The sequence below is a fragment of the Quercus lobata genome, chromosome 5, assembly GCF_001633185.2.
Source record: "Quercus lobata isolate SW786 chromosome 5, ValleyOak3.0 Primary Assembly, whole genome shotgun sequence".
Classification (NCBI taxonomy): domain Eukaryota; kingdom Viridiplantae; phylum Streptophyta; class Magnoliopsida; order Fagales; family Fagaceae; genus Quercus; species Quercus lobata.
This window is the reverse complement of record NC_044908.1, coordinates 13,292,226-13,364,314: the sequence shown is the minus strand read 5'-3', so window position 1 is coordinate 13,364,314 and position 72,089 is coordinate 13,292,226. Positions and strand designations below refer to the sequence as shown.

At 36.2% G+C, this 72,089-nt stretch overlaps 1 long non-coding RNA gene across 2 annotated transcripts; it reads left to right on the top strand.

Annotated features, from left to right (window-relative positions):
• Nucleotides 1-29,273: 29,273 nt before the first annotated feature.
• On the top strand, nt 29,274-29,933 carry LOC115989544. Of its 2 annotated transcripts, none has more exons than XR_004091990.1 (2): nt 29,274-29,549; nt 29,768-29,933. It is a non-coding gene; the product is annotated as an uncharacterized LOC115989544 (long non-coding RNA). The 2 variants fall into 2 exon arrangements; XR_004091991.1 differs by having other exon boundaries at nt 29,274-29,567.
• Nucleotides 29,934-72,089: the final 42,156 nt, after the last annotated feature.

The window sequence follows — 72,089 nt, the reverse complement described above, 5'->3', positions numbered from 1 at the left end:
CGATCCGTCAGCTTCAATTTACCTCCGTCGGCTTTGTTATACCGTCAGCATTTGAGCCGTCAACCACGGGGTCAGCTGGTCCTCTGACCGTCAGGATAATCACCGTCTGTTACGACTAAAGGAAACCAATTGAACCGTCGGTTTTATGTCCGTCATGGTTAGGCTCTCCTTTTATCGTCATCAGGAGTCTCCGTCACTCTTCAGGATGGCCAGTTTCACGTGCTCTTCCTACATTCCTCCGTCGACCTTGAAACAATGCCGTCGGTATAGTTTTATCCCGTCACGCTTGTCCAACTTGAACCGTCACTCTTGCTTGACCAATTTTATCCTCATCAATTATGCTACTGTTTGATATATTTGTTTAAACACATATTTTCAGTTTTTTAACAATATTACATGTATTTTTACATTTTTTTCACCTACATGTAACATGTATTTTCAAAAAATACAAATAACATTACTGGAATAACGTTACCAAATGGCCCCTATATCTTAGAAAAATGTATTTTTTTTTAAACAAAGTTTATTTCCAAACTAGTTTGAAGAGAAATCGTTCAAACTTATATATCTTTTTTTTTTTTTTTTTTGTGAATTTTGAAAATTTAACCATTGAATTTCATGTTTCTTATGTTCTTAACATGCATATCAAATTTCATTCAAATCAGATTTTATTTACTATTTGATTATTGAACTTATTTTTTATACACAATTTTAGATTACAAAAACATGAAATTTTAACATTTGTTTGATGACATAGCAATTGATCTTTGATTTTCTTGAAATTTTGCAAGTATGAAGGATATAATAGGAACATGCAATTCAACGGTTAGATTTTCAAATTTCACTCTCAATATAAAAATATATGATAAGTTTGAAGGATTTCTCTCCAAAATAAGAACATGCAATTCAACGGTTAGATTTTCAAATTTCACACTCAATATAAAAATATATGATAAGTTTGAAGGATTTCTCTCCAAACTAGTTTGAAGAGAAACTTTATTCTTCTTTTTTCTCTAATGGCTTTAAATTTTGCCTCAATGAAACTTTCTATCTTAAGTTGTGTTGGACATTGGATAGGTTGTGCATCCAAAATGACATTGGGTAAAATTAATTTTTGATCCCCCATTATCATATATGGTAAAAATGTATACTAATCACATACTTGCACAGTAGATTGAAATTTGTTGTATGATTCTTTTGAAATATATTTGATTTTGTAGATTAAATAATCAATACGTATTATTTGAAATTGTGCTTTTGATTTTTGTATTTCTTCCTATTATTGTCATACAATTAGTAGAAAACACGCATCGAGGTTTCTATCTCAATGGACAAAACAAATCTCCATTCAATTGATTATATGATGCATTTGACGTAGTATAATTATGTTGAAAGATAAGTAGCATTATATTCTATACTTTGTATATTTGCATTTGCTTGACACTCTTTTATCGTTGTTTGAACTCACTTTTAGTCTCTTTAATAAACAAGTTAGATTTCAACATTGAGTTGAATTCTGTACCTATAAATACAAATTCCATTATTTTTATGTTGGATTAGATATATTTATACCGACAGATATAAATAATGTTGAGTTGAATTGGAAAATTACACTTACATCCACAATAACCACACTAGAAGTCATCTTATATTATTATTATTTTATTGATAATTTCGATAGTTATAATTAAATTCTAAATGTCATTATTGAAAATATTAGGAAGTGCTAATTAAACTACATATATAAAAGAGTTGCCAAAAAGAATGAATGAATAATCAAAACCATCTTCTATCCTGTTTGATAAGATTATAGAGGCAAAAAAATTTTCTTAAGAACATCATAAATGTTTTGAATGATATATAAACCCTTGCGTAGTAGTTAGTAGAGCAACAAGGACCACACTAATTAAATAAGGATCATGCTAACAAGTGTCCTTAAGGCATTGGTTAATAATCCATTTTAGAAAAACTTTAACACAACTTTTATAGGAAATAAAAAAACTGTTAAAATATTAATTACTTTTTTTTCCCATAAAAACTTTATTTAAATAGAATATTAACTAATATCCTAAGAGCATTCGTTAGCATTTCTCATTATATAATATTCAACAACAAGACTGCATTGAATAAAACCAATCATTTGAACTATAGAAAATTGTTCAAATGACTAACAAAAAGCAGAGTTGCCAGATAGAATAATTAATAAATTTCCCGTAAAGTTTTTAGAAATAGCATAAAAAACCACCAAGAGGAAGAAGAAAATCAAAGAGAGAGAGAGTACTAGCATTTTTGTTGAACAAATCTTGGAATGAATAAAAAGAGAGGTGCATAGGAAGTAATAGCAAATATATAGGAAAAAATCGGTTGATTAAATGTTGAAGAAATCTTGAAATGAATAAAAGAGAGGTAATCCAAGGGGTTGGCTGCGTTGATTGGCCTCTCACTCTTAAGGTGTTTGTACTGGGCTCAATTGGGTGTGCTCTCCAATTCGAGTCTTATTACTTGCACTTTGAAAAGGATTTCTTGGCCAATTCTTTATCTCTCAGTGAGTCCACTCGGCGCAAATGTGCGAGAGAGAAAAAAAAAAAATAATAAAAAAGGTGTATCGAAAGTAATAACAAATACATGGGAAACACGAGATGGTATAGAACTATAGATAATACTACAGAGTCCAGACAGTACACTGCTGGGAAACAGTGAAACACGAGATGCAATGTGTTCTTTAAATATTACACTGTCCGGAGAGATCTTTAAGATATTAACGTCATGAGATATTTGAAAAAAGGAGGCCTCTTGAAATTAACGACACACAAGAAAAGCAGGACCGAGTTTCAATGTAGACGAGTTTCATCGATATCCTTGGTTTTATTTTTCAGTTTCTTGGTACAATCAAGCAAAGAAAAAGCAACCAATGGTCTCAAGAACACGTGAAGCACAACGGAAGTGTTGGGCCTCGGGCCCCTTCTGAATCTAAAGAAAATGGGAAGGGATTGTAAACAGTAAAACTTCTCCCAGACACAAACCACACCCAAAAAAATTTAGTAGAACCGCGGATTAGCTGTTAGTTTTGTCTCCTAGCAGATAATTTAATGTGCCAGCGATAAATCATTCTAGCGAAGAACACTTTATTTTATAGAAATAATAATAATAATAATTATAATAAATCATGTTAATGGGTACTCTTAAGGTAATAGTTAACAATTTACTTTAAGAAAATTTTATTCTGATATCATTTCTATGAAAAATTAGTCACAGATCCATGTGATACGTGAGAGAATAAATAAATAATTTGTAATTGTAATTGTAATATAATGTATAATTTGTTCTCCCTAAAAATTAAACAATTGTTATTCGGTCCAATTAGGTATACTTCAATCCACTTTGGTCCCATTTAGTCCACTCGATCAATTTCGGTGCATTTTGGACAAATTGAGACGGTAGGTTACCTTTTCAAGTTTAGCTTAAAAATTCTTTTTTTTTATCTCTTAGTTTTGGGTTAAAAAGTATGAGATTTTATTATATTTGGGCTAACCTCTTTAGTTTTGAATTAAAAAATGCAAAAAAATAAACATTAGAAATTAGAAATATGAGCCCTAAAAATGCAATAAAAATGATAAATATTCAAAAGTATTATTTGGTCCACATTGGTCCTATTCGGTCCACATTGGTCCATTCTGCCCACTTTGGTTCTATTCGGTCCACATTGTTCTATTTGGTCTTGGTCCTATTTAGTCAACGTTGGTCCTATTTGTTCCTACTCGATTCACATTGGTCCACTCTGACCTATTCAGTCCACCTTGGTCCTATTCAGTCCTCCTTGTTCCCATTCTGTCCTATTTTGTCCATTCAATCCACTATGTTCCATTTGGTCCATTTGTGTTCACTTCGGTCCATTTAGACCACGTTAATCTACTTCGGTCCATTTTTGTCCACTTGCATATAGGCATAGGGAGAAGACATGTTTAGGTTGAGAATAATAATTCTAAATCCAAATATATATATATATATATATATATAACTTTTAATATCTAAAATCTTAAGCATAACATTTATTATTGTTACACTTATTTTGAGCCACATTAACATAGCATTTCAGTCCACTACTTCGGTTCGGCTAAATTTAAGTAAAAAGTGAAAATCTTTCTAAATATTAAGGTTATAAGTATACAAATCTAATATTTATGGTAGTTACTCATTTATTTTAACATCATTACATTTAAATGAATTGCATGAGGTTGATTATATATTCAAGCAAAAAATAATAAAATAAATAAACAAATATGAGTGTGAGTGTGTAATTGGACCGAATTGACCGTATGTACCAAATTGGATCGAATGGACCTAACTTGACCAAATTGCACTGAATAGATCGAAGTGAAATGAATGGATTGTATGGACCAGATTAGACCAAACAGGACTGAATTGACCAAAGTAGACTGAATGGACCAAATTGGGTCAAATAGACCTAAGTGGACCGAATCGGCTAAGTGGACCGTATGGACCCAATTGGATCGAGTAAACGTAACTGGACCGAATTGGCTAAATTGGACCAAATAGACCTAGGTGGACCGAATGGACTGAATAGACCTAAGTCGACAGTATGGACCAAATTGGAACGAATAGACCGAATTGGACCGAATAGGTCGAAGTGGACAGACTGGACTGGATTGGACAGAGCATGATCGCATTGACCAAAGTAGACCGAACTGGACCGAATAGTCCTAACTGAACTGAATTGGCCAAGTGGACCGTATGGACCAAATTGGACGGAATAGTATAGACCTAACTGAACCGAATTGGCCAAATTGGACCGAATAGACCAAGGTGGACTGAATGGACCATATTGGACCGAATGAACCTAAATAGACAGAATGGACCAAATTGGACCGAAAAGACCTAAGTGGACCGTATGGACCAAATTTGACCTAAAAGATCTAAAGGGACCGAATTGGCCAAATTGGACTGAATAGACCTAGGTTGACCGTATGGACCAAATTGGACCGAATTGACCAAAGTAGACCGAATGGGTTTGAATGGACCGAACATGACTGAATAGACTGAATTGGACTGAATTGACTGAAGTAGGCCGAATGGACCTAATTGAATTGAAGTGGACTAAAGTAGACCGAATTGGACCATAATTGACCAAAGTGGACTATAGTATACTGAATCGGACTGAATTGATAAAGTGGACCGAATGCCAATTTGTTATTAGCATAGCCAAGATTGTGTATGAACCAACTATTAACTAAAATCAAACCAAAACTGTTCCCTCGTGCATTTCTGAGGTCATTTTAGCTCTTTGTTCTGTGATACAAAATAAATCTAAATCTAAAGCATACCCAAAAATTAATAAAACTAAATCCCATGTTTTTTGTTTTTTTTCTTTCTTTGGACTAGTCTTAATTGGAGGTTTTTTAATTATTTATTTTAATCTTTGAGATTGAGATGGTATTGGACTAGAGTTTTAATGTAAGCACCAATTTTTCTCTATTTTTTTTTTTCTTTGTATCACTATATGGTTAGTGAATGTTGCTGCAATACAAACAAAAGTTGCAATCCAAATATGTCTTGAAGGGAACAAATCTACCCCATTTAAGATTTGATAACAGTGATCTTATGGTCCAATGACTTCTTCAGAGGTTTAATTCCTAGGAATGAATCAACCCTATTTTTACTTGGAAAAGAAGAAAGCATGTACGATTTGATGTTACTTCTTAACACGATAAGATATTTAATGTATCCAATGTATGCAAAGTCCCTCTCACCATGCGTAAATCTTGTATGTATAAGATAATTCAAACATGTTAATTGCTGTGCTTGGTGCTTCTTGGCATTGGCTATTTCACCTTTCCAATGATCCCATCCCTCTGCATCCTTGAAAATCCTCCTAATCTACCAAAGTAGTGGCTGCTTTACCAGATAGACAGCCAAGCCACGTTTATGAAGGCAAAGTGGTGATGTTGTTGTGAAGGGATCATTAGGTTTCAGCTTCAAGATATGGATTAAATATAAAACCCATCTAACAAGAAGAGGCATTAAGCGAAGACTTGCAAGCATATCAAGAAGCTTAAATTTGCACACCTCTCGGAGGACAATTTGTAAAGAAATGTTTTAAAGTAGTCAATGATCACAGTGAAATTGGAACAGGGTAATAGCATGAAGCGAAGACTTGGCTAAAGTCAAATAAGCAAAAGCTGATGACCAAGACTGAAATGTCAAATTATACAACACCTAGAAACACTGTAGGATCATTATTTACTATTTAGCATGATTACCACAACATAAGTGAATGATCCACAATTACTACAGCCAGTAGTAGTAGCAGCTATACCAGGTTCCAATTCAAACCAAGAAATTATATGGACATAAGTGAATAAGATTTCAATTAGTAAGTAAGGGTTGAAAAAGGTTTGAATTGGAAATACAAACCAATTTTGCATTGCTTAAGCAGCAGTGAGCATATATCTTGAACCAATAAGAAAATAAAATTGCAGGAGACTTGTACCATTTTTAAACTCCAAAAATTTTCAACATTTTTTTTTTTCTCTCTCCAAAATGAACCATTTCGGTTTCCTTTCTCTAAAACCCTAAAAGAATATTAAGAAGAGCTTAAAACGCAATATATCAACAATTCTTAATCAATCAACATCACTGTCAGGCTTTTGGGTTTCAATTCTTCATTGTATCTCTGAGATTTCCATATCTGTCAAATTGATTTATGGGACTAACTCCTTTTTAGCTTTAATGGATGGAAAAATCACATGACACTAATGAAATTAGTGGCGTGGATCCATTGGTGAGTCTTCTTAATGTAATAATGTGAAATTCATGTGAGTTTCTTTCCATGAGAGCTAAAGTAAGTTAGTTTCAGTGCTCAATTTGGTGCACTTTTCAGATAATTGACAATTTTTATTAGGATGAAATTAGGTAATTGACATGAGTATTGCAAAAATTTAGCTAACCAGGACAAGGTACAATCTGCTTCAGTAGATTGCATACTTTCCAGCAGCATTTTAGCCTTCAGAAAAACTAAAGACGAAAAGCACAAAGCAGTATCGTTCTGATCATAAAACTCTCACACAATCTGTTTCACTCACTGGTTACACAATCCTAGTGAAATATGTTCAACTTTATACTGCACATGTAAGTGAGTCTCTAATCTCTTTGAACAGCCTACAATTGACACACTTAGCTTTTACTTTCCTGCTACTTTCCTCTTACGATTACTTTACATCCATAACCAGTTCTTGCTTGTAAAATGTCACTGGCTATCTCTGCCATTATAAAGTGGAGCAAGTCAAAACCCTTTTACTCTTGGCTATAATTTGAAGTCATTCGCCTATTCCATTCTTGAATTTTCATAAGCTTAGTAAAATCGTAATCTAGTAATCTGCCAGCACTTTTCAGATGGATGCGCATGAGCAGATGTGTCACACCCTTATCCGAGCCCGGTACCTCTCGCATGCAAAGCGAGCGCTCTACCATGTGAGCTACATCCCCATGTTGACAACCTCTCTTAAACACAATTATAAAACACTTTAGCACACATAAAATTTTGACTTGAGAAACAAGTTTCGATCTCTTGAAGATTCATTCCAATCCATTTGAAAATTCATACATTTCAAGATTTGAACAGAGTGGATTTACTGATTAGTCAAGAAAAGACGACCAATGCATGCTACGTCACCTCATGCGTATTACCACTGGTTCGCCGCTTCTCCTCATAAATACTAATAATCTTAATAATCTCCACTCACCCTTTCACTCTTGACACACTCACTCTCAAATGGATCATCCCATTCCCAAAGGCACCATCATCTTCAGCACAGTCGGTAGGTCCAACTTTGACTTCCACATCTTCTCTCTCCAACTCCAACCCACCACTCTCGGCCCAGAGCACCGCCTCATTGATGGTATCTCTATCAATTTCAATGGAACAGAGGATTGGCTGTTAATTTTGTCCCCCTAGCTGTTAATTTATGTGTTAGTCATGTTAATGAGGAGACCTTTTCCAAAAGTTTAGCCCCGTACTTTTTAATTTAATGTGCATATTCACATTATAATGGAGGAGAGACCATGTCCAAAAGTTGGGCCCCCGATCGAGAACTGAACTAAACTCATGGTATTGTAATTTTAGCTAACTAGTTTTTGTCGTCTTCTTCTTCTTCTTCTTTTTTTTTGAAAAAATACAAAGATTTTATCTTAAGAAAAATGCATTCTTTTCTCTAATGGCTTTAAATTTTGCCTCAATGAAACTTTCTATCTTAAGTTGTGTTGGACATTGGATAGGTTGTGCATCCGAGATGACATTGGGTAAAATTAATTTTTAATCCTCCATTATCATATATAGTATAAACCAGTCACATACTTGCACAGTAGTTTGAACAATCAATATGTGTTATTTGAAATTAACACTACAACAAACTTGACTTGTTTCAACCCGCTTCCTCAAGGGTTGACTAAAAAGTGCCGAAACCATCACCAAAATTGGATTAGCTTTATTCCGAGGGTCATTAAAATCCTCGAAACAAACCTATACAACCCTCGGAATAATCCATTAAAATTAGTGGGCTAGTTTTTACACTGCAGCGCTAATTTTACCTCCAAATTTAGACACTTGTCAACGCATCCTATCACAACCTTCGATAGAAGATATCTCAAAATTTCCAACCCTTGAAATAAAGTCCAAAATTAAAATACAAAAGGGAAAACTCATTTTTGTTCACGCTCCACACTCAGAAACCGCTCACACAATCAGAAAATTCTCTCAAAATCGATCTGAGCTCATCTCAGAAAACTCAAAGTTCGGAGCTCATCTCATCTCATCTCATCTCCGACGGGCTGATTTGCGGTGGTCAGCTGTCTCATCTCCGACGACAAGCGAGCCGTTGATAGACTTAGCACTCTTTGCCACCCCATTTCCGATTACAGGTCTGTCTTTCTCTGTTTGTTTCCCGAAAAATTATGAAAATTACATAGTAGAACTATCCAAAAAATTTTTGGTATTCTCTCTCGTTTTCTCTCTCTCCATCGGTAGATATTTCTCTTCCTCACCATTGGTATAATTTGGGGGCTAGGATTTGGATTACGTGTCCTTTGGTATAATTTGGGGGCTAGGGTTTGGATTACATGTCCTTTGGAATCTGAAGTATGGATTGGATCTAAGAGGCTTGAACATATTATATTGAAGAAATGCTTAAAAAGGAGTTTCTAAGTGTTAACATTGTGGTATAACAATAGTATAAATTTAAGTATGGGTTGGATCTATGAGGTTTTTGGTGGTTCTTTGTTTGTTATTTTTTGTTTTCCAGTATTTTATCTGAGAGTTTGATGCTGATTTTGAAAATTCTATGTGTATGTTAATTATTGAAAATCAGCTATAATATAGGTTTCCCCAAGGGATATATTGATTATACCAGTGCAGTGTAAGTCTTTGTGTTTCTCAAGCTATTTAAGCTAAAACCAATGCAATTTGATTATCCATTTTTATTGGTTTTTTTTGTGTTATGGAGTATAAATTAGAGTTTTTTGAGTTCCCTAATTTTGAAAGGACTGGACTATGTGATATCAAGAAGTTGCTACAAATTTATAATTTGTACATTTGAAACTTGTGTTAAAGAATACTCTTCTCTGTTGGAAATTTGGAGTATACACAAAAGCTTTTGTAGCTGGACTTCAAAAATCATTAACAATGTCATATCTAGCTCATCTCCTAGTGTTATCTACGATTAATTCACAAAACAATCTTCATTTGTTTGTCACCCATGATTCAGATCATAGACAAAGCCTTTTAGATTTTAATCATTTTGCCAACAGATTAACTTATATAATACGGATAGATTATTTATGACAGATAATGAAGATCAATCTCGAATAGAAAATCCCATCAGGAAGGTCAAGGATTTAGCTGAGGAACAAAATGAACATAACCTCTACGCATACACTCCCAAAGGAAAGTGAGGAAGATAATGCCTCTTAGAATATCATATATGGTATATTTTTCCCTTAACTTCTGTTTCGTTTTGTTTGATTGTTGAATCCATAGTTATTGCTGCTTATCATTTAAATATAGTGTTTGGTAGCTCTGTTTTATTGTAGGAAATAAAAATGATATATTTTGGGTTATTCTTATGTGATACTATTGCGGCTGGTATTGAAGCTCGTGATGGTTTTCATAGCCGATCCAAATGATATCTTCTTGACAGATGGAGCAAGCCCAGCTGTATATTTTGACTTCACTTTCTTTTTGTTTCTATAACTGCCAGTATTTTCCATTTCCAATTGATACATTTATAACAGATTGTGTTTCTCTCTTACCAGGTGCATATGATGATGCAATTACTGATAAAATCAGAAAATGATGGATTTCTTTGTCCCATTCCTCAGTACCCTTTATACCCTGCTTCAATTGATCTCCATGATGGTACACTGGTATGCTTCTAATTTGTAGCTCTTTATTCAGAAGCTCAAGATTGGTTGTATTCAACTGCCAAGTGAAAAGACATTTTTTTTTTTTCATTCAATCTTGAAGTATGGTCATTTCTGGTTCCTTACCATCTCAATGAAGCAATAGGATGCGGATTGGAAGTCTCTTCACTTAAGAAGCAATTGGAAGCTGCCAAGTCCCAAGGCATCATAGTTAGGGCTTTGGTTGTTATAAATCCCAGAAACCCAACAGGCCAGGTTTGCTATTAGTAGGTTTGAAGAAGTAGAGATTTGACTAGCAAAGTACCTGAAGTTCACGTAAAAGAGAATGCGTTGCTATATGTCTATTTTTGTCCCTGTACATTATATGATTTTTCTGTTGTACCTGCAGGTTCTTGGTGAGGAGAACCAGTGTGACATTGTGGAATTCTGCGGGGAAGAAGGTCTTGTGCTACTGGCAGATGAGGTTGGTAAATTCTTATTAGCAAAAGATGTTGAAACATCATGCAACTCTAGTAATAAATAGAGATTTGAGTACTTGTAGGGAACTAAATTTGGTTTTGTTTGCTCTTTATTGATTCCCTTTGCTTGCTTGGAGCCCTACCGAATAGATCTGATTTGATTTGCTATGTTAAAGTTACAGCTAATGTCCAATGAACTTTATATAGGTATATCAGGAAAATGTTAATTGTGAATAGATCATGTGTAATGTATTTGAGCCAATTTTTGTGGAATTTGAAATTTGGATTAAGTGTCAGGTGTTAATACCATGTTCTATTACTCGGAGATTTAAACTGGATTATAAGGTGTTCACTTGTTTGTAAAGTTGGTTCAATGCCACTATGAACTACTTAACAGCTGTGAAATTATTATTTTCTAAATGAATTATTTGTCTTTAAGATCAACAAGACTATTTTGGTGTTTATACATATGAAAGGATTGATGTGGAGGGATCTTTCCATACTGAATGGTTCAAGCTTGCCAAACAGTGTAAGATAAGTTTTGGAGGTATTCCACTTGAATGAAACTCAAAATAATCCTAATAAATTTCTGCCCAGGACTCTGCTGGGCAGAGCTGACACCACCTCTACCTGTTAAAATGTATCTCAATTATTCTGTTTAATTGCTTGAAGTTTGTTTATGTTGTTTGTTTGTGTTTTGGCAGATTCTGCTAGTTCTCTTTATATTTGTTCTTGTTTTTTGCAGGGAGGTTGGGTTTCAAGACTGAACATGGAAGTGGACAGAGGAATTCATTAGTACCAAAGAAAACCTTAGTAAATCTTGGTTGTGTATAAACTGCACAATTTATAATCATATTAATTTATGAGACATTATTTGTATAGTCAATGAAAAAGAGTAGGCATTGACATTATTTGCCTCAAGCACATGGAATGAAGTACCATTTAGTTCTTCATGATGTTCTGAAATTTGAAAGAGTTTGTTAATAAGTTAAAACTAATTCGCTTGTAAGTGCTTAATATATTTGTTTGAAAGAATATGTATGTTATACTTCTCTTTATATTTGTTCTTGTTTTTTGCAGGGAGGTTGGGTTTCAAGACTGAACATGGAAGTGGACAGAGGAATTCATTAGTACCAAAGAAAACCTTAGTAAATCTTGGTTGTGTATAAACTGCACAATTTATAATCATATTAATTTATGAGACATTATTTGTATAGTCAGTGAAAAAGAGTAGGCATTGACATTATTTGCCTCAAGCACATCGGATGAAGTACCATTTAGTAGTTCTTCATGATGTTCTGAAATTTGAAAGAGTTTGTTAATAAGTTAAAACTAATTCGCTTGTAAGTGCTTAATATATTTGTTTGAAAGAATATGTATGTTACTAACCATTAAGATCGAATCATTTTTGTTGGTTGTTTCAAATTTTGAGTACTTGAGGCTTGACACTAATTGCTTATTTGGGCTCTAGTTTGGAAATGTGTATTTTGTCCATTGGTTTGTTTAGTGCAGCTATTTGCACTGTGTTTGTGTGTTTTTGTTGAGGAGGTCATTTAGAATTTTTATAGCAGCTCTGGTTGTGTTTTATGCAGCCACTAGGCTGATCTGGGTGTTGTATGGCTACTGGCCTTTCATTCCTGCACAAAGTAGTTTGTTTCTTGCACTTGATTTAAATGAAGGATTTAGTGATTTAGAAAGCTAATTGAATTTTGTTTTGATATTTGTGTTTTGTTATAATATAGATTTTGTAATACGCGGTTCTGTAAAGTCTATGTGCATGGTTGTGGTTTTTTTTTTTCCTAAGGAGAAAAACCTTATTTCAAGGGTCGGGAGACCCTCAAAAAAGGTTGTTGTGCTTTTATTTATTTATGAATTTCACCAGGGTTGCCACTCCTCCATAAAGATGAAACATTTTTTTTCAAGGGTCATGTAGGTCGTCGAAATTTCTGTTTCAAGGGTCATATAGGCCATCTTTTTTGAGGGCTTTTAATACTTCTTTTAAGGGTTTTGACCCTCGAAAAAAACCAACTTTGTTGTAGTATATTGTGCTTTTAATTTTTGTATTCCTTCCTATTACTGTCATTCAATTAGTTGAAAACACACATCAGGTTTTCTATCTCAATGGACAAAACAAATTTCCATTCAATTGATTATATGATGCATTTGACTTAGTATAATTATGTTGAATGGTAAGTAACATTTTATTCTACACTTTGTATATTTGCATTTGTTTGATACTCTTTTATCGTTGTTTGAACTCACCTTTAGTCTCTTTAATAAGATTCATGGATGACTTACCATGGAGAGACTTGTAGTAACACGGAGAGGGCAGAGCAGAGAAGAGATGAGAGGCGTTGAGCTTCAGAGCTTTAGAGCTTCAGGCATTGAGCATTTGAGAACTGAAGCCATTTATCAAGGGTAATTTGGTATTTTTCGAGAGAGCCCAACGGATACCATTCAAACGCGCATTCGACTTTTTGTTTATGGACCTCCAGAGGTCCATAATTGTTTTGCGCGTTTATGCCTTCGTCCAAAACGCAACTTTTATATAAAAGTTGCGTTTTTGCTTCACCAAACGGTGATTTCTGTCTAGCTTTTTAACAAACGCGCGTTTCAGCCCCTAAAAGCTGAAACAAACGGGCACTATATATTATACAAACAATAGAGGAACCATAATCCAAAAAAATATCTATATATATAATTAAACCAAAACAAAGAGAAATTTCTGTTAGATTCTTAATTAAATTTCAATTATTGTCTAATTTTGCGTCATGTGTTCTATTTTATTTTTTATTTTTTATTTTTTTATTTAGTTTTTGTTCTAAGTGAGTTAATATTGTGCAAAAAACAAAGGGTCTAAAATAAATAAACCATCAAAAACTCAATAAACAAAAAGAAGAGTAAACTCATGTGTGTATCCAATATATATATATATATATATATTTAAAGCCAAAGTTGAGAAAAATTTGATTAGATACTAAATTAGTTTTCACTTGTGAGCTAATTTTGTGCCATGTGTCCACTAAATTTTTTTAATCTTTCTGTCAAGTGAGTTAATGAATGCAAAATATATACTAAGAGTTCAATATTAATGAAACATAAAAATAAAAATTAAACAAATAATCATATATTTACTAAGCAAAAATCATCACACTTTCTATCTTATTAAAAATTAGAATAAAAATTATCATAAATAGTATTAAACTTAGGCAAGAATTTTAATATGCATCCAAATACGTTTATTTTTCTAATGATTCAATCAATTATGTATATTTTTATGATTGAAAATTGTTTTTATTTTTAAATGCATCAATGGGTATGCATAGGTTACATGCTAGTAGAACATAATAGAAGGGAAAGAATTAAAAAATGGGAAGGAAAAAAAGGGAGAGGAAAATATGATTTTTCATTGTGTGGTTGGGGGTCAAAAGAGAGGGGAATCAAAATAGGGTAAATGAATTTTACGTAACCCATCATTTTTTTTCCTCCTAATTTGAGAAGAAAATGGAAGGGAAATGGGTTTGAGAAGAAACATACAAAATTATTCGTCCACTTTTCCATTGTTTCACATAATAATAAGGATATAATAGTAATTTACTCTTTATCATTTTCTCCCCATCGTCTTTACTACATATACAAAGGGGACATAAATATTTTCTATTCTTCCATTTTTTTTCATCTCCACTAGACGGACTAATAAAAATATAAAAATTCAAGCCAAGTGGCTTTTTTTTATATTAAAAAAAAATTAAATTAAATGGAACATGCCAAGTGCTTATCTTTTTCTTTCTTGAGGTAAAATAAAGGTTATATATAAGCTTATAAAAGCCTTGAGATATCATGAAATGAATAAATTTATTTCTTTTCCACTAATTAGGTAGGGAGAGAACGAATGTATAAAGTCATAAATCAATCATGACTCATGAGAGAGAATAAAGACTGTATGTTCCATACAATTATATAGCCTAGCTTTGAGTGTGTTGAAATGGTTTTTGCATCTATAGCAATGAAGGAAAAAAAATTGATTTTGAGTCTCCTATTAGCAATAACTAGCCAATATCCCGCGATGCACAGTGCATTTTGATAAATTTTGTAAGAAATTATTTATGACCGATTGATTTCATGAATACTATTATTGTTAGTCACACTTAATCTATGAGGCTTTCTATTGAAACTAAATTCAAACTAAATACATTGGGGGGAAAATTCCTCTAATTTATGCAACCAAGAAATGTCACCAGATCATAGTGAAATTGTCACCTACAAACATGTTGGTTCCTAGGTGTCTTTCTTGTATTATTTATGTTTTATATATCAATTAGCTATAAAAACTTCTAGAATTTCATGAGACTACAATAGAAAAAATAATGTCATAGTGATGCAATAATATCACAATTTAACCTCCAAAATTTTAATTGAACTAAAAGTAGCTAAAAATAAATCCTTACCAGGTATACGCATCATACAGAAAACCAAAAATATAAATCGGCACATAATATGAAAAAATAAGCCTGGGCCTTGGGCCCCTTCTGCAGTGAACCACAGGCTTAGTTGAAAATTATTCTCCCAGTCATATCATTCTTTCCAATAATGGTAGACCATGTCCAAAATTTGGGCCCCTGAGTGAGAACTGATCTAAATTGGAGTGTAATTTAGTCACATCTGCTCCCCAAGAAAGCTAATGACATCGATGACATTAAAACTCAGTCTCCTCCTTCACATAATTGTCTTTGTTAACAGAACACAATTGAACATGTATTTAAAAAAAAACAAAAAAATTAATAACAGTTTATAATATGAACCCTTCAAAGTAGAATTCTAAAGCAATATTCAATAGTTTGGTTGCTGAAAAGATGAGTAAAATTTAACAAGAAATGTTGTCAGTTTCTTTGAAGCATAGAATGCGTACCAAATGAAAGAACATGGTGTTGTTTATAGGTTCCACGTGCATTACTAAATGTCACACTTGTATTACAACATCGTATGTTCTTTAGTTGTTGCCCTTTTATACCATGTACACATACAGGTTTTCGGTCTTGGTCCCATAATGGACTGGACCGCACCAAACAGTGGCTAACTATATATAAATTTTAATATTTTATATTTATATATAAAAAAAATAAAACCCAAAAACTCTCTCATCTCCCATGATCTCTCTCTCATTCTCCGTCTCACTTGTTTTTGTGGTGTTGTTATACATGAAAGACTAGGGGCTAGCTATGCTTAGGCAACTGCTTCCTCTATGGCTCTCACCTTACTTAATTGCTTTAAAAAGGTAAGAGTTTCAATTGAACAATTACATGCAAAATATAATTTTTTTAAAAAAATTAGTTTTTCTTACTTGTATATAATTCTAGACATGAAAATAATATGAACCGAGATGATTTAAACTCTTGAATGATATTTTGGCAAAAAAAATATTATTTTCAGTCTTGAAATATAATCTATTTTCAATTCTTTCCCTTAAAATTTAAGAGGTTTTATTCCCTTTCTTGAAAATTTATAATGACCATCTATCTGTTTTCGTTATGTTTTTGTCCTATGATTAAAAAAAAAAAAAAAAAACTTAATAAGATTGGAGGAAAACACCAATTGTAGAACATTTGAATTGTTTATGGAAGAATGAGAATGAAGATAAAACTTGATTATAATATAATCCAGAATGAATTGTCTCCAACGTTCTTTCTATACAAATGCTTGAGATATAGCATAAACAACAATAGCCACCAGCAGATGACAGCTCCCTCGGTACCATTGGTTTCACAGGCTTCTACTTACATAGAAATCTTGAGCTAATAAAAACTGAGAAGGTGACAAGTTGATCTTATTTGGCAAATCTTTTATAAAGAACCAACTTTAATTGGAGAGCTACTTTACCCAATTTGTAATGTTCCATTGCAAACATTACTTCAGCCATAGAATAGTACACTATAGGAAACACGAGGTGTAATGGGGTCCTACAAGATATTACACTTCAATTAACATTTTTTTGAAAGCTATAAACTATAGGCCAAATTTTACAAATACAAACCCTGTGAAATATTTGAAAGACGAATCCTCTTGACCTTAAAATCCGATGCTGCTGTGAGACTAAACAATGTATACCTTGCTACACTCTTCCGAAACCATTTAGGTAACATCACTCATGCATGGACTGGGATTGATGTAAAAGGTAATCCTCTTTGCCCTGAAGCCAAAGCAACACTCCTGGTTTTACCAATGCTATTCCCATCTCCTCTAATCCTACCTTTCTTTTACCGATGGAAAAGGTAGATGGGATAGTCCCTAGGTCTTCCTCTTAATAAATTCGTATTATTCAACAAAATTATAAAAAATAAAAAATAAAAAATAAAACTAGCAATAGAAGAGACTAAACCTTCTGCCAAAGTTTATGCCATTACCAACTACATGTCTCTAAATCACATTTGAAAATATACTCATCATACTTTACAAAATCACAAACTAACATATCCTGTACAAACTAACATAGAAATTATACAAGTATGCAGGTATGCATGGTTAGAATTGAAGTTCTAAGAGTTGCTCACTATTTCGTGAAATCTGCATTAATCATATCATCACCATTAACTATTTTCCCAGTTGATCTAAATGACCCAAGTGTAATGCCAGAATCAACCCAACATTGAGTTGGCTAGGCTGACCATAGATTGACTGTTCTAGATTGGCTAATCTCACAACTAAATATTATGAGCGAGAAAAAAAAAAAAAAAAACGAAAGAAAAATAAACAACCACATACAAGAGAGATCACCAAGAATTTATGTGGTTCAACCTTTGGCCTACATCCACGGGTGGCGACAAGAAGAAATTTTCACTAACAAATATGGAGAGTACAAAGGTGGTGTAGAACCACTCTCACAAGACAACCATGAATAAATAGCTTTTCTTTGCCACTAATGTGATCTTGTATTGTAAAAGGTTGATTTTAATGTGCAGGGTAACTAACAATTCAAAAAAAAAAAAAAACCATTGACAGCAGCAGGATAATCAAGTGTAGACCTTTAGAGAGTGTCCCAATTGGCAACCAATCCTGTTGGAGTTAAGCTGCAAGGGTAGGGTAGGAGAAGGAAATGCAGGGGATCCAAGCTTCTTTTGAAAAAATAGAGAAGGTGCATGTCCATGGCTGGTTGTTTCAGCTGAGCTTTTTCTTCCTTTTTAATCCTTCTGTGGATATTCACAAAATAAACATGACACTCACAAATTTTCAAGAATGAATTCCAATAATTGTATGTGCATGCGTGCAAGTCAAATACATATTATACATGAACAGAAGCTCTATGTAGATATTGCATTCACCTTTGAACCTCCTAAGTCCTAACACCAAGCAAAGTGACTTTGTACCTTTTCATAGAATTGTAAAATGAATGATATTCACATATAAATTGATAGGCATCACATCTAGAAGTGATCCCCATTGCTATAATATCAAAAGAGCATCGTAAATAACATAAATAAATAAATAAACAAAATTTTAATTTTTAAGCAAAAGAAACTATTATTGATCTAGAAGCTCCAGGAAAGCCTCCTTGACATACTATCCGTTCTCTAACTTCAAACTATTGGGATGGTTGAAATGACAGCCTTCCTTTAATAAAATGTGAATGTCTTTGTATTTAATAAATTGATTTAAAAAAAAAAAAATGAGAGGAATAATCAGAAATGGGAAATGGAGATCATGAGAATGGCACATATCAACTAAACGGCAAAAATATATATTCCAACTTTCAAGATGTTCCCTATTGGCTATTACATAGCATCTTCTAGCTTTGAGATTTCTCTCTGTTAGTATTCTTAGAATTTACAATCAGGTGGCAGTGTTGGCCAATAGAGAGGCTGCGGTGAAGGACATTCAACAGTTTTACACATGTTTGGGTTTGACCGGTGGATGGATGTCTTGGCAAAGTCTGGATCCCTGGCAGCCCTTGCCTGTAAGTTATTTATGAACATTAGCTTGGATAACAGGCAGCGAACTCTGAATCTTATACTCTTTTCTTCTTTTACTGTTTTGGTTCCTTCATTTCAATGTACAAAAAAAGAATGGCAAGACAAAGCACATTGTTGGTGTTTGAAAAGCAGTAGAAATCATGTTTTGGAAAGCAAGTAAACATCGAAACGGAAAGCTTTTATAGTCAAAGGTATATCGATTTATTGTTCTATCCCATGTTCTTTTCTTCCATTCAGAATTAGGCCTCTAGGTTGTCCTTATTTAGCAATCCTTAAGCACAAGCTCATTAGTAAAGGCATGACACATTGACAGGTAGTTCAAATTGAATAAACTAGAATTCTAATTCTTATATATATATCTTTCTTGTCCTTTCCATATAACATGATTTGCTTTATGTTAAAGTATGCAAGAAGGCCAAGGCTTTATTTGTTTGGAACTGTTAAAAGGCTTCTTCTTTTTCTTTTTTTTTTTTGCTTGGTTTGATCTGTCCATTAGAACTGATTTCATTCAGCCAACTCAAAGAAATTTCTATCTTGGAATTTACCTTTCACAAAAACCCAAACAGATTGCTTAAGGCTTTAACAACATGTGGCTGGAGTATGGATTTGGACTTGGACTTTGGATTGCTTGTGTTGTGGTTTGTCATGAAGTATCAAATTATGACTAATACTACATGCAGAATATGACCAAAATTGTAACATTGCTTTTTGGTACAATCTGCAACAAAACTGCTAATAGCAACAATTAAGAATTTTAGGTTATTGGTAAGGATTAAGAATGCACCCTGATGAGTATTTGGTTCCTTTGGTGGCCTTTCTCTGAAGGTACTTGAAATTTCCCCCTTTAATTCCAAATGTGAATTTTCTCCTCTACTCATGATATGAATTATGGAGAGTTAACTATCCACTTAAAATGGATTTAGGCCAATTGCTTATCATTATGTAAATATATCATGATTAGCAGAGACTTAGTTCTAGTAGATCTTAGAGGTAATTTTAGTTAAAAGATACATGTGCTTACTATACTATTATTTGTTGATGCAGGTTAAGATTCTCCTGAATACTCTCTTGCTTCAGGTTCTGAGTCTTTGGAATAGCATAATGGGGATGATAAAAGGTGAGAAAATCTTAATGTATTTTAATTCCAAATTAACAATAACATCAAGAAACTATTTCACTAACTTTATGTTTATTTTTTTTGTGTTTTTTTTGTTTTTGGGTGGAGATTATGTACTCTTTGATTTGTAATAGAAGAAATATGAGATGGAATATATGAAGTGATAGTCACTTGTTCAATGATTTTATTGACTGAGAAGAGAAACAAGATGGAGAAAGCAATGCAGGTATTTGAGTCCAAAGAAGAGTACTTCATCCACAATGGAGCAATCTTACTAGAGAAGCAAATCTCCTGCAACCAAGGTAGAGATATAGAGACGATCGGGGTTTTCTCTGCCAAGGACATCCGACAAGCAGCAAATAACTATGAACCTGATCTAATACTTGGTGCTGAAATAGAAACTGTCTACACAAAGGAAAACTAGATGATTGGCAAGTTGCTATTAAAGTCAAAGGCCCTCTTAGACTTTGGTCCTTTGAGAAGACAATAGATTTCTTCTTAAATCAAGTTGCAATAAAACAATTGATCAGTAACAAGAATGTTTTGAGACTCTATGGTTGCTGCCTGGAAACTGAAATTCCCATCCTGGTTTTTGACCTCATCTCTGACAACACTCTTTTTGATAATCTCCATGGTAAAGGCAAATGGGTTCCTCTCCTGATCTCATGGCTTGATCGTGTGAGAATTGCCATGGAGACATCCTATGCTATTTGTTACATGCATTGTGGCAGGTCAAGACCAATAGTACATTTGGATAAATCTTTCACTGCCAAACTATCTAATTTTGGTTTTGCAGTTTCAATTGCACCAGGAGAAAGACTTTTTTCAAGGTAATTCAGTTTTGGATAAGAGCGGCTTATGAAATTCAATTAACCCCAGGTTAGCACAATTAGTTGGTGATCACGATTCAGTTCTTATAAAATTCAAGATTTGTGGCTTTCTAGGTGAATCAAATGAATTTCTTAAACGGCCAGACCTGTGGTCAATTGGCATAAGAGCAGCTTGAGAATACTGAAATGTTTTGGATTGGGTTGATTGGATTGAATTGTAATTTTATGCGAGTATTGTTTGGCATGTACTTTACTGGGTTGAATTTATTGTGTCTTGATTTTTTTTTTTTTGGTTTAGTACCTAAAAGAAAAAAACTTTTTTTTTAAGAGAAATGATATGTCTACATCATTTTTACAACAAATCGTAAGTGGCAAGTTGTTACTAGTTGTTATTGTTGAAACAAAAAAGTAATCTTAGCAGTAGTTTGAAATTTGAACCAATAACAACTAACAACCTATGATTTATTGTAAAAATATTGTAAACATAGCATCTCTCATTTTTTAATTAGTAGTATTTAATTAAAAAGGGCAAAAAAAAGGTGGTGAACCCCCTAAAGAATCAAAAAAGAAGTAAAATACCAGAAAAACTATCAAAAGTTCAATGAATCCAAGAAGTCTAAGCAGTTCCCAGTAGAGAAAATATTGGAAGTCGAAGGCAACACGGACAGAAGCCTTGTTGGCCCTGTTTCAATAATAATTTGATTTTTGTGAATCCTACAATTTATGTAGTGTTAGTTCTTAGTGAAGTATATACAATGAAATTTTTCATTACAAAGAAACTTCTATCTTTTGGATTTTAGCCTTAATAAAAATACTAATAGATTGTATAAGGCTTTAACAACTTGTGGCTGGATGGAGAGGTTTTGTTGTGGATTTAGCACCCCATACTCGTGGTAGTAGCACCTATTTCCATTCAAACCCAAATGACATTACACACACAATCTCATTGCAGAAAAGTTCAATAATCTTCCAAGAAGTGAGCAACTAGCACAAAGAAGTAACACAAATGACTGAACCAAAATGACCCCAGTCGCAACAATAATGAAGAAATCCAATGACTTACAGAGTATTTGAACCCATTTTTCCAAATTCCAGCAACCTTCCTTCCAATTGACTGAGCTCTCCTCACCACATTCCAAGTACTCCTAACAATCAGAGTCACCGAAAGACACAGAATTTTACAGAAATTTTGAAAGAAGAGAATTGTATGGAAAAACTCCATGAATATCTTTGTAAACGTGGTTAATGACTACATGTAGACATACATGCCAAAAACCATAAATTCTCTCAACTGGTTAACCAAAATAAGTCAAATGTTGATGGGCTAGAGTGACTGAGTGAGAGTGAGACTGAGAGCCAGAAATCTGTCATACCTGAGCTTTGAAGCATGTGAGAGAGAGAGAGAGAGAGAGAGAGAGAGAGGGAGAGGGATAAAAACAAAGTAATGTGATTGATTGTGAGTCTGTATTAATTTACAAGGTACTCGATTAGAGTTATATCGATTACCATTGATAAAAATTCAATGTTACCCTTTTACCCCTTTTAGTTACCACCAGGTCTTCTGCTATGATCCAGGGGCAGATTCGTCTATTAACAACAGCTCTAAACCAAAATTGGCTCCACCATTCTAAACTCTCACTTCGGCCCATCAAAGGGTAGAGAGTTGAGAGCCCATTGGACATGAAAATCTATTTTCGAACCAAACTAGTATCTTATCCTTAAAAAAAAAAAATTAGTATTGCTGTTGAAAAAATTTAAAAATAAATTTCATGATTTAAAAAAAAAAATACTTTTCATCATCTGACTTACCCCTTTTTTTTTTAATGACAAAAAGTTTTTTTTTTTTTTTGAGAAAATTTAATGATGAAAGATAGGTTATACATTTTATGTTATAATATGGAACTCAATGATATCAATGCAAATGACCCAACCATGTCACAATTGGCAGTTTAGGCCTAGTGAAAAGATACAAATAGACTCAAGAGCATGCTAGAAAAAATCTTGAATAGGATTGAGCTATGAAAAATATAAATAATTAAATCTAACTAGGAATTACTTTCCCAGAAGTTGTAGTATAGAAATCGATATATTGTTTACTTTATTATATTTAAGATTTTTGCTATCAAAAGCCGTAACTAATATATACTGATATTTTTTTTCTTTCCTCTTGTCGAGAGTCATTTTTTATGTAACAAATATTTCAAATTAATGAAATATATCTATCTTCTTCTTCTTTTCTTTTTTTATTTAATAATAGCCCCACTCTTTATTTATGTTGTAACAGCCCCGACCCAACTATGTAGATATTGTCCGCTTTAGGGCCCATGACTCTCACGGTTTTATTTACCCAAAGCGGACAATATCTACACAGGTGGGGTGGAGTCGTTACAGATGGTATCAGAGCCATGCCCTAGCCTGAAATGTGGGTCCCACATGCGAGGACGTGTGTGTTCGTAATGGGGGTGGATTGTAGTGACCCAAAGGGGGGTCTTGTAATCCATGGAATCCCACATCGTCTAGGGAAACACATAGAGATGTGTTTATAAGGAGTGACCTTCTTTTAATATGTAGAAGATTTTTCCCCCACTACTGTGTGCTTTGAGGGAGAACAAAATCATGAGAGGTATGGGCCCTAAAGCGGACAATATCTACACAGTTGGGGCGGGGCTGTTATAAAATATTGTAGTAACCCAAAGGGGGGTCTTGTAATCCTTGGAATCTCACATCGCCTAGGAAAGCACATGGGAATGTGCTTATAAGGAGTGACCTTCCTTTAATGTGTAGATGCCTTTTCCCCCATTACTGTTTGCTTTGAGGGAGAATAAAATCGTGAGAGGCATGGGCCTCAAAGCGGACAATATCTATACAATTGGGGCGGGGCCGTTATAGATGGTATTAGAGCCCATCCGGTAACCCTGTGTGGGCTCAAAGACACTACCCACAAAGTGGGCCCTATCGAGGACATTAGGGATTTAAGTGGGGGAGATTGTGATGTCCCTATTTGATTGATTGTGTGATGTGTGTGGATATGTGATAAGTCTCACATTGGGTATTTACCAGATAGATCTGGACTTTATTAACAACTGCAAGGAGCCTCAATTGCGACTAGTCCTTTTGAGGTATAGCGTAGATGTGGCTAGCGCTTTTCCTTGGGTTGTTACATATGGTATCAGAGCTGGCCCAGTAATTCCGTGTGAGCTCAGAGACACTACTCACCAAGTGGGCCCTAACAAGGACGTTAGGGATTTAAATGGGGGAGATTGTGATGCCCCAATTTGATTGATTATGTGATGTGTGTGGGTGTGTGATGAGTCTCACATCGGATATTTACTGGGTAGATCTGGGCTTTATTAACAACTGTAAGGAGCCTCAATTGCGACTAGTCCTTTTGAGGTATAGTGCAGATGTGGCTAGCGTTTTTCCTTAGGTTGTTATATATGGTATCAGAGCTGGCTCGGTAACCCTGTGTGGGTTCGAAGACACTACCCCACAAAGTGGGCCCTAACGAAGTCATTAGGGATTTAAGTGGGGGAAATTATGATGCCCCAAATTGATTAATTGATTGTGTGATATGTGTGGGTGTGTGATGAGTCTCACATCAGATATTTACTAGGTAAATATGGGCTTTATTAACAACTACAAGGAGCTTCGATTGTGACTAGTCTTTTTGAGGTATAGTCCAGATATGGCTAGCGCTTTTCCTTAGGTTGTTACATATATGATAGATATTTCTCCTCTAAACTTGAATTAAGATTAATTTTTAAGAGTAATTTTATGTCCACAATATTTTCACAACAAGTTCTAAGTTATTGATTATAATTGATTCTAATCTAGGCTCACCGTTGACATCACTTTTTTACCTATCAATAGCAGTTTGCAACTTAAGATTTGTTGCGAAAATATCATTGATGTAACGTTACATATTTAAAGGAAGTCTACAACCATTACGAAAAACATCAAATTCATAAGGATTTTTGTGTGTAGAGCACCCACCAAAGATGGGTCTATCCAAATTAGGGGTGTCCACGGGTCGGTTCGGGTCGGGTTTATGCCCAACTCGTGACCGACCCAATGCCATCGGGTTTTCGACGAGAAGACCCGACCGCGAAAACCCACGGGTCAAGTCGAATCGAACCCGGTTGGTTGGCAGTCGGGTCGGTCGAAGTTGAAAATATGCTGCCAGAGGTTCAAATCGGCGGCAACTACGTGTTTTTTAGTCGGATCTTCACCGGATTTGAGCAAAACCACTCGATCTGAGCAAAATAACACCATATCTTCGCCGGATTTGAGGAAAACCCACCGGATCTTAGCAAAAAATTAGCAGATTTTCGTTGGATTTGAGAAAAACGCACCGGATTTGTGCTGTATTTGAGCGAAACCCAATAAACCGTAGCTGGATATGAGCGAAAATGAGGAGATCTGAGTGAAAATCAGTATGTTTTCGCCGGATTGGAGGTAGATTTGGCCTTTAGCCGGTCGGATCGGGTGGCTCGGTTTTTGGAGAAGGAGATCCGCCATCCGACCCGTCGGCATCGGTTTTGAATCTCTGAGACCCGCCACCGACCACCTCTCTCCTCGGGTTGGACGGTTTCGGTTCGGGTAGCTCTGGGTTGGACGGGTTTTGCGGGTCACGGGTGGGTGTGGACAGCCCTAATCCAAATAATCACATTATCATAGTACGAAAAACTACAAGCTTTTGGTTAGTTCATTACAAGCTCCACGGGTCAAATTCACGCTTTTACTCTTATTGATTTGGTTGTGTAGTGAACTAGTGGCCCCTGTTACTTTCTTTAACGAGCTCATGTGCTCAACCAGTCCACCGACTATTCTAATGTCTATGTCACATTCTAAAGAGTAAAGAATAATATGCTGCCTTAGCTCTGAAGCATACGTGATAATTTGCCTATACTCTCTCTTTTTGGCCTCTTCTCAACTCAAGCAGTTGAGAGCAATAATGGCATGGAAGATCTGTGCCACACAATTTCAACTGAGGCAAGCAGGTACACTCCTTGTGATCCCACAAACTACAATCTCACAAAGCACGAGACTCAGCTTTAGTGATGCTCAGAAGTTTGAAGTACAACACTTGCAAGAAAAATGTGTTTGATATAAGAATATATATTTGAAAAATAAGGTCCGATACGTTGGGACGTGACAATTAATTAATTAAAAGTTTGATACATCAGTTTGTAAGATGGTACTAAAATTTTATAATACATCTAACGTGTCACTTGTTCTTTTATATTAACTTTTTTTTTTCTTTTTTATGCTTGACATAAAAAGTTGATTAGGTGTGCACTCGGGTAAGCAATCCCACATGTACAGGGAGTTGCTAGTGCTAAAAAATGTAAATTCTTATCCTGTAGGTGTTGATGGAGAAGTTAAGTGTGCATGACACCAAGAGCTTTCTTTAACTTGCTTATCTAGCCTTTCTCGTAAGATTTAACAGATTATTACTTTTTAATGAATTATGGCCTTGAGTCTAATCTATACATATCTAAAAATTGAAGCGTAATATTTATTATTACTACGCTCCAATTAAGTCATATTAGCCGCCATGTCATTATTTTTTTTTCCCCAATTTTTTATATGATTTTTTATCATTTAAAGTGAATTAAAAATTATATTATATTACAATCAAAATATCATATTTATCTTATTTTTAACTATTCTTATTTATTATTAAATTTTCAATTCCATTTTAACTTTTCATATCTCCACTACTCTCTAACTTAATATCATTATTTTTCTACCCCTTCATCTTTATTTTTTTGGCAAAACCACATTGTCGGTCCTTGAAGTTTCTCTTGTGAGTGTAATTGGTCCATCAGGTTTCAAGTATGTGTTATTGGTCTCTTAGGTTTTAAAAATGAATAGTATTAGTCCTTCTGTTAGATGCCGTTAGTAATATTACTTAGGTGGCTAATGGAAAAGTGATTAGTCATGTTTTTAATGATGTGGTATTTTCTGAATGAAAAAATTAACAAAAATGATCTTACACGTAAGAAACAAACTGACCTTGATTCCAAAATTAATACAGGTTCCAAATCGAAACCCCATTTAGCCATTCCCCCATTTGATTCTAAATGCACGAGAGAGAGAAGGTGGCTTAGCCCTAGATGCCGCTGCGATGCCGCCTCCCTCCGCTGAAAACGGTGACCTACTGCCTCACGCTTCCTCTAAGCAACAGCCACGGCCACGGTGGCCTCCTCCTTCACGCCGCTTGCATAGCCTTGCCGGTCCTTCCTCCTCATATCTCCGGCCAACCCATCTAAGTTATTATGCTTTTTCCTCTCTGCAACCCAATTAAGCGCAATAAGTAGGGCCATGTATGAATTTTTGATTCCTAAATAAAAATGTTTGAATTTTTTGTGTTTGGGTTCGTGTCAGGTTGGACACTTTTGTGGCTAAATGCATACAAGTTAATACAAGTTGGTCATTGCTTTAGCTTATGTGAGTATTAATTAGCTTAAAGTGAGCAGTAGTATTAAAACAATGACGGTTTAAGATTAAATAGAATAATGTGAATGTTAGCAGATGGACAGAACATCTATTCACGGAGACACCATTGATTACACGAAAGAGCTCCTGGAAATAATCAACAAATTTCAAGAACAAGAAATGGAAGAGGCTAAAAATTAACTTAACCTAATGGGCATCTACAAGGAGCAAAAGCCAAATGAAGTTTGGTGAGAAAGTCCCCCAAGGTAATATGTCTTGTGACTCGTCTTACTTTGTTAACCTTTAAGACCAATATATTACTCAGTTCTTGAATTGAATTTTAATTATGCTTCCATGACTTTACAGCTTGATGTGGAGAGGAAGGACATGGATACCCGGATTGGTATGTGTCGTGCAGCTAAGCCAGGATTGTTGCTATCAGGCTATGGGGGAAGAGGTCTGTAGAAGAAGGCAAAAAATTATTTTGGAGTAGTTTACAAGGCTTGAAGATATGGATTTTTAAAGTTGTTCTTCATAGGAATTTTACAAGTGAGAAGGTTTAATAATAATGTCTTATAAATAAAGTGTTGCTCATTTATCTGGTTCATCTCAAATTAATTATGTATTGTCTACTGGATTATTTTTTTTTTCAATAAATAAATTAAAAAAAAAAAGTAATTTTGTTATACAATGTAAAAAGATTCTTATTGTCAATTGGAGGATGGAAAAGTGTGAGGCGACAAACTGAAATATTTAAATCATGCAATGTTATTGACATGGAGCCGGCATATGGAGTAGCTTCACTGGTAGTCTAGTACCATTGTCTCCATCTGCATTTAATCTATCAAAGCTAATGGAAAATTTTTCACATCCATGTTATTGTACCTAGCTTAATGTTAATTAGGGTGACGTCAACTTATGCAAAAGCATAGCACAATGGCTACACATAAGATTCAGTACTAAAGTCTCCAAAAGGTCCACTACTTTGCCTTTTTTAGAGTGTTATGTTGATTTTGCCTTCAAGCTTCAACAACATAGCAATATAATTTTAAAAGAGGGACTAGCCAATTGCATCATTTGACAAGGTTTCAACAAGCATCATTAAATTCCACCATTCAAAATGTTCCAAATAGTAGTAATCCTCAAACAGTGTCAGGCAATGTTCCAAACAGTGGTAACCCTTGAATTGTTTCAAAAATAACAAAAAATATCTAAGTATTCCATCCACTTCAAAATACACATTTATCTCCATAAGGGCCTTCACTTTTGCACATTAATTCACAAGCAATCTTATTCATTTATGCTCTTGTGCATTCATATAAGATTTTGTAATTCTTTTGGATGTCTTGCAACAGCCATTATTTCTGCTAACACTCCAAAGCTGTAACTTCTTGTAACTCTTTGTGTCTCTAACCTGAGAAAGTGCGCAAAAATATTAATCTAGTAAAAACAATGAAGGCAATTTTGTTGTTACTTATCAAAAAAAAAAAAATAATCTGAGGTGCGGGTTGACTTCGATATACTCCACCAGTCTCTGCTACTTAACATTGAAGTGATGGCTTACTTTTTGTTGTGACATCTCCTTTCCTAAACTGAAATGCATTATACTTTCATTTTAGTACATTAACAACTATAAATATGTCGTTTTCATATGAGACTAACAAATATAAATATGTACTTGTTTTCATATGAGACAATCACTCACAGGTTGTTTTTTACTGCTCTGACTAACATGTTTTTTCTGAAAATATAAATATAGAGTGCCCTCTGCCCCTAGTGCAGGGCAGAAAGGGGAAAAGGAATACTAGAATTCATGATGATATTTAAGCATTCAATGCTTATTGCTTAATATAACATATGGTTTTGGGTATGTATATTGTGTAATTAAAGGGTTTCATATGATACTCTTTTACTAATGTAAGCATTTGCCACCATCTTAAAACTAGTATACAACTGAAGTAGCTACCACCATTGAACTTTATATAGGTATATCAGGAAAATGTTAATTTTGAATAGATCATGCGTAATGTATTTGAGCCGATTTTTGTGGAATTTGAAATTTGGATTAAGTGTCAGGTGTTAATACCACGTTCTATTACTTGGAGATTTAAACTGGATAATAAGGTGTTCACTTGTTTGTAAACTTGGTTCAAAGCCATTATGAACTAATTAACAGCTGTGAAATTATTATTTTCTAATTGAATTATTTGTCTTTAAGATCAACAAGACTATTCTGGTGCTTATACATATGAAAGGATTGATGTGGAGGGATCTTTCCATACTGAATGGTTCAAGCTTGCCAAACAGTGTAAGATAAGTTTTGGAGGTATTCCACTTGAATGAAACTCAAAATAATCCTAATAAATTTCTGCCCAGGACTCTGCTGGGCAGAGTTGACACCACCTCTACCTGTTAAAATGTATCTCAATTATTCTGTTTAATTGCTTGAAGTTTGTTTATGTTGTTTGTCATTGTGTTTTGGTAGATTCTGCTACTTCTCTTTATATTTGTTCTTGTTTTTTGCAGGGAGGTTGGGTTTCAAGACTGAACATGGAAGTGGACAGAGGAATTCATTAGTACCAAAGAAAACCTTAGTAAATCTTGGTTGTGTATAAACTGCACAATTTATAATCATATTAATTTATGAGACATTATTTGTATAGTCAATGGAAAAGAGTAGGCATTGACATTATTTGCCTCAAGCGCATGGGATGAAGTACCATTTAGTTCTTCATGATGTTCTGAAATTTGAAAGTCTGTTAATAAGTAAAAACTAATTCGCTTGTAAGTGCTTAATATATTTGTTTGAAAGAATATGTATGTTACTAACCATTAAGATCGAATAATTTTTGTTGGTTGTTTCAAATTTTGAGTACTTGAGGCTTGACTCTAATTGCTTATTTGGGCTCTAGTTTGGAAATGTGTATTTTGTCCATTGGTTTGTTTAGTGCAGCTATTAGCACTGTGATTGTGTGTTTTTGTTGAGGTCATTTAGAATTTTTTATAGCAGCTTTGGTTGTGTTTTGTGCAGCCACTAGGCTGATCTGGGTGTTGTATGGCTACTGGCTTTTTGTTCCTGCACAAAGTAGTTTGTTTTCTTGCGCATGATTTAAATGAAGGATTTAGTGATTTAGAAAGCTAATTGAATTTTGTTTTGATATGTGTTTTGTTATAATATAGATTTTGTAATATGTGGTTCTTTAAAGTCTATGTGCATGGTTGTGGGTTTTTTTTTTTTTTTTTAAAATTATTATTATTTTTTTAAGGAGAAAAACATTATTTCAAGGGTCGGGAGACCCTCAAAAAAGGTTATTGTGCTTTTATTTATTTTTGAATTTCTCCAGGGTCGCCAATCCTCCATAAACATGAAACATTTTTTTTCAAGAGCCACGTAGGTGTCGAAATTTCTGTTTCAAGGGTCATATAGGCCATCGAAATTTTTGTTTTGAGAGAATTTGTTTCAAAGGTTATCAAGGGCCTTCTAGACCCTCAAAATAATCTTTTTTGAGGGCTTTTAATACTTCTTTTAAGGATTTTGACCCTCGAAACAAACCAACTTTGTTGTAGTATATTGTGCTTTTAATTTTTGTATTCCTTCCTATTACTGTCATTCAATTCGTTGAAAACACACATTGAGGTTTCTATCTCAATGGACAACAAATTTCCATTCAACTGATTATATGATGCATTTGATGTAGTATAATTATGTTGAATGGTAAGTAAACATTATATTCTATACTTTATATATTTGCATTTGTTTGATACTCTTTTATAGTTGTTTGAACTCACTTTTAGTCTCTTAAATAAACAAGTTAGATTTTCAACATTGAGTTCAATTCTGTACCTAAAAGTACAAATTTCATTATTTTTATGTTAGATTAGATATATTTATACCTGTAGATATTGTTTGTTTGTTTAGACTCTTGTAAACTAGTTTTGTTTAACCTAATTAATTGACCAAGTACTTACTTAGATTGATTTTTCAAATCTAGGTTCAACATAGACAATCATATCACAAAGTACGGAAAAATAAAGATGACAAGTAATATGATGACTTAGGAAAACCAATGAAATGAACAATTTCAAGGTAAAAAAACCTGGTGAAGATTTAATTTAGCTATACCCAAGGTAAACAAATTCAATTTGATAGAGTGGAAGTTTTACAGTAGATTTTCTCCCTAAAATCTAAAACTTGTAGTACTTACTCACATGACCACGTGTAGCTTTGACTCCATTGACTAATCTATCTAAATTTGTTGAACACAAACACCGAAGTTTGTGACTTTGAAATTCCACTCAAAGATTTAGATCACCGTCAATAGTAGATCTTTATGCAATAACTCACTAGTTCTTGATTGTAGATCTTGTTCCGGTAGATACTTGTTGAGTTAGAAGGCTATAGAAACCTTACAAATCTCATAGGAGTAACTCACAAGACTTCCAAGAACTTGTAAAACGTAGTTAGAGTTGTCCTTTTATACCAAGTAGTGTTTAACTCAAACCCTAAACGTTTTTGTGAGCTTCAGGCTTGATTAAAAAATTCTAGAAAATGCGATTTTCGATCGGTCGAGCCTTTCTTTCGATCGGTCGAGCTTCACAGAAACTGACTTCTTCTTTTTGCAGCTTTACAGTTCTTGAATCTTGACTTGAACAATCTTGAGCAATGTAACACCTAATCTAGACATGTTTTTTTTCTTAGTGCCAACATACATAAATTTAGAATCTAAATATTTAGAACCTAACAGATATAAATAATGTTGAGTTGAATTGGAAAATTGAACTTACATCCACAATAATCACACTAGAACTAGAAGTCATCTTTTATATATATATATATATATATATATATATATATTCAATAGTTACTGTAAGGACATGATTTTGTAACGAACCTAAACAGTATTGGGTTCGCACGTAAAAGGCCCAGATAATATGATTTTTAGAGCGTGGGTGTAAAGAACTAGGTTAACTGTGATCTCTCCTCCAAAGATTTACTCTCCAGTACGTTCAAGGTTTAAAGTTGGTATAATGAATGTTGTTCTTTGGTGATTAGTGTAACTTTCTTTTTCTTCTCTTACTTTCTTCTTTCTAGTTTATGTCTGTTCTTCTCTTTTCTTTTTCTGTCCCGATCCCCTTCTTCATGTTCTTCTTTTAGTTTATATACCCCCCTTTGTGCTCCATCCTTACCGCACACGTGTAGGTTATGTCCGGAGAATTTCTTTCTGTCCCATCTGGTACCTCCTGGAACTTCCTATGGGCAGCTGTAAGGCTGCTTCCTTACTGTTCAGGTATCACCTCCACATTAATGCGGCCAGAGAGTTGGTTGAGAGGTCATTAATGCGGAGGCAGCTGTAGTTACAGATATTTGTTTGCCTTATCTCTTTCATCTTTAGTCGGCTACTCTATCCTTTGCGGTAACCTAATTCTGAGATCCGATCGTAGTGAGACCACGTCCTGATCGTCCTCGGACGCATACTGCCGAGGAGCATGATGTCCTCGGACGGGTATACGGCCTCGGATGGGCCACCGGCCCAACAATCCTGAACCAATTCTGAACCCTATGGGCCCATCAATCGAACGGTCCCCACAATAGCCCCTCAAAATCCTACTTTTCGACTTCTCGGGAGAAAAGGTGGATTTTGATGTCATAAGCCTGCACCTGTGCGCATTTTGGGGCATGCCCCTGACGCTTCAGCACCCCGATTTTGGCAGCATTAAATTCTGACAACTCCCTTGTCTCCCACGTTCGACGGTGAGATCCAAATCGAACGGTAGGGGACTTCTCTTGTTTTGTGAGCGGGAATTTCACCGCTCACAATCCTCACATGACTATAAAGGCGCTCCCTAATTAAACCTGCACCTTACCCTTGATGATTACGTGGTTCCAGAGCTTATACATTGAATCTGCTTTCTTTCAGTCTTCGCTATTTCTCCTGGCGACTACAAATAATCGTACGTTGTCTAAGGTCCTTCCTTTGAACCTGTAAGTCCTCTTGAAGTTTTTACCATTTTTGTTTAAAGCCAAAAAGTCTTTTCTACTAAGTTTTTTAGAAAAATGGGGAAACAGAGGAATCCCTTTCGGTGTCTCGTTGACTCCGAGGAGGGTATTAGAAACTTCCGCTCTAAGTACAAGATCCCACCAACGGTAGGGATGAGGTATGCAGCCCAAGGGGAATGGGCTGACGCCAGGCAAACTGGGGAAGTGGTTATCCCCATGATCGCCTTTATTGAGGGCGGGATGACCATCCCCATGGGTAGTATCACTAGGGGTTACCTCAATTTCTTTAGGCTGTCCCCCACCCAATGTGCTCCCAATATGTTTAGGGTCCTGGGAAGTGTAGACGCTCTGAATCAGAGAATGGATCTAAAGCTATCCCATCACGACGTGAATTGGGTGTACAGCCTTCACCGCCTAGCTGACCAGGACTATTATCTCAAGTCGAGATATCCTGAAGTAAGGCTAATTCAGTGTCTCCCTACTTCAAATAAGAACCTAAAAGAGGACTTCCTTATTTTTTCTGGGGAATGGCATGATGGTCTACCTTGCCCGACAGTAGAGGGAACACCAGGTGGGTGCGGAGTTATAGACCTATGCTACTTAGCTCGCGAACACATTTTACTTACCTTTATTATTTTCGTGTCTTACAACTTTAACTTTAGAATCAACGGTTTTGCAGATAGATGCTACACGAAGCCCAATCTCAGATTAGTCAATAAAGCGAGCCTAGATAGGTTATTGAAAGCTGAAATATACGTGAACGAGGCTGATGGTCAGCTACGGGCAGCACATTTAATTCTTGGCTATACGCCCCTTTCTTTTGGCTTTCAGGCGCCGAAGTGCGTGATTAGGGCACGCGATCCTCGACTTCGCCGTATCAGTGTTGCCTACGAAAGGTTTATCGTTTCAGAGGGTATTCCACTTCCCAAATACACACCTCGCACAGAGCCTCTTTTCGTTGCCAGCGTCTCGGCGGGACCTTCTTCACCCTCACCTTCCCTCAAGAAAAAGGGAACCAGTAGGAGAAGGAAAAGGGGAAAAGACAAGGAAACCATTGTAACAGTATCTGAATTCGCGGACGACTCCGAGATTTTCGATTAGCCCATAAGCCCCGAGGAAAGTCCTGACGAGATGGGGATACAAAGGAAACCCCAGAAAAGCTTGATGAAGCTGATGGAAGGTCAACAGGGAAAGTCTGCACCTGCCCAAACAATACCATCCCCGGCTTCATCTCTTCCAGCCAGGTCTCCTCCTCTAGTTCCTCGACACCCTCCTCGATCATCTCCGCAACCAGCGCCACCCAACGCTGCCGAGCAAGAAAAGCGCAGGGAACAGAAGGGTAAAGAGGTGGCAGATGCGAGCAAATCTCGTCCCACTCGAGAGGAGGATGTCCAACGAGCTGCAAAGCAGCAGAAAACTAGGCACCCCGCTACGCGGGGCCAAGAGAAATCCGATTCCCCACATCCTGATTCACAAGCGTGGCTGCCAGTTCCTATGCTCGGTGGGGAGCCCCTGTGAGACGATGCCTCTATAAGGGACTTTAACGGCGGCATTGGGTGTCATGTAGCCTCGGCCATAGAGGAGGCCTTATTGCTCCCAAAAGATATGGCTGAGATAAAGAATGTGAGGAAGAATCAAATCATCCTTGACAACAAACGATACTTGGGCATGGTGAGAGGCTGTCTTTTACACTGTTTCATTCTGTGACTGTTACTTACTAATGCGTACTTTTCATTAACTATAACGTTAACTCACCCCCCCCCCCATTTTTTACAGATCATCCAAAATACTTTCAAGCTAGATGAGATGCTCAATGCTTGCTCCAACCAGCTAGATGGTGAAAGGAAAAGAAGGGTAATGGCTGTACAGACCTTGTCCAAATCTGAACAGGATTTAATCGACGCAAGGAAAAAACTACAGGTCGAAGAAAAAGCTCGCAAGAGTGCTGAATCGACATCAGAAAGCTACCAGAAGCAGGCCGAGGAACAAGCCAAGCTTTTGCGCGAGGCGAATGCCGAGCTGAAGAAGACTCAGGAGCAAGTTCTTGTTCTTAAGAAGCATCTAGAAGAAACTCAGAGGCTAAGGGAGAAAGCTGAAAAGCTCAAAGAACAAGCCGAGAAAGCGAAAATCAAGTCCGAACAGGCAATGAATGAAGCCGAGCAGAGGGGCTACGAAATTGGGATAGCTGAAACTTAGAAAACTTTAAAAGCCGAAGTTCCGGAGGTGTGCCGCATCTTCTGCGCGAGAACCTGGAGCGAGGTTCTCAACCGTGCTGGGGTTGAAGCCTTATTTGAACTACGTAAGCCAGAGAACGTATATTACCCCGAAGCAATACGCTCCTCAGCTCCTTAACCACACCAGGCTGATACTCCTTCCCCAGCTATTAACCCTAACGAGGAGGTTTTGCCTCGTAATTCCCCTCTAGAAGCTTCCCCAAACAAATCCACCACCGCTTCGAAGGCAGAGACGGCATCACAGGATTTTCAACAAGAATTGGACTCCACAGTTCTATCAACTGGGGGTATTACCAATTAAAAGTAAAAAAGTAGAAACCATTTTGTAACTTTAAATAGACACTTAATAGAGGATTTTTTCGCTTACTTTCTTATCATTCTGATGGCTCCAAGTTACCTTCATACTTATTTACTTTGTCGTCGTAATTTTGTATGGGTTTATTTCAACCACCTTTTTCATTGTACGCCAATCTTGCATTTGAAGCTCTCTCTTTCTGACTCCTTAATGAATGTTCATAGGGCATTACTTTCACCAAGTTTATGATTTAGGAAATTCATCACTACTCTATTTATCATTCAATAATTCAATACATAACTTAGAAGGTCAATTTCTGTCGAGTTTGTGGTCCGAGGATTTGGCATAACTTAGCCTTTGTTCCACGTTTTAATGTAAATCACAAGATGTTAATTTCCACTAAATTTGCGGTCCGAGGACCTGGCATAACTTAGTTTCTGTTTAACAATTCAGTATGAATGATAGGATGTTAATTTCCACTAAGTTTGCGATCCGAGGACCTGGCATGACTTAGTTTCTGTTTAACAATTCAGTATGATAGGATGTTAATTTCCACTAGGTTTGCGATCCGAGGACCTGGCATGACTTAGTTTCTGTTTAACAATTCAGTATGATAGGATGTTAATTTCCACTAGGTTTGCGATCCGAGGACCTGGCATAACTTAGTTTCTGTTTAACAATTCAGTATGATAGGATGTTAATTTCCACTAGGTTTGCGATTCGAGGACCTGGCATAACTTAGTTTCTGTTTAACAATTCAGTATGATAGGATGTTAATTTCCACTAGGTTTGCGATCCGAGGACCTGGAATAACTTAGTTTCTGTTTAACAATTCAGTATGATAGGATGTTAATTTTCACTAGGTTTGCGATCTGAGGACCTGGCATAACTTAGTTTCTGTTTAACAATTCAGTATGATAGGATGTTAATTTCCATTAGGTTTGCGATCCGAGGACCTGGCATAACTTAGTTTCTGTTTAACAATTCAGTATGATAGGATGTTAATTTTCACTAGGTTTGCGATCCGAGGACCTGGCATAACTTAGTTTCTGTTTAACAATTCAGTATGAAATGATAGGATGCAAGATTTACAGGATGCATAATTGACGTAGGTTAAAAAAGAATACTTGAATTGAAACTTCTTTACTAATAATAATACCTTCTGAGATTGTTTACATTCCAAGGATGGAGTACAGGTTTTTCATCTAGGTCCTCTAGGTAGTAAGCCCCTATTCCTGCTACAGAAGTAATCCGATATGGTCCCTCCCAATTGGGTCCCAGTTTTCCCCAATTTAGATTCTTAGTGGCCCCCAGGACTTTTCTCAGCACCAGATCTCCTATGGCTAACGGCCTCATCCTCACATTGCTATCGTAGCCCTGCTTGAGTTTGTGCTGATAGTAAGCTAGCTGAACCATCGCGCTCTCCCTTCGTTCTTCAATCAGGTCTAAACTTTTTTCCAACATCGCATCATTATTACTCGAAGAGAATGCACTGGTCTTCAACGTTGGGAATCCAGTTTCCAGGGGAATAACGGCCTCGGCCCCATAGGTCATAGAGAAGGGAGTTTCCCCCGTTGAACGTCGGGGTGTCGTCCGATACGTCCAAAGCACATGTGATAATTCTTCCACCCATTTTCCTTTCGCGTCGTCTAGTCTCTTCTTAAGCCCATTGACAATGACTTTGTTAACAGCTTCAGCCTGCCCATTGCCTTGCGGATAAGCTGGAGTGGAATATCTGTTTCTTATTCCCAGTTCTGAATAGTATTTCCTAAAGGCATTGCTATCGAACTGGAGCCCGTTGTCCGAAACAAGAGCTCGTGGGATTCCAAATCGCGTAACAATGTTCTTCCAGACAAACTTCTTCACATCTATGTCCCTGATGTTCGCCAAGGGTTCAGCTTCAACCCATTTAGTAAAGTAGTCTGTGCTGACCAGCAGGTACTTCTTGTTTCCTATAACTTTAGGAAAAGGGCCGACAATGTCCAGCCCCCATTGTGCAAAGGGCCAAGGGCTTGAGAGAGGGTTAAGAACTCCTCCCGATTGGTGGATATTCGGAGCATATCTTTGACACTGATCACATTTCTTAACGTACTCCTGCGCTTCTTTCTGCATATTCGGCCACCAATAACCTTGAGTTAGTGCTCGGCATGATAGGGACCTTCCTCCTGTATGGCTTCCACAAATGCCCTCATGCAACTCTTCCAGGATTGATTCTGCTGTCTCAGGAGGCACGCAGAGCAAGTATGGCCCAGAGAAGGACTGTCTGTATAGCTTTTTATCCTCGGATAACCAGTACCGAGGTGCTCTCCTTCGTATTTTCTCAGCTTCCACCTTATCTTCGGGCAACACGTCACTGTCGAGAAATTTTAATATAGGGTCAATCCAGCATGGCGACAAACTAGCTTGACGAATTTGGCAAACCTCCTTTTCTGGTGAAGTAGGAGTACGCAAGTCTTCGACGATAATCACCCAAGGGAAATTTCGTACTGAGGAGGTGGCAAGGGTCGCCAAGGAGTCAGTGTGGGTATTTTCACCTCGTGGAATATGTAATACATCGAAAGATTCGAACTCTGTTCGCATATACCTAACCCGGTTTAGATACCCTTGCATCCTCGGGTCTCTGGCCTCCAACTCTCCGGTCACCTGGCCAACGACCAGCCTCGAGTCCGAGAACAGTTTCACCGCCTTTCCACCCATTTTATGGACCATGCTCATTCCCATTATCAAAGCTTCGTACTCTGATTCATTGTTAGTAGCCGAGAACCCTAGTCTTAGCGACTTCTCGATGATGACCTCTTCGGGAGATATCAGTACAAATCCCAATCCAGCCCCCCGTTGGTTTGCGGCCCCATCCACGTACACCTTCCATACAGGCCCTTCTGGCGCGGATATCACACCAACCGATTTTTCATCCATGTGATCTTGATTCCTACTAACTTCCTCAGGGCACTCAACGAATTCAGCTACCAGATTGGCGAGAACTTGATCCTTTACAGAGGTGCGGGGCATGTATTTGATGTCAAAAACACCCAGAATCGTACCCCACTTGGCAATTCTGCCGGTGTAGTCAGCACTTCTAAGTATGGATTTGAGAGGCAATTGGGTCAAAACAACTACAGTGTGAGCTTGAAAATAGTGCGAAAGTTTACGTGTTGCATGGACCACCGCCAGTATGGCCTTCTCTAACGACAGATATCTCACCTCGGCTTCATGGAGGGATTTACTTACATAATAAACTGGCCTCTGGACGCCATTGTCTTCTCGCATCAAGACGAAACTGACTGCGTGAGGAGCTACCGCCAGATAGGCATACAACACCTCATCCACTTCAGGACTAGACATGATCGGCGGTTTGGACAAATAGTCTTTCAACTGCTGGAACGCCTCAGCGCACTCCTCAGTCCATTCGAATCCTTGCCACTTATGTAACAGACGGAAAAAAGGACGACACCTTTCAGCCGACCTAGAGATGAACCGGTTCAACGCAGCAGTCATCCCCGTCAGCTTCTGCATTTCCTTTGGATTTCAAGGCGCTTTCAAATCATTAATGGCCCTAATTTGGTCTGGATTCACCTCAATTCCCCTATGGGTCACCATGTACCCCAAGAATTTCCCGGAACCTACACCAAAGGAGCACTTCGAAGCATTTAGGCGCAATTTGTGTTCTCTCAGTATCCCGAAGATACTAGTGAGGTCCCCCACATGTTCAGTTACTACTTTACTTTTTACGACCATGTCATCAATATAAACTTCAATACTTCTGCCCAGCTGTGGCTCAAACATTTTCGTCATCATGCGTTGGTAGGTAGATCCAGCATTTTTCAAACCGAAAGGCATCACCTTGTAATGGTAGTTCCCAATTGGGGTCACGAAAGCGGTCTTTTCTTGATCATCGGCGGCCAGCGGTATTTGGTGATACCCTTGAAAGGCATCCAAGAAACTCATCCTAGGGTGGCCCATGGTCGCATCCACCAACTGGTCAATCTTCGGCATAGGAAATGGGTCCTTAGGGCATGCCTTATTAAGATCCGTGAAATCCACGCACACTCGCCATTTCTCCGTTTTCTTCTTCACCACCACCGTATTGGCCAGCCATTGGGGGTAAAAGACTTCTTTGATAGCCCCAGCCTGTTTTAGCTTGGCAACTTCACTTCTGACTGCCTCGACATGCTCTTTCGAGGGTCGCCGAGGAGCTTGCCTCCTGGGGAGAACGGCAGGGTTCACGTTGAGTCGATGACAAATGAAACTTGGGTCTACTCCTGGGGCCTCGTACGGGTCCCATGCAAAGACGTCCACATTGGCTCGAAGGAACTCCAACAAACTCTCTTTCTCTTGCAAAGGCAACTTGGCCCCAACCCGGAAGAATTTTTCTGGATCATCAGCAACAATTACCTTTTCCAGATCTTCACACTCTACCCCACTGATTGGTACGTCTAAACCTGATGCCGGGGACTTTAATTGCTATGACTCATTATCGGCAGTAGCCGAGGTTTCTGCCTCTGGCCGATGCTGAATAGCCGCTATTTGGCATTGTCGAGCAGCCGCTTGGCTCCCTACTATCTCCAGTAGGGATGGCAATTTAGATCCGATCCGTGGATACCCGGTCCGGCCCGATCCTAATGGGCCGGATTTTACCCGGTCCGATAAAGAATAGGGTCGGGTATGGGTTTTTAAAAAAAATCCGAAGCGGGTCCGGGTCGGGTCCGGATTTTATAAAAAAATCCGAGACCCGACCCGAAACCCGACCCGGATATAACCCGGTTCCATTGAAATTACTAAAAACCCACCTTATATATATATAGATATATGTTTAGTTGTAAACCCTAACCCAGTACACCATCCGCCTCTCTCTAACCCAGTATACCATCTGCCTCTCCCTAACCCTCTGATCTCTCTGTCGCTCACGCCCTCACGGTCTCAATCTCCGGCCTCAGTCGCTCAAGCCCTCACGGTCTCAATCTCCGGCCTCAGTCGCTCACGCCCTCACGGCCTCAATCTCCGGCCTCAGTCACTCACGCCTTCACCCTAACCCTCAATCTCCCTGTCACTCATGCAGCCACGCACTCAGCCACGCAGCCGTCGGCCTCACTCTGAGTCACTCACACTCAATCTCACAGCTCACACAGTCACTCACTCACTCTTAAGCACTTTCCTTATGAATTGGTTTTGGGTCATGATCTGCTTGTTACCTAAGCACTCTTCCCTCTATCTCTAGATCTCAAAGACTAAAACCCAAGGCCGAAGACCTCAAGCTCTCTCTCTCTCTAATCTCCAACTCAGGGCCAAGACTCTCTTCTCACTCCATTTCTATTTTTATCTTCTTCTTTATATATATATATATATTTTTTTGTTTGATCCGAAATCTACTCCGTTGATTTGGTTATTTCTGGGTTTGAGGATTGAAAAATGGGATGGATATTTATTTATTTGGGTGTGGCTGTGGAGATTTGGAAAGAAGGGAATTTTGAGATTGGTTGTTTGGTCGTGGGTTTGATGTTGAGTTTGGGGCTTGTTTCATAAAAGCTTGCTTTCTGGTTGGGCTTAACGGGGCCCACGGGCCCCGTGGGGCCCGGCGGGAGCGGGTCCGGGCCCCGGGAAAAAAACCCGTTTAATATACGGGCCGGGTCCGGGTCTCGGGTCTTGGCCCGCGGGTCGGGTTCGGGTATGTAAAAACCCGGCCCGAACCCGACCCGTTGCCATTCCTAATCTCCAGCACTTGGTCTCCGGATGGGTACTTCACCTTCTGATGTAGGGTGGATGAAACTGCTTTAAGTGTGTGAAGCCAAGGTCTGCCCAGAATAGCCGTATACGGAGAATAAACATCTACGACAATAAAATCCACCTCCACCACCTCCGTGCCTGACTGCACGGGCAACCTGATTAACCCCATAGGAATGACCAACCTTCCCTCAAAACTGATTAGAGGGGAATTATAGGTTGTCAAGTTCCCCGGTTTCAAACCTAGCCCCTTGTACAAATCCGGATACATCACATCCGCTGCGCTTCCCTGATCAACCATCACTCTTCGGACATCGTACCCACTAATCCTCAGTGTTACCACCAAGGCATCCTCATGGGGTTGTATGGTTCCAACCAAATCTTCGTCTGAAAAACCCAAAATCAAAGGGACACGCCTCTTGGCTCTCTTCAATGCTTGAGAACGATCCTCGGCCGGGGATCGGGACACCGACAACACTCTGGTGGGGCAAGATCCAGTCCTTCCCGGGGTCGCAAAGATGACATTGATCGTTCCCCGAGGGAGCCTCGATGAAGCATCCCCACGCACCTCGGAACCTGCTTGGCCCGCCCTTCCGCTGGAGTGGTGCAAGAGTTGCTTTAATTTCCCTTCCCGGACCAACTGCTCCAAATGGTCCCATAAATTCCTGCAGTTGTCTGTCGTGTGTCCATGGTCCTGATGGTAATGGCAATACAAACTCGGGTTGCGCTTTGTAGGCTCTCCCGCCATCCTGTTCGGCCATTTGAAGAATGGCTCGTCCTTTATCTTCTCCAAAACCTGCTGAACAAGCTCCCGAAATACTGCATTAATAACCTGGGCGTCCGCCGAGGCTGACTGCCCAGCAAAGTCCCTCCTCGGTCGGTTATTATTATAACGATCCGACCTGAAATCCCTCCTCTCCTGAGGGATCATCTTGGCCTTTCCTTTCCCCTGCAGTTGATCTTCCTCTATCCTTTTGTACTTCTCTATTCTGTCCATTAGCTGGCGCACACTGGTGACAGGTTTACCCGTCAAGGATTTCCTCAAGTCGTGATCAGCTGGGAGACCGGCTTTGAAAGTGGTTATAGCCACAGCGTCATTCTTCCCCCTATTTCGTTAAACATTTCCCAGTACTTATCCGAATAGCTCTTGAGAGTCTCGCCCTCTCGCATAGACAAAGTCAACAAGGATCCCAGAGGCAAAGAAGTTCGGCTGCATGTAATGAAGCGAGCACCAAAAGCCTGGGTCAGTGCTTTGAAAGATCCAACAGAATTGGCCCTTAAGCCATTGAACCACCTTATCGCCATTGGACCCAAACTCGATGGAAAAATCTTGCACATCAGAGCATCATCCCTGGAATGAATAGCCATCTTCTGGCTGTAATAGCTTATGTGTTCCACCGGATCCGAATGGCCATCATATAGAGAGAACGTAGGTTGACTGAACCGCCGAGGATGGGTAGCATCATTTATGCTTCTTGTAAAGGGTGACCTGGAAATTTGACTCAAGGCTTTGTTCATGGCATCGTTTCCCAAGCCCCTGCTAGTTGGACTTTTACGCCTACGCCTATGGCGACGCTCCTCTTCGTAGGAGAAAGTCTCGCTTTGCGGAGTCCTCGACCTTCGCCGGTAGCTAGTTCCATCCGACTCCCCGGATGATGGTTCAGAGCGAGGTGGGGAACGTTCCCGTCCTGCATGGCGCAACTCTCTCTTCAAGTCCGCAATCTCACGTTGCAGATCCCCACCATGCTTCGCGAGGGAAACGTGACTCTTCCCGCGTGTATGGCTCCTTGTGGTATGAGTGGTATGTATACTCCCCTCCCGGACTTCCCTCCGTTCGGGACTCTTTCGAGGACCACCATGCTGAGAGCCCCTTGACTCCGCCTGATACAGGTTGACATCATCCTGATGCAGTCCCGTCGCGGGATGAGGTAGTTCCACTCCTTCCATCGGAAACGTTATATCAGAGGTTGTACAAGCTAACACAAGCTCTCCCCACAGACGGCGCCAATTGTAAGGACACGATTTTGTAACGAACCTAAACAGTATTGGGTTCGCACGTAAAAGGCCCAGACAATATGATTTTTAGAGCGTGGGTGTAAAGAACTAGGTTAACTGTGATCTCTCCTCCAAAGATTTACTCTCCAGTACGTTCAAGGTTTAAAGTTGGTATAATGAATGTTGTTCTTTGGTGATTAGTGTAACTTTCTTTTTCTTCTCTTACTTTCTTCTTTCTAGTTTATGTCTGTTCTTCTCTTTTCTTTTTCTGTCCCAATCCCCTTCTTCATGTTCTTCTTTTAGTTTATATACCCCCCTTTGCGCTCCATCCTTACCGCACACATGTAGGTTATGTCCGGAGGATTTCTTTTTGTCCCATCTGGTACCTCCTGGAACTTCCTATGGGCAGCTGTAAGGCTGCTTCCTTACTGTTCAGGTATCACCTCCACATTAATGCGGCCAGAGAGTTGGTTGAGAGGTCATTAATGCGGAGGCAGCTGTAGTTACAGATATTTGTTTGTCTTATCTCTTTCATCTTTAGTCGGCTACTCTATCCTTTGCGGTGACCTAATTCTGAGATCCGATCGTAGTGAGACCACGTTCTGATCGTCCTCGGACGCGATCGTCCTCGGACATATACTGCCGAGGAGCATGATGTCCTCGGACGGGTATACGGCCTCGGATGGGCCACCGGCCCAACAATCGTGAACCAATTCTGAACCCTATGGGCCCATCAATCGAACGGTCCCCACAGTTACAATTAAAGAGGGGAATTTAAATCCTGAATGTCACTATTGAAAATAGTGGAAAGTGCTAATTAAACTACATAGCAAAGTTGCCAGAAAGAATGAATGCATAATCAAAAGCCATCTTCTATCCTGTTTGATAAGTGTGGGGCCCAAATAATTTGTGGGCCAGGCCCATTAACCCGTGAGGAGACCAAAGGCCCAAGCCGAGGAGGGCTATGGCCCAAGCTCGACAAGATAGCCTTAGGATACAACCGAGAACAGTTCAGTCCTCGGCAGACCCAAAGTCCCACAGGGAAGGGGGGTAAAAACGGTATAGGACTAAAACTTGGAAGAAAAATCTAAAATATCTAGGGAAAGCTGCCCTTACTGCCATTTAATACTCTGAACCTGACAGAGCCGTATTCTTTGGCTTTTACAACCACCCCCAACGACTTTGGGTATGGACTGATGGGACAAGTATCAGCCTTGGAAAGGTTGACCCTATACGTGGACGAAGGACAGTGAACGCAGGCGAGTATAAAAGGAAAAATAAGTAACCTAGAGAGGAGGCTGGGAAAAATGGCCAAAAACCAGAGCCTCCCAGCCCACCTCCAGGAGAAAGATTCTAGGGGTGAAGAAAACTTAACCACGCATGAACACCACGAAAAACCCACCACCTGGTGACTAAGGCCTAGCCTTTCAAACCCACGCTCTACAAATGATATTGTTTGGGCCTTTTTACGTGCGAACCCAACACTGTTACGGTTCGTTACGAATCTTGTCCTTACAATTGGCGCCGTCTGTGGGAAAGGCTTGTGTGTTGGCATGGGCGGTAGGTCGAGAGAGTTCATTTGTCATTTCTAACAACTGGTTATAGAGTTTTAGTATAAAGTTTCGCTAGGGGCTATGCTTCTTGACTAGGGGCTACGCTTGGTAGCGTTAATCGCATGGATAATTCTAGGGGCTCGGCCGAGGAGCTAACTCCCCTAAAGCCAAGGTCCCACGCAATGAGAAAACTGGGTTTTGGACAGAACCAAGGCATTGCATGGTCCTCGGACTCAAGCCTATGGAGAAACCAACTACTTGGATGAGGAAAACTGAGTTTTGGACAGAACCAAGGCATTGCATGGTCCTCGGACTCAAGCCTATGGGGAAACCAACTACTTGGATGAGGAAAACTGAGTTTTGGACAGAACCAAGGCATTGCATGGTCCTCGGACTCAAGCCTATGGGGAAACTAACTACTTGGATGAGAAAACTAAGTTTTGGACAGAACCAAGGCATTGCATGGTCCTCGGACTCAAGCCTATGGGAAAACCAACTACTTGGATGAGAAAACTGAGTTTTAGACAGAACCAAGGCATTGCATAGTCCTCGGACTCAAGCCTATGGAGAAACCAACTACTTGGATGAGAAAACTGGGTTTTGGACAGAACCAAGGCATTGCATGGTCCTCGGACTCAAGCCTATGGGGAAACCAACTACTTGGATGAGGAAAACTGAGTTTTGGACAGAACCAAGGCATTGCATGGTCCTCGGACTCAAGCCTATGGGGAAACCAACTACTTGGATGAGGAAAACTGAGTTTTGGACAGAACCAAGGCATTGCATGGTCCTCGGACTCAAGCCTATGGGGAAACCAACTACTTGGATGAGAAAACTGAGTTTTGGACAGAACCAAGGCATTGCATGGTCCTCGGACTCAAGCCTATGGGGAAACCAACTACTTGGATGAGAAAACTGGGTTTTGGACAGAACCAAGGCATTGCATGGTCCTCGGACTCAAGCCTATGGGGAAACCAACTACTTGGATGAGAAAACTGGGTTTTGGACAAAACCAAGGCATTGTATGGTCCTCGGACTCAAGCCTATGGGGAAACCAACTACTTGGATGAGAAAACTGGGTTTTGGACAGAATCAAGGCATTGTATGATCCTCGGACTCCAGCCTATGGGGAAACCAACTACTTGGGTAACCAATTTCTTGGATGAGAAGAAGATTGAGTTTCTGTAAGGTTGGCTACTTAATAACAATTCTAAGTTGCTCAGTCCTCGGCTCAAAAACTGTAAAAGGTTAATGCCAATAAGAGTGTTAAGAAGATGTTGAAACGCGTCACTTTTTAGTAGCCTAGGGGGGCTGTTCATTTTGCGGGTGATATGTCCTCGGATGGTTACTTCCTACACCGTATCGTGCATTGAGCTATCATCTCGGCCAGTTTTGGGATAAGTATTGTTTTTTACAGGTCGGCATTGTTGTGCCAAACAACTCCATTAAGGTTATGGTGATATCTTTTTCTTAGCAAGCATTCTGGCCCTAAGTGTCATTGATTCAAATGTTATATTACTATGCCGAACAGCACTTATGGCCCCAAGTATTGTACTTTAAGGTCGGCGGTATGGCGCCAGACCTACTCAGTAGACCCATCATAATGTCCTTTCTTTTCCTGCCTAATGGGAGTTTCAGCCCTAAGTATCTTTTGTTTGATTCAATATTATTAAGCCGGATTGTTTTTATAAGTGCAGAGCAAGATCTTTCTATTAACTGGGACTTTGTTCCTAGACGTCGGCCACAGTTTAAAAAAAAAAATTTCATTTACGAGATTGTATGTCTATTCATTGCTTTATCATTCCGGAAATATAGAGATAGAGTATGTGAAATAAAGTGATAACAATTTTCATTAATACAAAGATGTATTACAACGTACAAAGAGGGGCTTAAACAAGCCTATACAAAAGGTAGATTGCCAAAACAATAAAAACAAAAAAACAATACATTAAGTAAACAGTCAGGTCTCTTTTTAAACTCGTCTCCGAAATCCTTCCAAACTCTGCCTCAGTAGCGCCCATATAGAGAGAAGGACCTTCTTCAGAAGAAGATGGAGGAGATGAATGAAGAAGATGGAGGAGATGAATGAAAAGAAGGAGGAGAAGAAGAGAGAAGAGATGAAAAGAAAGAAAAATGAGCAAAAGAGGGAGAAGGAAAAGCACCAGGATGGATCTGGTGGTGGAAAGAAGAAGAAAGAGAGGCAAAAGGAGGCACCAGTGAATGAAGAGAGGAAGAAGCAGGGGCACTTGGCCCCTGCCTCAGTCCTGACTCCTAACACACTGGTGCCATATTAGGTATGCTCATGAGAGAGCGGTTGGTACTGATGATGGGTGTCCTCGACTCAGTCACGCCGAAAGTTTGACGTGACGAGTCCCTGCTTCGGATTTTGGCTGAAAGAAAGGTGAGGTTGATTTTGAGTCTTCGCCATTCCTGTCCTGACCGAGCCATTACGAGCTTTATTGGAACGTGGCGTTTACGGGAGGGGTATGGCTCCATCATTACTCGTTGTTATGGCAAAGCGTATCACGATTTAGCGTATAAACTAGTGGGTAAAATAAACCCTAGGGGAGGCCAAGTATTTCAAATCTCAGAAGGATGAAAAGGGACTCTTTACAAAAACAATAACCTCCTACCTTCCTTCTTATACGGAGGGTGGAGCCGGAGGCATTTAATAGGTTCAGATCTCCAAAGGAATCTGCAAACACAAATATGCCGGTTCCACTTCTCCACCTCATCAAAATGAACCGTCGAATTAAAGTAGTCTCGTAAATAGAGGTCATTAAAAGCGCGTTTTGGATAACCAAACAACAAGGACGCATCAGGAGTAAAATCAAAGGACTGTCTCGTAGACCGGTGCATTTCCTGGGCAGATGGAGAACTGCCAGCATTAGTGAAAGGCCGAATTGAATGAGCAATAATAAAGACTCGGTGTTACCAAAACCCCCCTTTCCAACCAAGAGGTTGGATAGCAGGGTTTTGAAGGGCTATTGTGGGGCCCAAATAATTTGTGGGCTAGGCCCATTAACCCGTGAGGAGACCAAAGGCCCAAGCCGAGGAGGGCTATGGCCCAAGCTCGACAAGATAGCCTTGAGATACAACCGAGGACAGTTCAGTCCTCGGCAGACCCAAAGTCCCACAGGGAAGAGGGGTAAAAACGGTATAGGACTAAAACTTGAAAGAAAAATCTAAAATATCCAGGGAAAGCTGCCCTTACTGCCATTCAATACTATGAACCTGACAGAGCCGTATTCTTTGGCTTTTACAACCACCCCCAACGACTTTGGGTATGGACTGATGGGACAAGTATCAGTCTTGGAAAGGTTGACCCTATACGTGGACGAAGGACAGTGAATGCAGGCGAGTATAAAAGGAAAAATAAGTAACCTAGAGAGGAGGCTGGGAAAAATGGCCAAAAACCAGAGCCTCCCAGCCCACCTCCAGGAGAAAGATTCTAGGGGTGAAGAAAACTTAACCACGCATGAACACCACGAAAAACCCACCACCTGGTGACTAAGGCCTAGCCTTTCAAACCCACGCTCTACAAATGATATTGTTTGGGCCTTTTTACGTGCGAACCCAACATTGTTACGGTTCGTTACGAATTGTGTCCTTACAATAAGATTATAGAGCAAAAAAATTTCTTAAGGACATCATATATGTTTTGAATGATATATAAACCCTTGCGTAGTAGTTAGTAGAGCAACAAGGTCCACACTAACTAAATAATATTCAGCAACAAGGCTACATTGAATAAAACCAATCATTTGAAGTTTTTAACCGTAGAAAATTTTGTCCCAAATTTGTTAATTTAACTAGTGGTAGACCCACTTTGTAATGTGATAAAATGTATAATTTATTTTCTAAATTTTATTGAAGATAATTTCATTAATATATATTATTCATTTTTTGAAGTGTTTTGTACTTTACATTATTCAAATTTTTGTTATAGTGTGTTATGTTTTCCTTTAATTTATTTTTTTGGTACAACTAAACTTTTTTAAGTTTCAAATTAATGATTTAAATTTCTTATTCTTTTAAGGAAATTATTATGATATATCAGACCTCATTAGAAATTAACAATTTATGTTACTCAAATAATTTATAGGCACATCCAAATACATAGACATGTAAATTGTATTTTGATATAAACTCAAATTCTCATTTCCAACTCAAATAAAAAATATAAGAGGGGGATAGAGTTTATATGATGGGCAACTCAAAAAACACATCATCAAACTGTATCAACCCAAAATGTATCAACCCAAAGTAGAGATTAAAAAAAAAAAAATCATCGATCTAAAATAGAGTTGAATGAAAGAATAAATAATAGAGAGAGAGAGAGAGAGAATATTCACATTTTTTGGGTGAGAATGTGAGAAGAATAGAAATTTATATAAAAGAAGACAAGTAAAAAATTACTCAAAAGAAAATGCATGGTTGTAAACACTATGTGTATTAATTTTAGTAATTTTGTTCTATAAAATTACATTTTATTTGCCTTTAACAATATTATTGATTCTTTTAAGAGTAATATTATATTCACAAACTTTTTTATAACATTTTTACAATCCTTTTTGGTAGCAAATTTTTATTGGTTCGCATATGGGCACACTATTTACATCATTTTTTTTATTTACTAGTAACCACTTATTATTTAGGTAATTTATAATTAAAAAAAAAAACTTGCAGCTCTAGTATTTTCCTCATTTTAGTGACCATAAAAAAATTTATAGATCTAAATTCTGAAACAAAATATAAAAGCCAAAAAAAAAAATCTCAACAACAAAAATTACCAGTAAAACTAAAAACAAAATTAAGCTCAATTAACTAATTTTATCCAAAATAAATAACCCTGCCATTTAAAAAAATTCTAAACAAAAATAATTTTGTTCTTATCTACAAAAATAAAAATAATAATAATAAATAGTCTTAGCAACTAAGTAGCAGAATTAGAAGTTGAAATCACTGCACACAACCAACAGTAAAACCGCCTCCCCTAACTCAAAGTTCTGGCTCCGTTCCTAATGTCACATGATAACATCTATCAATCAAAGAAAAGAAAAGAAAAAAGATAACAAATCAAAAGACAACCAAATTAATCACATCAATCCAAAGTAGAGTTTAATACAAAAATTTATCAACTTAGAGTATGATGCAATAAAGAATAAAAAAATCCACCAAAAGAGAGAGAGAAAGTATTCACCATTTTTTGTGTAGGAAAAATATAGATAAAATAAAAGAGAATAACAAATTTTTATAGAAAATAAAATGAGGAAAGGAATAATCAAAATAAAAGGAAGATGAAAGGACAGAGAAATCGTAACATTAAAGTATAGAGTAGTAGGAAGATAAAAATGTAAAAGTGGGTGAAAATGTTAGAAGATGTGTAATTATAAGGTGAGAAATTAATAAGGAAAAAAATAGTTAAAAATGAGAGAGAAAGTGTTGAAAATAGATAGTTGATGCAGCCTCTGACCTATTTTAACAAAAAACTGTAATAAACTCATATTACTATAATTTTAGCTAAACGGTTTTCACCTTGAAAATAATATATATAAAAAGAAGAGATTTAAAAAAAAAAAAAAATTTGTTGAGAAATATCTTTTAGAAAAAAGGTCTAATGCTTTAAATCTTGCTTTAATGGAACTTTGTTCTCTAGCAGCAGGGACGAACCCACGTTGGGCCTGGAGGGGGCCATGCCCCCAATGGTCCCACGCCATCCTTTATATTTGATTCCACGCCACCCTTTATAATTTCTTAAAATCAAATATTTCTTATAGTGTAATGGTCCAACTTGGCCCCCCTTCTCCCAACGACGCCCACATCTGCTCCTCATTCTTCTTAAAATAATTTTTTTTTTGTGATAAATTTAAATTTTATCTTCTTAAAAATTTGATTAGTTCAAATGCTTAAAAAGAAAAAAAAAAAAAAAAAAAAGAGTAAGCTAATCTATAACTTGTCTTTTAACATAAAACATTTAAAAAAAAAAAATCGTATTCTACATTATTTGGTATTTTAAGTGGCTAAATCTTTAGGAGGGAAAAAAAATTAAGGACAAAACCAAAAACAAAAACTATTCTTTAAGATAAAATTATTCTTTTATTTCTATTTTAAATTAGTTTCTTATCTTGTGTATGCACATTTTCAAGTGCGTTTTCAAAATGCACACATATCATCATTCTCTCCTAATTGTTTCAAATGGTTGGTAAGAATAAAAATAGCAATAACTTGCCATTTTATGTATTTTCTTTTATTAATATTTTGTTAACATTGGATGGATATTAGTGTTTTTTTTTTTTTTTTTTACATAGTATATAGTCTTCTATTTTAACATTTTTTTTCTTGAATTTTAAATTTCTTAGGTTCATGCCTTGGACCCGCTATTCTTTTTTTTTTTTTTTAATTTTTTTTTATTTAAAGTATATAGTCTTCCATCAACTGTTTTCCCGTTAGTGGAAGAGGGTTACTAATAAGCTTGTTGAGTTTCTTTTGGAAAACCTTCAGTAAAGGGTTCTGTGGATGGAGGTAGTTCTACGTCATCTTAGGTCTGAAGATGGAGAAACTGTGATAGCTAAAAATATTTGGTTTTGTCTGTACCTTTTGTTGTTATTCTACTCGGTCCATTTTTTTTTCCCTTAAATAATTTCATATTCCCTTGCTCACTGAGTTTTGGTTACCAGGCTGTCAAAGTCCCTTGGAAACATGCCTATAAGAGCATCCGTAGTAAATGTTGAAAAAATTATGCAATTTTATCACACCAAAGGTCTACTTTATTATTTTACTACATCATTTTACAATATCCCATTTATCAGATATTTTATCATTCAATTCTATACATTAAAATAATATTTACTACACATTAAAATAATATATTATCTCATTCCCATTATCATCAACAACAGCCACAACATCAACGGCACAACCACCAGCCACCAATATCCACTGCTGCAACAACATCCCTACTGCAAACCAACCACCACAATTACTTACCAATATTATATCAACCCAAATTGCAGCAAAAAAAAAAAAAAAAAAACAAACAAACAAAAAACAAAAACTCACAACTAGAGAGAGGCAGAGTGAAAGGCGGACAGAGAGGAGAGCGAAGAGCAGTGGCGACGCCACGTTAGAGTCAGGGTGTTCCTGGGAACACCCTGACTTGAAAAAAAAAAAAATTTATATATAAGAATTAATTTTTTTTATTTGTTTACCCTATAAAAAAAATGAGGAACACCCTCCAGCAAAATGAGGAACACTCTCAAATTTTTTTTATAAAAAAAAAAGCCCAAAAATTTTTGAATTAAAATCTGAAAAAAAAAAAAAAAAAATTATAACAGAGCAAGCACATAAAAAAACCCAACATCAATCCTAAACGTAAAGCAAACCCAATCTTTAAAAAAAAAACCCAACAGATGGTAAATAGTAAAGCAAACCCACAGATTAAAAAAAAAAAAAAAAAAAAAAAAAACCAAAACCAAAACCCAATATACACTGCAAACAGAGACGGACCTACCTTGGAACTGAGGGGGGCATCCCCCCCACCCCCAAACTTTGAAAAAAAAAACCCTTTAGTAAACAAAAATTCATCAGACCACCCCTTACCAAGCTGCCTTCTTCAAAATTTTATCTCTTCTTCTTTCTTCTTCTCTGTCCTCTTTGTTTGTTCAACAGATCTGGTTTGGTCCACCTAATTTTCATTTCTTGTTTTATCGGCTTAGCTCACATGAGAGTAATAAATGAAGAAAGTAATTTCTATAACCCTTTAGACATTGTCTTTTACAGTTTTGATTCCACCACCTTCAAGACACGTGTTAAGCTTTTAACCTCAATCTTTTTGCATCTATTTTTTTCAATATACCTAGGCATACACGTTTAAAAAGGAGCATATTATTATAATATAAAGATTGGTTTTAAAAAAATATATAATAATTGTTATTATTAGTTATATCATTTTTTTTGGATAACAAAGATATATCATTTTTAGAGACTTTCAAATGCCCTACAAATTATATAATAGTTCAAAAAAAATTAACTTTATACCAAACTATTGTTATAAATAACCCCAAAATGGTATTTGATTAATAACCAAACACATTATTCTCTTAACCAAACCAAAACAATCATAGTACGAAATTAACTCATTTTTTTATTTTAATCTCAATCGAGAGCTCTCTACCCTCTCTCAACTCTTATTCGTTCTCCTAATTGAATGAGTGATATGAGGTATGATAGAGATTTTACTACATAAGTCTTATAAATTGATATGTCATCAATTACAAAAATTAATATAAATACTAATTTATTATTTGTTGAAATGACACTAATTACATTAATTACCACATTAATTTGTAAACTTTTTGTTAAAAATTTTCTAATAATTTTAGCATTTTTCTAATTGCATATTAGCACATTGATAGTTTGTTAGTGCCAAATGGATAGTAATTTGCATTTTCACTAAAAAAAAAATTATTCATATTATGGCCCCACCTCAATCAAAATCCTGGTTCCATCCCTGACTACAAATCACTAAATCAAAAACCTCAAACCACTAAATTAGATATCACTAAAGTAAACCTAGAGACAAAAACGTCAACAGAGCAACGTAGCCAACACTGCAACACAAGCCAACAGACAAATTGGGCATCGCCATCGCCGCATCGGAGATCGGTCAGCCAACACAACTCGAGCTCCAGTCCAGAGCACATTGCATTGGGATTCTGGTATTGGAGATTCATCTTCATCTCCTTGATGATGGCTTTGGATCTTTCAAGTAAAAAAAAAAAAAAATTAGGAACATCCTGAGAAAAATTCCTGGAGTCGCCACTGGCGAAGAGGGTGAGATCGATGGCGGCCTCGGGTTGAGATCACCTGCCAAACCCAAACCTATCACCGGCTAAACCCACTTTCAAGCTCACACTGCCAAGCACCACCTTCAACCACCAAATCCACCAACCACTGGCCACTATTAAAACCCATCTCCACCGAGCCTAATGTCGTAGCAATGTTCTTGAAGGCGATGGTCGGCGATGGTCTCTGCGGTGGTTGGCGATGGTCTCCACAGAGCGTGGGTCTACGGTGGTTTATTGTTTTGGTTTGTGGTTGTGGTCTCAAGTAATGGATTTGTGGGCTGAGTTTGATTTTCAATAGGGGTGGTTATGGGTTCCGATGGAGTAGTGGGTTTACTACAAGTTTTTTGGATTTAAGTTTTGTTGAAGGATTTGGGTTTTGTTGCTATGGATTTGGCTGAGTTTTGTGGCCAATGGTGGTTGTGGGTTAAGATATGGTGGTGACGTGGGAGGTTTGTTGGGTTTTTTTTGGATTTGGGTTTTGTTGCTGAGGTGGTGGTTGTGGTTGGCTGAGGTGGTGGTTATGGAGTATGACGATGATTGGCCGCTGCCGCAGCCTTCTTCTGCGCCGCCTTCTTCTTGCTTGCGTCCGATTGTGAGAAGAGGAAGAACACGGGTTGGGAACTTGGGGGAGAGAGAGAGAGATTCTGAGAAGGGAGAGAGAAAATCAAATAAAGAAATGAGAGGAGAGAGAAAAGTCGAATAAAATAGTATTTTTCAGTTTACCATATGTGTCCGTACCATTGCAAATTTGCAACTGTACGGACACAAATGGTAAAAATTTGGCACATATACAACATTTGATGAGAGGTGTTTTTTGTGTTTGGTGTGGTAAATGTGCCAAATATTTGGCATTTGGCACATTTGCCACATCTACTGTGGGTGCTCTAAAGTGAAGTTATGACTTGAATTTTGCTTTCCGTACAAGTATTTGTACTCACATTGAGTTTAAATTCGGTCCAGAGCTGGCGTAAAAGACTACTTTTATGCCAGCCAATGAAAACATCACATGTAGTTATTTGACTCATTCTGGTGTTTCATCTCTCATATCTCACAGACCCACTCATCTTCTTCTTCTTCTTTAGATTTTCTCTCTCTCCGTTCCCTCTACTAACTCTTTCTTCTCACCTTTTTTTTTTTTCATACTATCGAATCCATTGCTTTCCTTCTCTTGTGTACTCATCTTCCCTACATTGATCCATGCATCAACACAGTGGTAGTGGGCATTAAATTTGAAAGTTTTAGACAGAAACAAGTTGAAGGAAAAGAAGAGTAACACCAAAACTCATTCCGACTGAAGCTTGCATTTTGGCCGGAATTCACTAAAACGCACCGAAATAGCCGAAACACACCGTAATGGGCTGAAATTTGTTCTGGAATTTGTTCTAGTGGGTTTTGTTTCTCAAAATGGGTTTTGTTTGTTTATTGCTATGAATTGGTCAGAGGAGCTACTCTACATTCTAATTCTTTGCTTCTTTGTTTGTTTGGGTTCACAGTCTTAGAAATTAGAATAGAGTATGCCTGTTTGGTAGTTTGAGAGTACCAATATGAGTAACTGTGATACTCTGAACGTTTCTTTTTTTGGCTTTTATTTATTTATAATATTACTAATTGTATTTTGTGTTGTGATGGAGGATTTTTAGCTCTTCATATTAAGTTTAGAATTGATCTTGAATGAATTCAAGTGGCTCTAAATTTATAAATGAGATCTTTCATGATTAATTTTTGTGGGTTTTGTTTGGTGCTAAATCTGGGTTTTTTGGGAGCTTAAAGATTAAAAGCTTTTACTTTTTGAGGTTGATATGCTTGTTATCTGGCTCTCTTTTTACTTTTTGATTTAATGCCCATTGCCACTGTGTTGATGCATGGATCAGTGCGGGGAAGAGCAATGGATTTGATGCTATGGAAAAGGAAAAAAGAAAAAGAAAAAGAAAAAAAGACTTGAGAAGAGAGAGTTATAGAGGGAACAGAGAGGGAAAGAAAATCCAAAGAAGAAGATAAGAATTGTGAAATAAGCCAAATAACAACGTGGCATGTTTTCATTGGCTAGCGTAAAAGCAGTGTTTTACACCAGTTTCAGACCGAATTTAAACTCTTGTACATTAGGACTTGACCTGTGGATTAATTTTTTTGATGTTTCTTAATTTTAGGAAATTTTTTATGAGTTGTGCTACTATCACATAATTGGGCACAATAACTTTGTATCACAACTTATCACATGGCGAGTTGTGATTAGCAAAAATGTGTCCCCACATGGCCCACTAACATACCTTTGCCAATCACAACTCGCCATTTAGCGATTTATGGCACAAAATTGTGTCAATTTATGTGATTCTAGCATAATTCATTTTTTATTCTAACAAGAGCTCAAACTAATTAATAAAAGAAAATTTTAGAGTTTTGAAAAGTTTAAAAGGCAAGTTATGTAAAAGAAGAAGAAGAAAAAAATTAGAGTTTTAAAAACCTGTAATATTGAATATCTATTAAGGAACTGATATTAAAAGGTTTTGATAGGAGATGCTGTTTTATGACTTTAATTGTTTTACTTTTATCCCACTTGCTTTGTCTTTGGAAGAATATCTACATTCTTAATCGTTATTGCGTCATTTGAAGTGTTGGGCTTTTTTTAGGGCCTATCCTAACTATGAAAAAAATGATTTTTTTGGGCCGCGCGTGATCCAGCTCCATGCTTGTTGGTTATGGAAAGGAGATGTCAAAGCAAACCAAGCATTAATCCAACAGCACCAACGCCTCTTATATTTAACTCGCATGCAATCTTGGATCTTGGATTCATTCTATGGTATACTATATACATACACACCTGCACACAAATTTTTTTTATTTATTTATTTATAATTATTGGCATGCTTATCCCTACATCAAGCGCGTGCAACTCACCTACAACTAAGATTTAAACCCTCCACACCTCATTTTAATTTCTAAACTTTACTAACTACACCACCACCTTACGCCCTCTCTGTCTCTCAGCTATGGCAAAGTTTCCAAAATCACAACCCAAACTTGTCCTCTCCTCCTTCTCTTCTTGTTCTCACTGCGCCACTTCTCCGCCGCCAACAACCTCCCACCACCTTCCCAAGTGGCCAACTTCCTCAAAACCCAAACCGCCATCGACCGCGTCAAGATCTTCGACGCCAACCCTGAAATCCTCAAAGCCTTTGCTAACACCAACATCTCTCGCTTTGTCTCACGCTTGCCGTCTTGGAATCTTTAATCTTTATTCGTCAGATGGCTCCCACATGCACATACACAACAACTATAAATTTTGAGCGGTGCTTGGCATTTATAGAAACGTTTAACATGAAAGAAGTGGCGTGCTTGGCATTTCGCTTCAATTTTGGCTCTACCCTGTATCTGTAATCAACTGTCTTTCAACAAATCGATTGCTTATTTTTTAATTCATCACTTATTAGCATAGACTAATTTCGACAAAAAGAACGAAAAATAATAACGGTGCCATATCTAATCATCAGTTAGGATAATTAGCTAAGTAAGATTAAACATATTATTTTCAGCTACAGTACTTTTCAGATTGTAAATCATAAATTCATAATGTAGAGAAGCTAACTTTTTGTTTAGATGATATGCATGATGGGATCTCTTTCTTTGATTTTTTAAACCTTAATCTCTTCTTCTTTTTAAGTACTAATTTTATTACTTTTCTTGATTTTTTTAATTTTTTTTTTCTTTTACATACAACAACCATTTTCTACTCTATTTTTTTTTTTTTCATTTTTTGGAATACTTAAAAAAAATAATACAAAATTAAATACAAAATAAATAGTGTCAATATAAATTTTTCACACAATTATTGTAATTATTATGTGTTTTTACACAATTATACATAAACTGATAAACTGATATGAGTAAATTTTGATTTAGTTAAAATATAATATTTTTTCTATCGTACACGCACTTATAAAATGGTCTAAGGAAGATTAGATGACTTATCCAAAAAAAAAAAAAACCGAAGATCATATGATTTATCTTTCTACGATTATTGTGATAGCTTTTGTTTATAAAATTGGTGTTATTCCGGCAAAAAAAAAAGGTTAAGATTAAATTGATTAATTGCACCAACTTCGCATTCATGCTCTGTTCTATTTTAGTTGTTATACATGTTCCAAGTTCCAACCATTCCATCATCATCCACAAGTACCAAACCTTTAAAAATAACGACCAACTTGCTACGTTGGCTCCTATTTCCTCTTACGTTCACCCTGAAAGCTAAGTGGAAATATTTTATTATATTCTGAATTAATTATTCTCCAAATTCTGATCTGATTTATCCCTTTAATTTTTTTTTTTTTTTTTTTTTTATTTTTTATAAATTGTCTTTTTCAATAATAAAAAAAAGTAATAACAAATATAAAAAAGGGAGGCGGCAGCCGTATATGTGGACTTTTCCAGTGTGAACAGTGCATTTGTGCACTGTTCATGGATTCACAAATTCCACTTTTCACAATTTTTTTATTAAAAATGGGTCCACGGTACTATTTACATATTTAAAAAATATTTCGCTACAGTGTTTTCAGTTTCAATTTTCAATTTCAGCAAAAATAAACTCAATCCAAACGGACCCTATAGTTACCAAAAAAAAAAAAAGATAAAAAAAAGAGTGACACCACACCCATAATCAATGCCATCCTAAAATGAATCTTCTAATAATGTGGACCCCATTCCTCCCCCCCCCCCCCCCCCCCCCCCCCCCCCCCTCTTAGTTGTTTTTGAGGTACGATGCAATAGAGATATTTATATGCTTTTCTAAGATTTGTGTAAGATGATGGTTACTCACTTGGACCCCAGAAGTGACCTTCAATGTCTCTTTGCTTTACAAATATATATTTTGGTTCCATTGCCTCTGCTGCTTAATTAGTTGTATTTATTCACCTTTCAATGGTGAGATGTTTGATTCTACCTGTCATGGATGTTGGGAATTTTATGGCCCATTTGGTAATGTTGTTCTAGTAACGTTATTTGTATTTTTTAGAAATATGTGTGGGTGAAAAAATGTGAAAATATGTATAATGTTGTTTAAACATTGAAAACTGCTGTTTAAACAACGGTAACAAACATGCCCTTAGGTTTCGGTATTTTTTTGGTCCAACAAAGTGATTTAGAGGTTGGGTCTTGGTGCGATATCAAGCGCCTTCCACAAAAAGTAACAAGTTGTGGGTTTGACCTTGGTATTTGACTTGATGATTGGTTCTTATTTCTAAGTTTATATTGATAACTTGGATTGACATGAAATTATTGGACGGTTATTACAACTCATGCCAAATGAAATATGCAATAATAGTTTATAGGTCATAAGCTTTTGTTAGGATTTACATTTACCGTACAAATCAAGTTTCAAGATTCTTCTACAAATCTGTGAATCCTAGGAATTCTTTCTCCATGTCCCTTCTTTTTAATTAATTTATGATATTTAAAAAAACAACAGGAAAAAGTCAAGATGAAGAAATTGTTTTTTTGTATTGTTTTTGTTTTTGTTTTTAAAGTACTATTTTTAGTCACTGTTCTCGGAACCTCTCAATGCTATCATTAACGCAGATTTGCTTGTTGGAGGGGACCAGAACATTGTTGGGCATGCTATACTATTTATCAAGGTGCATCTTCTTTTGAAAAAATAGACCAGGTGCGTGTCCATGGTTGGTTGTTTCAACTGAGCTTTTTCCTCCTCCTTAATCCTTTTGTGGATAGTCACAAAATAAACATGACACTCATAGATTTTCAAGATTAAATTCCATTAATTGCGATCTCAAAAAAAAAAAAAAAATTCCATTAATTGTATGTGCATGCATGCAAGTCAACTACATATTATACATGAATAGAAGCTCTATGTAGATATTGCATTCACCTTTGAACCTTCTAAGTCCCAACACCAAGCAAAGTGACTTTGTACCTATTAATAGCATTGTAAAATGAATGCTATTCACATATAAATTGATAGGCATCACACCTAGAAGTGATCCCCATTGCTATAATATCAAAAGAGCATCGTAAATAACATAAAAATAAATAAATAAATAAACAAAATTTTAATTTTTAAGCAAAAGAATCTATTATTGATCTAGAAGCTCCAAGAAAGCCTCCTTGACATACCATCCGTTCTCTAACTTCAAACTATTGGAACGGTCGAAATGACAGCCTTCCCTTAAAAAAATGTGAACGTCTTTGTATTTAATAAATTGATTTAAAAAAAAAAATGAGAGGAAAAATCAAATGAGAAATTGGGATCATGAGAATGGCACATATCAACTAAGCGGCAAAAATATATATTTTAGCTTTCAAGATGTTCCCTATTGGCTATGACATAGCATCTTCTAGCTTTGAGATTTCTCTCTGTTAGTATTCTTAGAATTTACAATCAGGTTGCAGAGTTGGCCAACAGAGAGGCTGTGGTGAAGGACATTCAACAGTTTTACGTATGTTTGGGTTTGACAGGTGGATGGATGTCCTAGCAAAGTTTGGATCCCTAGCAACCCTTGCCTGTAAGTTATTTATGAACATTAGCTTGGATAATAGGTGACGAACTCTGAATCTTATACTCTTTTCTTCTTGTACAATTTTGATTCCTTCATTTCAATGTACAAAAAAAGAATGGCAAGACAAAGCACATTGTTGGTGTTTGAAAAGTAGTAGAAATCATGTTCTGGAAAGCAAGTAAACATCGAAACGGGAAGCTTTTAAAGTCAAAGGTATATCAATTTATTGTTCTATCCCATGTTCTTTTCTTCTATTTAGAATTAGGCTTCTGGGTTGTCCTTATTTAGAAGTCCTTAAGTACAAGCTCATTAGTTCAAATTGAATAAACTAGAACTCTAATTCTTATATATATTTCCTTCTTGTCCTTTCCATATAACATGATTTGCTTTATGTTAAAGTATGCAAGAAGGTTTTATTTGTTTGGAACTATTAAAAGGCTTTTTTTTTGCTTGGTTTGATCTGTCCAATAGAACTGATTTCATTCAGCCTACTCAATTCAGGCATGGATCAAGAGCTGGCTGAAGGATATCAGGGGAAATTTAAAGAACTTAAAGTACTTATAGCTGTCATTTGTCTTTATTTTATGATCTATTTGAACTAAATGTTGAGTAGTGTCCAAACTTCTAAATGTTTTCTTATATTCACTCAATTGATCATAAGTTCATTTAACCAAAACTCGTAAATGTGTACAATGAAGTTGAGTGAACAACATACTTTTATCTTCATCATTAATTACACCGAATGATTACAAATAAAAGTTCTTAAACAAAATATGATGAAACTTTTCATTACAAAGAAATTTCTATCTTGAAATTTAGCTTTCACAAAAACCCAAACAGATTGCTTAAGGCTATAACAGCTTGTGGCTGGAGTACGGATTTGGATTTGGACTTTGGATTGCTTGTGTTGTGGTTTGTCATGAAGTATCAATTTATGACTAGTACTACATGCAAAGTGTGAACAAAATTGTAACGTTGCTTTCTGGTACAATCTGCCACAAAACTGCAAAGGAAAACTAGATGATCGGCAAGTTGCTATTAAAGTTAAAGGCCCTCTTAGACTTTGGTCCTTTGAGAAGACAATAGATTTCGTCTTAAATCAAGTTGCAATAAAACAACTGATCAGTAACAAGAATGTTTTGAGACTCTATGGTTGCTGCCTGGAAACTGAGAAATTCCCATCCTGGTTTTTGAGCTCATCTCCAACAACACTCATTTTGATAATCTCCTTGGTAAAGGCAAATGGGTTCCTCGCTTGATCTCATGGCTTGACCATGTGAGAATTGCCATGGAGACATCCTATGCTATTTGTTACATGAATTGTGGCAGGTCAAGACCAATAGTACATTTGGATAAATCTTTCACTGCCAAACTATCTAATTTTGGTTTTGCGGTTTCAATTGCACCAGGAGAAAGACTTTTTTCAGGGTAATTCATTTTTAGATAAGAGCAGCTTATAAAATTCAATTAACCCCAGGTTAGCACAATTAGTTGGTGATCACGATTCAATTCTTATAAAATTCAAGATTTGTGGCTTTCTAGATGAATCAAATGAATTTATTAAACGGCCAGACCTGTGGTCAATTAGCATAAGAGCAGCTTGAGAATATTGAAATGTTTTGGATTGGGTTGATTGGATTGAATTGTAATTTTATGCGAGTATTGTTTGGCATGTACTTTACTAGGTTGAATTTATTGTGTCTTGATTTTTTTTTTTTTTGGTTTAGTACCTAAAAGAAAAAAACCCTTTTTTAATTAATAGTATTTAATTAAAAAGCGCAAAAAAGGTGGTGAAACCCCTAAAGAAACAAAAAAGAAGTAAAATACCAGAAAAACTATCAAAAGTTCAATGAATCCAAGAAGTCTAAGCAGTTCCCATCCCAGTAGAGAAAATATTGGAAGTCGAAGGCAACACAGACATAAGCCTTGTTGGCCCTGTTTCAATAATAATTCGATTTTTGTGAATCCCACAATTTATGTAGTGTTAGTTCTTAGTGAAGTATATACAATGAAATTTTTCATTACAAAGAACCTTCTATCTTTTGGATTTTAGCCTTAATAAAAATACTAATAGATTGTATAAGACTTTAACAACTTGTGGCTGGATGGAGAGGTTTTGTTGTGGGTTTGGGTCGTGAGTATGGATTTAGCACCCATACTCATGTGGTAGTAGCACCCATTTCCATTCAAACCCAAATGACATTACACACACAATCTCATTGCAGAAAAGTCCAATAATCTTCCAAGAAGTGAGCAACTAGCACAAATAAGTAACACAAATCACTGAACCAAAATGACCCCAGTCGCAACAATAATGAAGAAATCCAATGACTTACAGAGTATTTGAACCCATTTTTCCAAATTTCAGCAACCTTCCTTCCAATTGACTGAGCTCTCCTCACCACACTCCAAGTACTCCTAACAATCAGAGTCACCGAAAGACACAGAATTTTACAGAAATTTTGAAAGAAGAGAATTGTATAGAAAAACTTCATGAATATCTTTGTAAACGTGGTTAATGACTACATGCAGACATATATGCCAAAACCCATAAATTCTCTCAACTGGGTAACCAAAATAAATCAAATGTTGATGGGCTAGAGTGACTGAGTGAGATTGAGAGTGAGAGCCAGAAATCTGTCGTACCTGAGCTTTGAAGCATGAGAGAGAGAGAGAGAGAGAGAGAGAGAGAGAGAGAGAGAGGGAGAGGGATAAAAACAAAGTAATGTGATTGATTGTGACTCTGTATAAATTTACAAGGTACTCGATTAGAGCTATATCGATTACCATTGATACAAATTCACTGTTACCCTTTTACCCCTTCTAGTTATCACCAGGTCCTGTGCCATGATCCAGGGGCAGATTCGTCCATTGGCAACAGCTCCAAACCAAAATAGGCTCCACAATTCTAAACTCTCACTTCGGCCCATCAAAGGGTAGAGAGCTGAGAGCCCATTGGATATGAAAATCTATTTTCGAACCAAACTAGTATCTTATCCTTAAAAAAAAAAAAATATATATATATATATATATAGTATTGCTGTTGAAAATATTTAATAATAAATTTCATGATTTAAAAAAAAAAAAAAAAAACTTTTCATCATCTGACTTACCCTTTCTTTTAATGACAAAAAGCTTCTTTTTTTTTTTTTTGGAGAAAATTTAATGATAAAAGGTAGGTTATACATTTTATGTTATAATATGAAACCCAACGATATCAATGCACATTTTCAAAAAAAAAAAAAAAAATCGATATCAATGCAAATGACCCAACCATGTAACTATTGGCAATTTAGGCCTAGTGAAAAGGTACAGATAGACTCAAGAGCATGCTAGAAAAAATCTTGAACAGAAGATCAAGCTATGAAAAATATATAAATAATTAAATCTAACTAGGAATTACTTTCCCAGAAGTTGTAATATAGAAATTGATATATTGTTTACTTTATTATATTTAATATTTTTGTTATCAAAAGTCGTAACTAATATATATTGATTTTTTTTTTCTTTCGTCTTGTCGAGAGTCATTTTTTATGTAACAAATATTTCAAATCAATGAAACATATCTACCTTCTTCTTCTTTTCTTTTTTTATTTAATAATAGCCCCACTCTTTATTTATGTGATAGAGATCTCTCCTCTGAACTTGAATTAATATTAATTTTTAAGAGTAATTTTATGTCCACAATATTTTTACAACAAATTCTAAGTTATTGAGTATAATTGATTATAATCTGGACTTACTGTTGACATCACTTTTTTACTTATCAATAGCAATTTGTTACCTAAAATTTGTTGCGAAAATATTATTGATATAACGTTACATATTTAAAGGAAGTCTACAACCATTAGGAAAAACATCAAATTCATAAGGATTTTTGTGTGTAGAGCACCCACAAAAGATGGGCCTATCCAAATAATCACATTATCAAAGTACAAAAAACTACAAGCTTTTGGTTATTTCATTACAAGCTCCACGGGTCAAATTCACACTCTTACTCTTACTGATTTGGTTGTGTAGTGAACTAGTGGCCCCTGTTACTTTCTTTAACGAGCTCATGTGCTCAACCAGTCCACCGACTATTCTAATGTCTATGTCACATTCAAAAGAGTAAAGAATAATATGCTGCCCTAGCTATGAAGCATGCGTGACAATTTGCCTAGACTCTCTCTTTTGGCCTCTTCTCAACTCAAGCAATTGAGAGCAATTACGGCATGGAAGATCTGTGCTGCACAATTTCAACTGAGGCAGGCAGGTACACTCCTTGTGATCCCACAAACTACAATCTCACAAAGCATGAGACTCAGTTTTTAGTGATGCTCAGAACTTTGAAGTGCAACACTCGCAAGAAAAATGTATTTGATATAAGAATATATATTCGAAAAATAAGGTCCGATACGTAGAGACATGACAATTAATTAATTAAAAGTTTGATACATTAGTTTGTAAGATGGCACTAAAATTTTATAATACATCTAACGTGTCAATTGTTCTTTTATTTTAACTTTTTTTTTTTTTGGATTTTTTATGCTTGACATATAAAGTTGATTAAGTGTGCACAAGGGTAAGCAATCCCACATGTACAGGGAGTTGTTGGTGCTAGAAAATGTAAATTCTTATTCTATAGGTTCATTGATGGAGAAGTTAAGTGTTGCATGACACCAAGAGCTTTCTTTAACTTGCTTATCTAGTCTTTACTGTAAGATTTATTAGATTATTATTTTTTAATGAATTATGGCCTTGAGCCTAATCTATACATATCTAAAAGTTGAAACGTAATATTTATTGTTGCTACACTCCAGTTAAGCCATATTAGCAGCCATGACATTATCATTTTTTTCCCCAATTTTTTATATAATTTTTTATCATTTAAAGTGAATTAAAAATTCTATTACATTACAATCAAAATATCATATTTATCTTATTTTTAACTATTCTTATTTATTATTAAATTTTCAATTCCATTTTAGTTTTTCATATTCTCACTACTCTCTACCTTAACTTTCTTCAATTTTTCTCATTCCATTTTAACTTTTCATATCCCCACTACTCTCTAACTTAATATCATTATTTTTCTATCCCTTTCTCTTCCTTTATTTTTTACTTTTCTTATTCTTATCCTCATACTATAAATTTGTCATTCCCTCTCTCATTCCATGCATAATTTTCTATTTTTTCACACACAAAAGACTATCTCTCTCTCTCTAAATATATATATATATAATTTTTTTTCCTGTTTTTGGTTTTTTTTTCTCAGGTCTCTATTTTAGGTTGATGAACTTTTTTATTCTTTAGAATTCTCCTTTGAGTTGATATGATTTAGTTTTGAGTTTTATGTTGTTATCTTTTTTATTCTCATTGATTGTCAAATAATATCCTATTGCATTATAAAAATAGTATATAAAATAATGTTATTTTATTACATAGCATAACTAAAATAATTTGGTGTTTATCACTATACATTTCATTTTTACTATTTTTTTCTTCTCATCCTATTTTATTCAACATTTAAATTTAGCAACATCCTCCATATCATTAAATTATTTATATTTTGTCTCTTTTTCTTTTAAATTAAACATATAGTATTTTATTTAAATTCAATAAATAAAAATTGTACTTATTTGTGTTGAATCCAATACATTGAAACATTGGACCTAAATCCAAACCCAATTTAACAAATAAAAAATGCAACAAATAAGCCTATTTAAACCAATGTTAGATATTCTTCTTTGGTTCAATATGTCAAAGAAAATGATAAGATGAGGCACTGACACCCAATGATAAAATGTGGTTGCTACATCTCATTATTATATTGGTTTTGACATCTATTTCCACTAGACACTAGTAATCTAGTGACAATTAGTATAAAACCGGTGATGTGACACAATAGACACCACTTATTTGATAGTAATTTTTTTTTTTTTTTTTTTTTTTGAGAAACTGATAGTAAATTTACTAACAGAAATAAACAGCAAAGCTAATATGATGAAAATATAACGTACTAGATACATGGCTAGGCTTTGTTGGGCCAGATACAAATTCCTCAATAAAGCCCATAACAAAGTCCACCCAATCTCATTCATAAACGGAGCACCGATTTTTAAAATCCTGGAGACAATAACTCAAAATTCAAACATCATTTTAATATACACGGTAGTACAAATTGAAATTAAAAAAAAAAAAAAAGCATTGTACAAATTCATAAAATAAACCAAAACAAATGTAGATTTTTTTGAAAAATTTCAGGTTGATAGTCAACATTTAAATGTTTGTACAATGATTTATTTTCTCAATTTACTCTTAAGTAGTCAAATTACTTGTTTAAATTTCTTTTATTTGAATTTCTCTTTTTAAGTTATTATGTTAATGAAAATGTATAATTTTTTTTTTTTTGTTAATATCTATTTTTTTTGAGAATGTTGTTAACATCTATTAGGATTGCATTAGGATTGGACTCTGAATTTTGCTTTAATCCAGGAGTGGCCATCGTGACAATCATCATATCATTATTTTACAATTTTTTCTTACAAAAGAGTATATATGTTATTGTAGTTTTAGCCCCCTTTTCTTTAATAAAATAAATAGATTAGATCTTAGAAAAATAGTTGTCTTTTCTCTCGTGGCTTTAGATTTTGCTTTAATGAAATTTTCTCCTCAAATATTACTGGGCATTGGATAGGTTGTGAAAGATCATGATTCTAAGCCGAATCTAACATGTAAATGTAATGACAATGTCTACCATCCTATTAAATAATTATATATTTAATTTTTTATTATAGTTTTTGTGTGTGTTTATATATTACATTAATTAAAGTGCGGGCCAAGTGGTTTATCTCTTTAAATTTTAAACCTTGATATATTCAAAAAGAAAAATGGTAAAGCAAAAAATCTAGATTTGAACCCTATTTATTCAAATTGTTCTCTTGTCAATTGAAAAATATGTTTCAGACCCTTTTATTAAATATGTAACAAAATTATTAATTAATTATCAATTTTTTTCTTAATTATATGATCAACAAGATAACTAGTCATAAAGCAAGCAAGCAATATAAATAATAATAAAAATAACACTGGATTTGGTGAGGGCTTGTAAAACCAAATTTTACAAATACAAACATTGTGATTTTTTTTTAATAACTAGTCATAGAAGATACTAAAAAAAATGTGTTATGAGATTTGTTTAAATAAGCTCATGAATTATGTGACTTAATACACGTGAATAATTTTATGAATAATGATATAATAGGTCAGAGAAATTCCTTCAAAGCCGCTTGTAGTTAAACTATAATAAACTCTTTTTTGTTGTTTTTGGATAATTCTAAGTTAGTTTGGACTTTGGAGGCATCCAGTGCTTAGGGAGTATGAACTTCACGAACCAATGCGCTGAAGGAGGCCCATGCCGCCCATCCATTCCTTCAAAGAGTAGATACGATCATTCCTCTTAGTGTGAGAATCATATCTAGACTGAAATTTTTATATGAGGGAAAAAAACGAAAAACACAAGACAAGTTAATCACCTAAGCTATTGACTTGTTGCTCTTGTTCATAATCATAAGGCTCTGAATATGCTCAGGGATATTGACACCTCATTTTTTTTCTATGCTTCCAATTCATTCTACATCCAATATCAAATAAAGTGAGACAAGTTAAGAACATTACCAATTGAGTTACTAAAAAGGATTAGGATTGATAATTATCGTGCGGCCGCGTGTGTGAATATATATATATCTCCGAAAATGTTGACTTTGTAATAATTATTAGACTTAATTTTTTTGATTTGGAAGAAAATCAATTAACATAACCACTGTAGTGTTGATTAGCACAAATTGGAGTCTTAACTTCATTACGTTTGCTCCCCAAATCCTATATTACCCAAGATAATTATTCTAAACCTTCACATAATTGTCTTTGTTAACATAACACAATTGAACATGTTTTTCTAAAAAATAATAAATTAATAACACTTTATAATAATAACCATTCAAAATTGTTGAATTCTGAAGCAATATTCAATAGTTTGGTTGAAGAAAAATGAGTAAAATTTAACAAGAAATATTGTCAGTTTCTTTAAAGTATAGAATGTGTACCAATTGAAAGAACACAACATTGTTTATAGGTCCCACGTGCTGAACACATGCACTACTAAATGTCACACTTGTATTATGGCGTCGTGTGTTCTTTAATTGTTGCCCTTTTATACCATATGTACATATAGGTTTTTGGTCCCGGTCCCGGTCCCGGTCCCATAATGAACGGTACTGGACTGGGCCAGAATGAACAGTAACTAAATATATATAAATTTTAATATTTTTTATTTATTTACAAAAATAAAAAAATAATAAAAAATTCTCTCATCTCCCTTGATCTCACTCTCATTGTCTCACTTGCTTTTGTGTTGTTATACATGAAAGACTAAGGGCTAGCTATGCTTAGGCAGCTGCTTCCTCTATGGCTCTCAGCTCGCTTAATTGCTTAAAAATGGTAAGAGTTTCAATTGAACAATTAGATGCAAAATATAATTAAAAAAAAAAAAAAAAGGTTTTTCTTACTTGTATAAAATTCTAGATATGAAAATAATATGAACGTAGATGATTTAAACTCTTGAATAATATATCATTTTTGGTAAAAAAATATTATTTTCAATATTGAAATATAATCTATTTTCAATCTTGAAATATAATCTATTTTCAATTCTTTCTCTTAAAATTTAAGAGGTTCTATTCCCTTTCTTGAAAATTTATAATGACCATCTATCTGTTTTCATTATGGTTTTTATGCTTTGATTTAAAAAAAAAAAAAATTAATAAGATTGGAGGAAAACACCAATTGTAGAACATTTGAATTGTTTATGGAGAAATGAGAATGAAGATAAAACTTGATTATATTATAACCCATAATGAATTATCTTCAACATTATTTCTGTGGGGCCAGAGAATTCGTGGCCCAGGTCCACTTTACATTATGGCCCAAGGCCTAAGCCAAGGAGAGCCATTGCCGAGGACGCATAATGAAATCCCAAAAGGAGTGTAAGGATATTGCCGAGGACGACCTCATGCTCAGCTCCTCACAAAATGCCTGAAGAAAGGGGCAAACTCAGTATAGGGGCAGGACAAGGGAAAAAGCTACCAACATCATAATACGAAACCCTGTATCTGACAAGCCCATACTCTAAACCATGCCCTTTAATTTTCCCAACGACCCCTAACCACTCTAGGTATGGGTTGACAGGACAGGTCTGCACCCCAGAAAGTAAAACTTATACGTGGACCCTGAAAGGGGAAACGAACACTAGTATAAAAGAAAAGAAAGCCCCTGGGAAGGGAGGAGGCCCCCGGAAGAAGGAAAAATCCTGCAAAGGGGAGAAAAAGGGAAGGGTACAATGCTCCTCGGACACTGTCTGAGGACTTAAACTCTGCAACCCGCACTAATGGAAGGCTTAGCAAGTCAAGCCAAGTCCCCCCATAGAGAAGTTTCCACAGAAACCCCATTCAAACCGCTAACCTGTGACTAAGGTCCTGTCTTTTCAGTCCACTCTCTACAAATCATATTATTAGGGCCCTTTACTTACGAGCCCAACGTCATTTTTGGGCCGTTAAATAATCGTGTCCCTACAATTTCTATTCAAATGCTTGAGATATAGCATAAACAACAATAGCGACCAGCAAATGACAGCTCCCTCGATACCATTGGTTTCACAGGCTTCTACTTACATAGAAATTTTGAGCTAATAAAAATTGAGAATGTGACAAGTTGATCTTATTACTTCAGCCATAGAATAGTACACTAGGAAACACGAGTTGTATTGGGGTCCTACAAGATATTACACTTTAATTACCATTTTTTTGAAAGCTATCTGCTATAGGCCAAATTTTACATATACAAACCTTGTGAAATATTTGAAATATGAATCCTCTTGACCTTAAAATCCGATGCTGCTGTGAGACCAAACAATGTATACCTTGCTGCACTCTGCCTAAACCATTTAGGTAACATCACTCGTGCATGGACTGGGATTGATGTAAAAGGTAATCTTCTTTGCGCTGAAGCCAAAGCAACACTCTTGGTTTTACTAGTGCCATTCCCATCTCCTCTAATCCTACCTTTCTTTTACCGGTGGAGAAGGCAGATGGGATAGTCCCTTGGTCTTCCTCTTAATAAATTTGTATTATTCAGCCAAAAAAAAAGAAAACTAGCAATAGAAGAGACTAAACCTTCTGCCAAGTTTTATGCCATTAACAACTACTCGTCTCTAAATCACATTTGAAAATATACTCATCATACTTTGCAAAATCACAAACTAACATAGAAATTATACAAGTATGCAAGTATGCATGGTCAGAATTGAAGTTCTAAGAGTTGCTCACTATCCGTGAAATCTGCATTGATCATATCATCACCATTAGCTATTTTCCCAATTGATCTAAATGACCTAATTGTAATACCAGAATCAACCCAACACCGAGTTGGCTAGGCCGACCATAGATTGACTGTTGTGGGAAAGGGTATTTGGATACACTCCCGCATAAGATCTATTTATAAAAATATTATGGCTTTAGAAAAATCTCACAACTAAATATTATGAGCAGAAAAAAAAAAAAAAAAAAAAAAAAAAAAAAAAAAAAAAAAAAAAAAAAAAATAACCACATACAAGAGGAGACACCAGGATTTAAACATTTGGTTTTGCCTTTGGCGCCTATACATCCACGAGTGCTACAGAGAAAATTTTCACTAAAAAATATGGAGAGTACAAAGGTGGGTGTTAGAACCACTCTCAACAAGACAACCATGAAAAAGGCTTTCTTTGCCACTAATGTGATCTTGTTATTGTAAAAGTTTGATTTCAATGTGCAGGGCAAATACAATTCAAAAACAAAGAAAGCATTGGACAGCAGCGAGATAATTCTAGTGGAGGGGATCCAAGCTTTTTTTGAAAAAATAGAGAAGGTGCATGTCCATGGCTGGTTGTTTCAGCTGAGCTTTTTCTTCCTTTTTAATCCTTTTGTGGATATTCACAAAATAAACATGACACTCACAAAATTTCAAGAATGAATTCCTTTAATTGTATGTGCATGCATGCAAGTCAAATACATATTATACATGAACAAAAGCTCTATGTAGATATTGCATTTACCTTTGAACCTCCTAAGTCCTAACACCAAGCAAAGTGACTTTGTACCTTTTCATAGAATTGTAAAATGAATGATATTCACATATAAATTGATAGGCATCACACCTAGAAGTGATCCCTATTGCTATAATATCAAAAGAGCATCGTAAATAACATAAAAATAAATAAATAAATAAACAAAATTTTAATTTTTAATCAAAAGAATCTATTATTGATCTAGAAGCTCCAGGAAAGCCTCCTTGACATACCATCCGTTCTCTAACTTCAAACTATTGGGATGGTTGAAATGACAGCCTTCCTTTAATAAAATGTGAATGTCTTTGTATTTAATAAATTGATTTAAAAAAAAAAATGAGAGGAAAAATCAGAAATGGGAAATGGAGATCATGAGAATGGCACATATCAACTAAACGGCAAAAATATATATTGCAGCTTTTAGGATGTTCCCTATTGGCTATTACATAGCATCTTCTAGCTTTGAGATTTCTCTCTGTTAGTATTCTTAGAATTTACAATCAGGTGGCAGAGTTGGCCAATAGAGAGGCTGTGGTGAAGGATATTCAATAGTTTTACAA